Below are 72,089 nucleotides of genomic sequence, written 5' to 3'. Positions count from 1 at the left end.
GTCACTACTTGTTAGCCCATCTGTGGCATTTTCCAGTTAGCATTAAGATAACAAATCTGGTACTATAAGTGGTTATTTTGAATACCTAAGTGTTTGTTTGTTGTTGAACTAGACAGTTTACTATAATCAAGACTGAAAAATATAATTTAAGCTCTTCAGTTGAATCATTTGTATCTCCAGGCACCGCTGTGGGACTAATTCCGTAATTAGGAATGACGCACATACATTTGGAAGTGTAATCCATTGTAGGAGTGTGTTTGTGCGTGTATGTGTGTTGTGTGTGTGTGTGTGTGTGTGTGTGTGTGTGTTTTAACATCTCTTGACTACCACTGGAACGTTTCAACACTACAGTATCAACACTTCAGAATGGAGTCACATTTGGCGACAATGTTCACAGTTCTGGTGAAAACTTTAGCACCTTTATGCACTTCAAAGTGCAAATTATTAATGGATGATATATACAGAAAATATGTACAGTAAACTATATATATATATATATATATATATATATATATATATATATATATATATATATATATATATACACACGTAAAGTCTCGTTATATCGATATCGGTTATATCGATAGTACTGCTTATTACAACACTATTTCTATGAACTCAAGGAGAAAATTACATGCCCGCAGGATCGGATATATCGATAGTCCGGTTATATCGATATTTTTTCCGACTCCCGAGAATATCGATACAACGAGACTTTATTGTATATATATATATATATATATATATATTACAATAATAATAATAATAATAATAACTATAAATATTCATAATCATTCAAAATACTAAAAAAGAACATGTTTTGGGACTGTCACGTTCCGACGGCGACAGTGGCAGCTGACGAGTAGGAACATTAGGGATAAGAGTGGATCGCTAAGCAGGTGACAGAGGCGTTGGTGCTGGCAGATGATTTATTAACAAAAAGCGTGGGTCCGAGATAACGCGGACCCGGAAAAAAGACTTATAGAACAAAAAGTGACAAAACAGCAAAACTAGTGGGTGAGCGGGGGCAATCCACCCAACCACACTAGCTAACAAAATAAAGAGGCACACAAGGGTGCAAAACAGCATACAATGCGGTGCATACAAAAAGACGCGATCGTGGCTAAATAATACCACGGGCGAAGCAACTCACGTACTGAATACACGTTCAAGGTACGAGCGAGGCGTAGTATGTTCCGACGCCGGGTGAGTGCCAGCGTCTGGTTTAAATGTCCAATAGTCAGTAATGAGGGAATTGACAGCAGCTGGTGGACGTCGGGAGCAGAGGCCCCGCCCAGCTGTCAACTCGCTCGTGACAGGGACATGTCTGATTAAAATTTGCAGTTGCAATGTGTAATCAATAGGTGAAAACGTTTGGTGGGTTGATGTGGCCGAAAGCTTCAAGACCAAATGGTTTAATTTCAAGACAAAACCATTTTTTGTTGTTTGGATAATGAATAAAGAATTTCATCCTATTTCATTGGGCTTATGAGAATTCCTCATTGATTTTTTATCCTGAGTGTAATTGTTTTGAGCATTGCAGCAACACGGATGTAGCTGTTATCAGTGCAACTTCAACAAGATGTATGTGCTGATCAATCGTCTACTCTTCCCGATAGATTTTCTCTTGGGCTACCTTCAAATGATACTGAAGCTTATTAAGAAAAAAATGATATACATATCACCATCGACCCATCACTATCAATTATTCAACTTGAGGACCTTTGTACCTTGACAACAGACTCAAATGTATCTCCTAGTACATTATTTTCACCCACTGTCGATGGAATGTTTGCTTTTATTGAATGCTGACGCGCAGACTGCGATCGTGACTCGGAGTTCCGTGCTGTATTACGTCTTAAAATAAATTTTCCGGTTCTGTTAAAATCGTTCTTTAGCATGCTGTTGACATGTTGACATGCAACAAGACCAAATTGATCGAACGAATTATCCCCCGAGACCACTGAGCTTTTAGTGTTTTCAGAATCTTGCAAAAGACGCAAGGAGACTGGAAGCAGTACAAAAGGCATAGATTTCAACATACTTGGAGTTACAAGTAAGAACCACCTGTTGTGAATTTTGTTGTTCAGTTTCTTACAAAGGAAAAGATGTCGAACAAAATGTACTGAGGATCTCAGCAATCAAAGTTGTCCTGAAGGTTACATTTGGCCCACTTAACTCATTCATTGTCAGACATGTGCAAAACTGTCTCCACTGGAGTGCCAGGGTTTTTGTCATTGTCACTTGAATTCCAGGACCCACATAATATTGTGTTTTAGGACTACATAAATGTTCAATGCAGCCTTAGAAGCCTTAGACTCTCTTCTTTCGTCAGAAAGAATTAGTTAATTGCCAAGTTATATTTGTCTTTAGTTATATGAGCTTGAAATGAGGGCGGCTGTCCAAAATACAATTAAATACATACATATTGGTTTATATATACGGTAAGATCAGAGCATTGTCATCAAATGGTGAGTATAGTTTTGGCTTTTTTGAATGTTGCTGTGCCGATTACCATTTTGTGTTTGGGAGCCTTTTACTGAGCGAGTTGCTTGTTCTGTAGCCACAAAGGGACATATGTCTTCTTGTGCCGGTCCCAAGCCCTGATAAATACAGAGAGTTGTGTCAGGAAGGGCATCTGACGTAAAAGCTTGACCAAAACAAACATGCGGTTCAAACCTCTCAAGATAGAGGACACTGATTTGCTGTGGCGACCCCTTAAAGGGAAAAGCCGAAAGGAAAAGAAGATATTGGTTTATATATGTCACAATCTGGTTGGCGACCATCGGGTGACGCTGTCGGCCCCGCCTGCACCTGCACAGTGGTTGCTCGTTCCAATCAGTGGCAATTAAAAGGACTCCCGGCACGACTATTCGTTGTCGGGTCATTGTACGTGTTTGCTTCTCCCTGTCAGATTTTATTCCTGCTGACTTTATTTAATACAATTTGTCGATTACACCCAGCTGCTCCCTCCTGCCTGCTTTTTTTGGGATCCACCACCATCACCACCATACAAACCGTGACAATATAGCGCTTTAGCAACATCTGAAGTTGGAACAAAATGCGAAACAAAATGGAAAGAAGGGAAATGCTGCCCCCCCCCCCGTGGAAAAGAAAAAAAACATTGCCAGAGGACATGGCCAGCGCTTTATCGCACCCAAGCACGAAAAAAATAAACCAAACAAATTTGGGAATAGCGCTCGATGTCATATTTACAATTCCCGAATACATTTGTGAATGGCAGTGAATTAGTTAAAATGCAATTTAGGCTGATCCTGAAATTTCAACTGCACATAACCCCAACTGAACATTTGTTGAGTTTTGTACAACACCAACCAGCCACTCTGCTCCCGCAGTTCATATGGAGACAACCCTCTACATACAGTACATCATGATTTGAAGTGCCGGTAGCAATATCACAGTCAGCAGACTCAATATTCAATGCAGGAAGTGGCCTTTGCGATAAGAGTGTCTGACTTCCCTCATTGTCACAGAAAGGACTCTGTTTGTCACTTGAACGGCGCACAAACAGACTGAACAACGAAGCCCAGGGCTGTTTTGTGTATGTGCATATTTTATGGAGTTTACTCATTGAGTGGTGTTCTGATATATTCACATTGAGAGGTTTCTGTGTTGCTGTCGCTCATTTGGCAATGAACATTAGCAGAGAGAGGCAAGGCATCTTGTTCCCGATTTGTTTTTTGCCTCGAACTAAATGCTTGTTGACGTACAGAATATCTGCATTACACACTCATGCACACGAACAGACAGAAAAGACAAAACATTAACACACAGGGACAAATATGGCAATAAGGTAACAAGGGTAAACTGTGAAAGCCAATTTAAGCACGACAGAAAGCACGAACCCTGACAAACAGGGGAAAAAGTTTGCATGAACCAGTGGTGACTTATTAACGTCATAATTCAGCGTCAGCCACGGCAACCAAACAGCAAGATCTCAAATAGGGCAACACAGGTGATGGATGAAAGCTGAGTGTGTATTTATGCTTTCGTGCTAATGTGAGCACTGTTTGTGGGAATTACTGATAGATGAGTCATGCCCTCCTTTTAACTAGAAAAGCTCCTAATCAGTCTTAACGATTTGGCATGGGGTCATTGATAACGACTGGGTTGTAAATTGTAAAGGATACAGTAAGTGTCCACCTTCAGCTTCAACTCTGGAGGGCATTCAAGCACCAAGAAATCGAAGCATTTGATTTAAATTACAAACATGCATTTTTTTAAACTCTGTAAAAAATGTGGCAAGAAGTGATGACAAGAAATCTGTTTTTAGAGTCTGTCCCCCGGCCCAACAATATTTCATGACAATCCGCCTCGCTGTGTCACACCAGTGAGAGGTCATCCTGGCTTCCTGTCGCTTGCTGAAACAAATATTGTCCAAAAACGGCAGCCAATTCTACCACTCATAGAGCAAAACAAACAGATCTCCTGGATTATATTTTGGTCAAGCTAGTGAAGAATATCAATATTTCTGAGAAGATCAAACAGAAAGGTTTCAAATATTATATAGAGAATGCTTTGGTTCCACTCAGTGTGCCAAGGATCTGTATAATTCAGGGCTCTCCCAGCCCGCCTTCCCGTACGTGCCTGTCTTGAACCAGGATCTGTGAAACATTTCCTAAATTCTATAAAGTACCACTCAATACTGCCACATTATTATCATTACTTTTCCTCATTGTTTGATTCATTTAATACTACTACTAACTACGACTACTACTACTACGACTTCCAATGAAGATGGTGCATGTATCTACAGTATCTATCTACCAGTCAGTCAGTCCGGTCGGTCAGTCCAGTCAGTCCGGTGTGTCCGTTCAGTCAGTCCGGTCCGTCCGGTCCAGTCCATCCGGTCCAATCCGGTCCAGTCAATCTGATCCGTCCGGTCAGTCAGTCCGGTCCATCCGGTTAGTCCGGTCTAGTCCATCCGGTCAGTCCGGTCCAGTAATCCGGTCGGTCAGGTCAGGTCCGGTCAAGTCAGTCAGTCCAGTCAGTCCAGTCAATCTACTCAGTCCAGTCAGTCCAGTCAGTCAGTTAGTCAGTCAGTCAGTCAGTCAGTCAGTCAGTCCAGTCAGTCAGTCAGTCAGTCCAGTTAGTCCAGTCAGTCAGTCCAGTCTGTCCAGTCAATCCAGTTAGTCCAGTCAGTCAGTCCAGTCAGTCAGTCCAGTCAGTCCAGTCAATCCGTCAGTCAGTCAGTTCACAGTCGGTCCGTCGGTCTGTCAACTCACTCACTCACTCACTCACTCACTCACTCACTCACTCACTCACTCACTCACTCACTCACTCACTCACTCACTCACTCACTCACTCACTCACTCACTCACTCACATGTACATTTTTCAAGTGGTCAGAGACGGACGGCGCTATTCTCCCATTTAAATTGGAATGGGAGAAGCCATCGATTCTGGTTGCGCAATCCTGACTACCATCTAAAGATGAACCTCATTGACAGCGCAGTTGTCTCTTCATGACGTTCAAAATGCATTTTGAAAGTTGTCCAAAGGGCTTTGTTGACAGGTAAGGACACAATTTGAATAAAAACTGTATCGGTCACAGATATGTTGCATCGACAAAGGACTGTAAAAGGTTTAAACGATTCCCCTGTCGGCCTCTGCTCGGCACATTTTCCGTAACCAGTGAAAGGAATATAACTCAGCACATCAGATAAACGTTATTCAGGCTATTTTCCCCATCCCGTCTTTTGTATCCCGTCAATCCCTTTGCAAGTGGTGAGATCCAGCGGAAGACAGGAAGAGACAAACTGAATTAGTGTTCTTTTCATCATCCATGACCGGCGAGCCATCTGATAACCCTGATCTCATTAGCAGCACTAATTGTTCAATTCTCCCTCCTCTCTTCCTCACATTTAGTACCCACGCCCCATTTCAGTCAGAGGAAAGGTTTGTGTCTGTGTCTCTGCGTACTTCCTGCCGTCTAATGGTGCCAATCCCGGGAAGGTCCGAGCTCCACTTTTAGCCTATCCAATGCGTGGTGAGCATACGCAGCACTATGAGAGATTCACAGTCGGCTGAATGCAAGCTGGCAAATGTTCCAGCTGTCAAATTTCCACTTCTGTGCTCTTTGCTTTCTGCAGTCTTCCCTAACTCAATTTGTCTTTTCAGCCATGTTCTTTGACAAATATTAAATTTGTTTATGTCTGATTTGGCCCATGTTACACATGCTTATTGCTCAAATGGGAGGTGTTTCTTGTTTGTCCTTGATTCAACTGGGAGAAAGAAAAAAACAAACAACATTTCATGAATAAAGACAAGGAAGCGTGGGCCCTATTTGGATTATTGGTTTCCTCTGTGGTCTTGCTGTGAGTAATGACCACCACTTTTAATGGAGGTCTTACCAGTGTCCTACTATTAATTAAAGCTTGATTGGAAGAATAAATTAATCTAGCTGTGGCCCGCCCAATCAATAACCCATATGAGGGCTCCATTAAGCATGACGGCCTGAGTGCTCGGCATGTGATGAGTGTGCTGAAAGAATTAGGCGAGTCCAACGGTCGTCTAAGATTGCAAGCGATTTTCTCGCCTATTAATCATGACAACCTCATCAAGTCATTGGCCAAATGCAGGCATTTCTGCTTGCAATCATCCATCCATTCAAGTTAGCGCTACGCCAAATGTTCTGTTTTTGTCGGTGTCCAAAGACATTTCAATATCAAAAGTTAAGGGAAGTGGTCGTTTCTGAATGACAACAAAAATTGAAACCAATGAGGCATTTGCTCATTATTAAGTCAAAAGCCAGACTTGTGTTGTCTTTCCTCGTGCTGCCATTTAAATTGAAGAGACTCTCTTGACGAAAAATATGAAATTGATGCTATGCCAGGTTGCCTTTATGCTTTGACAAAAACAACAGCAGGTAATCTGCAATCATCTGTAAAGGCATTAGGACGCAGTGGCGTACCGTCAAGGCCTGCAAGCCTAAAAATATCTGAATCACAGACTGATAATAAAAAAAATAAAGTTAATTATATTTTGTACAGGAATTCTTATTAAATACAGTGAGACCTCAACTTACAAACACCTTATCTTACAAACTTTTCGTCTTACAAACGTCAAATTTATGAAAGTTAAACCTTATAATAAGCACTATTTTCATAATACACACCCACCACGGCTGGCAGAGTGATCTTCGGCGGAAGCACACGACCGAACAGCACCAGAGGTTAAGTTACCAACAGTCCATATGGAAGGTGACTCTCCTTCCATAAGCCATCAACTACCATCAAAAAGGTAAATAAAACTTTATTTTACAGCAGTTTATTTCTTTAATTACAGTCCTCATGTAATGCGCCTCTTTCCAAACAGCAATTCCCTTTGACCTTCGACCTCCAACGCCATTCCATCAAGCCATAAATGACCATCACAAATGTAAATAAAGTGACTTTATGATACAATGCAGTGTATTTCTTTCATTACAATACAATAGCACATTTATTATACATAGAATAAGGTATATTGTGTGTAGTTTTTTAGGCTTATTTAGTTGAAAAGTATATTTTATGGAAACCCGGGAACGGATTATTCCCATTTTAATGGTTTCCTATGGGAATTTTTTTTGAGATACACACTTTTCGCCTTACACACTCTGTCTGGGAACCAATTAAGTTCATAAGTTGAGGTCTCACTGTAATTCCAAATTGTCAGCTTCCTTCCATTACTTTCACACTCTTATGCTGCTTCCAGACGTGTGTTTTCATATTTAAGCATTTAACCAATCACATTTCAGCCATCATTTGTTACCAGGGTCAGAAATCTCCCTGGACGTATTCACTATCAGTTTTGCAGGGCCTGGAGCATAAAATAAGTGTCGATCAAACTGTTGTTTTAACCAATCAGATTTCGAGTTGGCAACCCTAGGCTTGCTGGAAGGCGCTGGAAACATCAGAGTTTTTGCTAACGATGATAGGCTAGTCACGAGATTGACTCGTCACTAGCCAATCATCGTATCGCTGGCCGCTCGTGATAATAGCATACTGGCCAGAGGTAGAACATTGTATCGTTATTGAGCTGCATAAGCAAATATATTGTCTTTATTTTCGGGCAGTTTTATCAACCCGCAATGGCCAAAGGAGGTCAAGAAATGGATTTGGTTGGAAATTTACGGTTAAAGCTATTTTTAAGATGGACTTTTCCAGAAAAAAATGGACATCATTAAGAAGTCAGTTATTTCCGACAAGTACACTCTAGTACGTCTGTGTAAGCTCTCAGTCGTACAGGGGTGGTCCATCGATGAAAAGGTTTCTTCAGCCGTCATCTGCACTTCTTCAGCAGTTCATCTGTAAACCTTTTCATCGATACACTCTAGTAAACACATTTTTTAGTCTGCATTGATTCAGACGTAGCACTACTGAAGGCCTTGCGATGAAATCCACGGCCCAACACTGTTAGGACGTGTACAGTACACCCATTAAAACACAGTACTGTGTTTTTCTGAATCTGTACTTGAACTTGCAAGCAATAATTGGAGCTTCGAGCACGATATGGCAGTAGCCCACTAAACTCAGCTCCCTTCACAACGCAACATAGAAGAATAACAGCTTCAATCTTTTTAATGCCACTTCAATTTTCTTTGTGTTTTGCAATGCTACATAAATATACTTTCAGTCTATCTTTCACCTCAGTTTATCAGAGCTGTAAAATATAAAAAGGCCTCGAAATGCAAATGTCAGATTCCCACTCTACAAAAAGGTGACTGAAAGCTCCCTTCTCTCAACTGTTGCTGTTTTGCTTCCTATTTGTCTCACTCCTTTTAAAATGTTTGCGCGAACAACCAAGCACTGTAAGGATTTTGATAGCTTAATAAAGAAAAAAATATCGAGGCTGTTTTCTCCCACCTCATTTGATTTAAGCAGATGAAGAATAGATTCACGATTTCGAGTAATAATGTTAGCCGGAGTTCATTGTTTCCGGCAGTGAGACGAACATTGTCCTATTATTGGCGCTAATGCGTCTGAAATGGCGGTGCTGTGTGTTTCAATAATATCACTGTTAGGGAAGCCATTTTTTCTCATTTATGTAGCAAGTCTCATTTACTTGAATGGAGGAGCTTTCCACCTCAGCAATCCTGGCCAGACTATTGGGACGGCCAGGCAAATGAAGGATGCAAATAGCATGATTTCAACCAAGAACTTCCTTCGAAAAACACGAGAGGCTGAACTGAAATGTGGCAATAAAATATACGGGGAGAATATATTTCTGACATCATGTGAAAGTGATTTAATTAGTTATAATCCCGCAGAGCAAGTTATAGCCGTGCGCGTCAATGTCAGTGCAGTGATTCTCTTTTCAGAGGTGGATTTCACTAGTTAGCATTCTTTTGCGTGAATCAGTTAGTAGCGGTAGACAAGTTGAAGAGCTGTAGGTGAAAGAAAATGTCTTTTTAGCGGCAATGATTTATCCAGGGGAAATAAAAACCAGTGATACAAACGTGGCTGACATGTGAGCATTCTTTTTATATTGAACATCTGACATGAAGTTCGCCCGTCGTCATTATCCATCTCCGCTGCCATGTTCAAATCAAATGCGAGGTGCCAAGCTGCGGGGTCGGAGCAATTTAAATGGAACGAGTCAGTACAAATTTGTCTGATAGCCGGGTGTCTGTGCATATTGAAGAAAAAGCAATTCATCAATGCACCCAAATTCCTGTCGCACATGTAATGTTTCTCTTCTGGTTTGCTCACAGTAAAACAAATATACTTTAAGAGAGATTCATTTCTACATTGATATAAAAACGCTCCCCAATTTACAAACATTCGAGTTACGAAAAACGGTACATATGTGCATTTTTGAGCTTACTGCATGTCAAAAAAATGTACGGACAGAGATGCTGTAAATTGGATTTTGTATCGCGCGCCTTATGATGAGTATGCTGAGCTCGCTTGCAATTGGCTCTGTACTGTGCTTCACGCACACGCACACACAGACACACACGGGTTTCAAGGACTGGATGTTACACGACAGGCACCAAGGCTGACCAATCAGCGCCCGGCTATCCTGAAGTGTTGCCAACGAGTTCAGGCCCCGATCCGCCGAGCTCGTTTACAATTGGCTGTTTAGAGGATGTGGGTGGGGAGGAACTCTTCCCAGTTGACGCTCCCAGGAGGAGGCGAATGGCGATGCAGAACAAAAAGTAATGGCTTACTGAAGTCCCAAGCATATAGTATGTTGTCGTACTACAGTAGGTGTGAAGTTATTTTACAACCGTTAGAGTGTCTATGCTTTATACTTCCCCGTTCAGTGTTTGACTGAAACATACATTCCATACAAAATATAGCACTGAAGCAACTTACGACCAAATTCACCCGAGGTACGACCACTCGGATGGTATTGTGGCGTCACAGGTGCGCACCGCGGCACTGACATGTGTACTCGTTCGTAAGGTGGAGAGCGTCTGTACTTAACTGAAAGTAATTACTGAACATATGAAAATGATTCACAGATTGCGGCGATAAAGAATTGAATAGTTTTCACCATATTTGTTTTCCTGATCTTATGGGCGTGTCTAAAAAGGAGACACATTGAAACACTTGGACACCCACAATATAATTTTTGCCATTGCAGCATGTACTTTGATATCAATGCCTATTCCCCTTATATGCAACACGTCTGCATCTCATACCTGTCTACCTCCACCGCTCCATGCCCTTACAAACTGTCGTACAGTAAAGTCTCGTTATATCGATATCGGATATATCGATAGTCCCGGTTATATCGATACTATTTCTATGCACGCACGGAGAAAATTACATGCAAACAGGGTCGGATATATCAATAGTCCCGGTTATATCGATATTTTTTCGGACTCCCTTGAATATCGATATAACGAGACTTTACTGTATTTTCCATTACAAAATACAAAATAATCGTACACCATATTTTTTTTCAAACGTGTTTATGTAGTGTAACATGTTATCTTGTACATGGTTCGTTATATCAATATGTACATATTCTTAATAAATGATGAGATTACAAGTGTTGCTTAATTACTACAGTGTCCTCTATTGTATGCGATACTATGATCAATATGTTTTCCAGGCTTCAACGATTTTGGCGTGGCTCTTTGTATCAAAATGCGTTTTTAAATCATAGGAACCGGAGGCAGCGACTAAGTAGCTGAGTTACTTCGTCTTTTTTGCAAGCAACACAATACGAATATACCACACCTATCTTTGAAGCTTGTATCAATCCCTCGTATCGTCCTGACTTTCGCTTTGTTCACGTGTGATCGGAATGATGCAATGGGAAATGCCCAGGCGGCAGACGCATGCGCACATGTGCATCAAACCGCTCGCTTTGTTTGCAAAAAAAAAAAAAAAAAAAAATGATACCAAGATAGAGGCTATCGCGGCGAACTCGTTTGACTTGATTGATTTGCCATTTCGTGATAGTCGGTGCATGCCGGATGATACCCATAATGTACAAATTTGCATTTTTCCGTACAGATTTTCTTGTACGTCGTACACGTCTTAAAATGCATAAAAAACGTACTTTGTACGGCAAAAACGTACAGGTTGACAGGTATGGCATCTCACAATTTACATAAAAGCCTCATGTCAAGATTTCAGTTCCCTAATGAGAAGTCAACGCTGAGGAAAAACATTTATTTTCATTTGACAGTTTCTTGAAAGATTGACTAAAAACGGCATGTACGAAATCAAATGCTGTCAAGGTCATAGCATTTGAAATTAGTCCAATAAGTTATGGAAAAAGAAACCAAACACAAAGTAGCACCAAAAACACACAATTGAAGTCAACTAAGTTGATTTTCTCTTTTAGTGTATTTTAACTGTATTGATATTGACTTGAATTGTGTCTAATGTTAATAGTCTGCCTAAAACTTAGCATGGCCAGGTTTTTATGATATTTGACTTTCATATATTTGTTGAATACAAAACAAACAAATCCATTTTCCCACCGCTATATAAGTTCAAGCTTGCAAGATGAAAACTTCGAGCAAATGCCCAAAGCACGGCGTTTTCATCATGTTATTTTGCTTGTTGTATTTCAGTATACAGTAAAGTCTCGTTATATCGATATCGGATATATCGATAGTCCCGGTTATATCGATACTATTTCTATGCACGCACGGAGAAAATTACATGCAAACAGGGTCGGATATATCGATAGTCCCGGTTATATCGATATTTTTTCGGACTCCCTTGAATATCGATATAACGAGACTTTACTGTATTTCAAGCTCATATAACTCCAGACCTATATAATTTAGGAAGTAACTCTTTCTCATGAAAGAAGAGAGTCGACAGTTTCTAACGTTGTATTGAATGTTTATAGTCCTATCGTCCTAAAAATCAATATTCTGTGGGTCTTGAAATTTGAGTGACAATGACAAAAACCCTGGCGCTGGAGTGGACACATTTTTGCACAAGTCTGGCAGTGAATGAGTTAAAATTAAAATTTAGATGTAACTTTGAGTCCTTCATGTAGAAATTGCCCAAACGAGCCATTTATTCTTGGCAGTGATTTCTAACCGAGATGCAATTCAGCCATGTGGCTGCAAATCAAGTGTGAGTGAGTGAGTTTCTTGTTATTAGATTGGACAGAGAAATCTCACAGTCAATTGCGCAGTTAGTAAAAAGAGGGCCATTTACATTCAACACATTTTTTTGACATATATTTCTGGATTTGACTGCTGAACAAAATATGAGCCATATGACTGAGAATTTAAAAGCTGTTCGATTCCATTCCTGGTCAACACAGGCCTAATCAAGTTTGACCCAAGCAAAACGTGTGAAAGCGTTCACCGTTGCAAGAAGGCCAGTGCACATTCAGAAGCGCTTCTTCTTTTGTGAGACTGCGGCAGATTCTGATGTCGTCTTTCCTGGCTCACTTGGCTTCTTCCTGGCTCAAATCTGGACTCAACATGCATTTGTTTTTGTTGGCTCATCTGGGACGAGGTATTATCCCAGACCAGCTGTTTGTCTCTCAGTGTTTGGTTTTGAAAGTAAGGCTTTGAAAGTTTCAAAGTATGGTTAAAGTTTGCAAGTATGTACTTCATCCTGCTACCCAAAGGTTTTTCAGGGGGCGTCTCACGTTTGTATTTTCTATGCTACACCCTGGGCTGGTCGCCAGTCAGTGGCGTGGCACGTTTCGAGATGGATTGCACTGCACTCGTATTCAAAGTATCACTCAATGGCAAGTCATGCCACGCCCATCACCTGACTGGTACTCAGTGGAACGTTTCAATTAAGAGATGACTTATGCTTGTCTTGAATTTTCACTCTGATCAATAAATGCAATCAGGAAACAGTTGTGGCTCACTTGAATTAAAACACATGGAGTGTGGCATGTTGAGTTTTGCATTTGTGTTCTTTGAACATTAAGCTATTGCAGTATGCGCTTACAAACAACTAAATAGTGGTTTTCCCCCTTCATAAGGTCTTGTTCAACGGTCTAATGGGGGGGTCAGTGTTCATATCACATGGTTTTGGAATATATTTTATAGGTAGTCTGAACCAAAGTCTCATCTAACACTCTGAAAGTTTGGTGCTCTGGTCTCCATTTGCACAATTTACATGTTCTCACTTTTTTGGCATTTTTTCTCTCGATACCATGGCATTTTCACAGAATCCAAAACGTACTTGTAAGGTTCATTGAAGACTCCAATATGTCGTCATAGGTGTTAGTGGTAATTTGTCGATAAATAGGTGCCACAGACACGCAATTGCAACTTTTTTTCCCCTTCAGTTCAATTGACACTGCATTGCTCCTTGTGGTGTGTATGCCCTGGTCACCCATGGGCAGTATAAGACAGGAGTACACTTGACATGGTGACTCTCTCTATTCCTCAGTTCGGCAAGAACATTAGCCATTACTCACATTAGATAAAAATATATGCCGGTAAGTGGCATTCTATTTATGTGTCTACATGCGTTTGTGTTTAAATATTTATTATAAGATAATGCCATTCATTGGCTTGTCTTTGGTGCTCTCTGTTTTATGTTAGCAATAAGCCATCAGATTTAGCAAATGTTTATGATTGTTTTAAATACAATATATACAGCCAAATGTGTAACAAACCACTTAACATGAACAGGTATCATATCCACGTAATAAAGCAGGTACAAAGTTAGTAGAAAGCACCATGCAGTGAATCCTAAGATCAAGTTGGAATCATGCTGAGTTGAATGCCAAGGAGAGCAAACGAGTTTTGAGACGGGTTTTAAAGATGGGCAGCGAGGGCGCTTGCCAAATGTTCAGTGGCACGTCATTCCAGAGAGTGGGACCAGCAACGGAAAAGGCTCGATCCCTTCTGAGCCTCTGTTTAGTTTTTGGCACATCTAATAATGTCTGGTCAGTAGACCTGAGGCCCCGGGAAGGTGTGTAGCTCGGAGAAGTAAGGAGGAGCGAGGCCATTTAAAGATCTGAAGACAAATAATAAGATCTTGAAAATAACTCTAAAATGTATAGGGAGCTAGTGAAGGGATGCACGAAGAGGAGTTATGTGCTCCCTCTAAAAATACCAGTCAAGAGGTGAGCAGCAACATTCATGTACATACACAACATGTCATTATTTGTCTTTAATGTTAAGGTTGACAGTAAGCTGCAACTGGGACTGACTGAAAGACTTTTATTAGAAGAATTGTTAACACCATGCCAAACTGCTACATTTTGTAAAGTGAGTTGAGTTCACCGCCAAAATACAGCACTCCTAACTCGGGTTTGACCCTCAAAAGTCAAAGCAAAAGTACTGCTCAACTGTGGGTCATATCTTAAAGAACTTTGAAGTTGGATCACTGATCTGTCAAGGCACCAAATGTAGCCTTCCATTGACTAGTTGAGTGTGTATTCTGTATTCCCGCAGCTCCCTCGTTCCCCAAAAAGGGTCAAGCATAATAATAAAAACATGCTTGTCAATTGATTTCTATTAGTTGGGGTCGGTTACAACTCTGAAAATGGGTGGAGGTCGGTTTGCAGCCAAGGCAATAATCAGCCAAACAGTGCGTGTCACAATGGGACACGTTCAACCCTTAATCATTCAGCTGTCGAAAATTAATTACTACAATCATCTGTTCACAGCAAATTAATTACCATAGTCCCCACAAATGAAATTGGAACCCAAAATAGTCCTGCAGTCAACCAGCAATCAGCATTCTTGGCCTCCCATGATGTAAGACAAACATAACGAAACATACAATTGGGACAAACATGGGCATTAGTGTAGGTGGTTGAAGGTACTGACTTCTCCCCCCCCTTTTTTTTTTAGTACGAGTGTTCCTCAATGACAGCAAAAATCAAATCTGTCTGTGAAGATCATGATGTCAATGGTATTTAGCACACAACGGAAAAAGCCTATGCACGTTCTTGTCTATGACTTAATGGCTGCAGCGTCTCCATGCGGCACTGTGCTCATCTCTCTCATTTTGATCCTGTGGCCTTTTTGGCACTGGCATCCAATTTAGCTGTCATCCAGATGCATGCCTCGGCCACACACTGACAGACTCGCGCGCGCACACACACACACACACACACACACACACACACACACACACACACACACACACACACACACACACACACACACACACACACACACACACACACACACACACACACACACACAAATGGATTTCCTGTCAGGAGAGTTTGAGACCAATCAGACCATGGTATCGGAGCATGCCCTGATGGGAGCTAAAGGCCATCCAGGGACTGACACACACAATGAACTCCTCCCTGTAATCCTCAACACACACGCATATGCATGCCAAGTGTGTGTGTGTTTCCATCTCATCGGCGCCATTAGGATGTCACCCAATCTTGCCGAAGCCACGTCCCGCAGGAACTAAAGTGTCTGCTCGGTTTTCGGCCAGTTCAGCAGAGCGAAAATAAAAAAGGAAACGACGAGGCCGACGAGTGACAGGAACAGAGAGTGAGTGAGAGGAATCACGACATGTGAACAGACAGGATGAGAGTGATCAATGGAGAAAGGAGGACAAAAACAGATGGGTGTCAAACTACTCCCAGATGTCAGACTTTGAAGTCAACTTTTCACATTTCAGTCATTAGCAGAAGAGACACACTTCAATGTTATTGGCGGGACACGACACACTGTTTTTTGTTTTGTTTTGATTCCTTGTCACCAGCGACTGACATTAGCTCTTTCGTAACAATAATGGGATACATTCTTTTTCAGCTGCTCTTAAATCACTCTGTTATTGACAGGAGCTCAGTTAGGGACGTAGTCCACTGTGATAGGCGCTGACATCTGCAGTGACCCTGAACTGAATGTGCGGTCCAGAAAACTTTAGCGGTCACCAACATCAGTCGAACTGTTACGCAACGTCCAGTGTCGAGGAGTTGCAACCACAAAGAGCTTCACCATCCAACGTGAAGCCCAATGTGGCTGGCCTGCAGATAAACTTTTATGGTGAGAAAACAACAACTGCTTGTTTACTTTCAACCCAGCATTTGTAGCCGACGTAAGATTCTGGCCTTTCAAAACTTCAGTCTAGCTTCTCTCTGCCATCTACTGACGTCTTCGCACATTGTAAAAAACAAGAACAAATAACAATATAGAGATGTCCTCAATGATCATGCCAACGTAAAGGGAGCTGTATTATAATATTTGAATGGGAAAAGATCACTTGATATGACTACATTGGACTGTATTTTTATTATTTTAATGATAGTCTTTTGTGCTTCAATAGTGTGCAAAGTGCTGTTTGAATAGAGGTGAGTTGAGTCGTCTTCAAACCATTTTTTTAAACGTCATCGTTACTGACTCAAATGTCTACTTGTGTACAGATTACTTCTGTGCATTTTGACACAGCTAATTAATCATAACTTTGCAGGTAGAGCAAGTAGTGAGGAGAGATGTTCAAGCACGTATTGTAAGTGAGGACCCCTGAGATAGGTGCATGGTTGGAGTCTAATTCCTGCCCATGGGCCATGTCTCCAATTTCACCTGCCGCTGTCCCATCCTTTGTAAAATTAAAAATTCAAGGTTCATCACTTTGAACATTGATATTTTGTATTCTTATTCAGATAAATCTTCGTATTTTCCTGTCGGCTTTTCCCTTCAGGAGTCGCCATAGCGAATCAGTGTCCTCCATCCAACCTTTTTTTGTGTATTCTCTTCTCTCACACCGGCTATCTTCATGACCTCTTTGACAACATCCATAAACCTCCTCTTTGGCTTCCTTTCGGTATTCTGCCTGGCAGTTCAAGGCTCAGCATCCTGAGCAAACCATCTCACTCTAGCCTCTCTGACTTTCTCTCCAAAGCCTCTAATATGAGTTGCCCCTCTGATATTCTCATTCCCGATTCTATCTAACCTGGTCACTACCAAAGCAAACCTCAACATCTTCATCTCTGCTACCTCCAGCTTTGCTTCCTGTCTCTTCTTGAGTGGCATGGTCTCCAGTCCAAACATCATGGTTGCTCTCACCACCGTTTTATACCCTTTTCCTTTCATCTTAGCTGAAACTCTTCTGTTCAGGTGAATATAGGTTAAAAATCATTCACACATAATGCAACTCCCGACCACAAATCGACCTTACAACCCCACCCCGCTAAAAAAATCTGGGGAAAAAAACAAACTCTCCCAATTAATTCATAGTGACTGAAGTAAAAAACAAAGAAGACAAAAAAAATAACGACATGGCTAGGAATTCTTAGTCCTTACAGTTTGAGTTTCAACACACGTCAAAGACAAGCGTCTTTTGCTATGGAGAACTGGCCATACAAAAAAATAATAATATAAAAAACAAAAACATAAAGTAAATTGTATAAGGTGACATTTATACCCCCAAGGCTGAGCACAATGACCGATAAGGTTGTTTCCTCATAATATGTCATTTGAATGTGATGATAGAAAATGAAGCAATTACTTTCATGGCACCGACATGAAGTTGCCTGCGGGTTGATTCTCTGAGAGGGGTTGCAAATACAGGAAAGGAAATATACTCGAGTACCTATGTAGATTTTGCGAAGAATCCAGGAGTCTAATGTTGCTTTGCCAATATCCAGAGTGACATTAGATTTACCACTGATGTTGCTGCACTTATGGACAACTATACCACCCGTGCCTGAATTCATACCACAATCATCGGTATGAATTGTAATTTACTTAATAGGCATTGGAGAGTTACAATGGCGGCTTGTTGAACCATACAATTATACTGATTATATATGTCATTGACATGAGTGGCAATACAGTCGAATACACCCTCAGTCTGACTGTAGTTATTATGAAAAGGGCAAACACTTGGTAGCCAATGTGAGTCAGATCGATAGGTCATGTGGTAAATTTGTGGGCGCGGCCCTCGCCGATTAGCCTGTGGCTGATGTATGGAGTGTTGTCAGAGATATGAGGTTTAGATAGGCCACAGTCCATGTTAGATAGAGTTTGTGTAATGGAATCTAACCACACATCAGTCGCTGCGGGCCGCAGTGGGTGGGGCTAATTCGATTGCTTCCATCTACACCTCGCATTGTTCTGTGGCTGGAAGATGAAGGATGGACTCCTTCAGAGGGGAATGAAGCTGGCAATCTATCAGTCAATCCAATGCTGTTTTCATTTGGAGAATTTGTGGTTCAGTGTAGTGTGATCTGCATCTTGAAAAAAAATAAAATAAACAAAGCACATTGGAAGAGTGGGGGATATTCAAGAAAGGATATTCAACAAACTCTGAATATAAATGTATGAACGTTGAGATTCCACTTTGGGAAACACGAATATGAAATGGATTGAATGGGCTCTGTGTGTTCACCTCGATTGACAAAGAAAAGCTATCACAACTGAGTGAATGATGTCAAGTTACTTTTCCACTTTAGAACTGGAGGTGCTAACTTAGAATCTTTATCCCATTAGCGCATCCCATTTCCAAAACAAACATGGAAAATATAACCCATTAAAATGACTTGTTTTCAGATTTATGATTTTATGCCCATATTAAAAATTGTATGTGTGGTTAGGTCGCTGTGGCGACCCCTGAAGGGTAAAGCCAAAAGGAAAAGATGTGTGTGTAGTTGTCTGTGTGTGTTTGTTGTAGGTGTTTGTTGTTGTGTCTGTTTGTTGTAGTTGTGTGAGTGTTTGTAGTTGTTTTGTATGTGTTTATGTATGTGTTTGTGTATGCGTGTGTGTGTTTGTCGTGCGTGTGTTTGTGTGTGTGTGCGTGTTTATGTATATTGTTGTTGTGTGTATGTGTTTGTGTGTGTTTATTGTTGTGTGTATATGTGTGTGTTTGTTTATTGATGTGTGTGTTTGCGTGTTTGTGTGTGTGTTTATTGTGTGTATGTTTGAGTGTTTGTGTTTGTGTGTGGTTGTTGTTGCTGTGTGTGCTTGTGTGTGTTTATGTGTGTGTTGTTGTTGTGTGTGGGAGTTTGTGTGTGTGCTTGTTGTTGTTATTGTGTGTTAGTTGTTGTGCGTGCTTGTGTGAGTTTATTGTTTGTGTGTGTGTGTGCATGTGTGTCTGTGCGTGTGTGTCTGTTGTGTGTGTGTGTGCGTGTGTTTGTGTGTGTGCGTATGTGTGTGTAAGGATATCTCAGGGTATTCCGATTTCCTCCCACATTCCAAAAATATGCAAGGGTTTGTTAATTGGATGCTCGAAATTGTCCTGAGGTGTGACTGTGAGTGAAAATGTTTCTTTGTGTGCCTCGCAATTGGCTCGCTAGCAGTTCAGATGAATATGTTTCTCTCTAGTGCTCTAAGAAAATCTGTTGATTTGGGTGGGGCCACGTGTCCTCCATCTTACCGTCATATTGATCTGTGCTACCGCTCTCCCTCCCCGGCCCTAAATATTCCCCGGATACACACTGTCCTGCATTTGACCTCCGTCTTCCATTCTGCTCTGCTTCATCTTGCTTTCAGTATGTTCTGTTTTATTCTGCTTCCCATTTCTCTGTCTGTGCTCCCTTTACCTTGCTTCTTCTGCTTTGTGCGCAGGAAAAGAGGAAGGTGTTTAGGAAACTTAAGTGTGCCGATCTCTCATCAAGTGCTCAGGCCGAGTGCAAACTTCAAACATCATAAAAATCCATGTGTTAAAATGAACAATTCAAGTGACTGATGAGGCAGAAACAAAGAAAAGCAATGATTTTGCTGCTGTGAAATGTAAATTTCTCCACTGTAAAAGAAATAAATGTTAATCTAATCTAATATCATCTAATCCAATTTAATGGAATCTAATATAACATGGACTCTCACAATTTGAAAGATTTAAATTGTACTCAAATTCTGTCACATTTTTAAGGAATGTTTGAATTGTGTATTTTTTCATGACAATTTCATCTAAAATAATTCTGGGTGGAGGACGGGTGTGGGGTGGTCCACGAAAATGTATTGAAATACTGAAAACCTTAACTTCTTGCTTTAACTAGCTGCAAATGAACTAAAGTATAACCCATAGCAAGGAGTTGCAATCTAAACTCCACCAGTTTTGCCATAGTGTTTGGCTAAAGACAAGCACACACAAAGACGTATGCGCACGCACGCACACACACACACACACACACACACACACACACACACACACACACACACACACACACACACACACACACACACACACACACACACACACACACACACACACACACACACACACACACACACACACACACGCGCACACACACACACACACACGCGCGCGCGCACACGCACACACACACACACACACACGCGCGCGCGCACACGCACACACGCACACACGCACGCACGCACACTAATCTCTCTCAACAGTGTTCAGTCTTGTTGTAAAGCACAAATCGAATCCATAAAGAGCCAATGTGTGGGAGGAAGCAGGATTCCATTTCTTTTGTTTTCCCTCTTACAGGCGAACATTTCAATCCTGATTTCTGAAGAGAGAGAGCACAGGCATATTGTGCAAGAGTGTTTAAAACCAGAGTGGGTGTTTAAATGTCATGTCCCAACATTGCATCACTATCTTTGTGTCTCTATTCCGCGGAGTGAAAGCTCCGAATAGAGTTTACAGAAGGTAAACCGCACTATCTACTCATAGGGTAATCAGTGTGACGTCACTGTGAAATCATGTTGCTTTCAGGTGGGATGGTGATTTGAAGTAGCTCCCAAAATCAAAGATAGTAAAAAACAAACAAACAAACAAACAAACATATATATATATATATATATATATATATATATATATATATATATATATATATATATATATATATATATATGTCATTCGGGCTGGAGAAATGTAGTCGGATGGTGACTAAGAGGGGCAAGGTAGTTCACACTGAAGGGGTCTCACTCCCTGAAGGAACAATAGCAGACATTGAAAACAGCTACAAGTACCTTGGTATACCACAGGCCAATGGCAACCTCGAATTAGCAACAAGGAAAGCGGCTACGACCAAATACCTCCAGCGGGTGAGGCAAGTCCTCAGAAGCCAGCTCAATGGCAAGAACAAGACCCGGGCAATAAACAGCTATGCCCTGCCAGTGATCAGATACCCTGCAGGAATAATAAGGTGGCCAAAGGAAGAGATTCAGACCACAGATGTTAAGACCCGAAAACTCCTCACCATGCACGGAGGGTTCCATCCCAAGTCCAGCACCCTGAGACTGTACACAAGCCGTAAGGAAGGAGGCCGGGGACTAGTGAGTGTGAGAGCCACTGTCCAGGATGAAACATCCAAGCTCCATGAATACATCAAAGAGAAGGCTCCAACGGATGATGTACTCAGAGAATGTCTCAGTCAATGGGGAACAGAGGATGAGGTGCTGGAAGAGGGACAATCATGGGAGGAAAAGCCCCTACACGGGATGTACCACCGAACCATAGCAGAAGTGGCTGATCTCAAGAAGTCCTATCAGTGGCTAGAGAGGGCTGGCCTAAAGGACAGCACAGAGGCACTCATCCTGGCTGCCCAAGAGCAGGCCCTGAACACCAGAGCCATAGAGGCAGGGATATACCACACCAGACAAGACCCAAGGTGTAGGTTGTGCAAAGAGGCACCTGAGACAATCCAACACGTAACTGCAGGGTGTAAGATGCTGGCAGGGAAAGCCTACATGGAGCGCCATAACCAGGTGGCTGGCATAGTCTACCGAAACATCTGTGCGGAGTATGGACTGGAAACCCCAAGGTCAAAATGGGAAACACCTCCCAAGGTGGTGGAGAATGACCGAGCAAAAATCCTGTGGGACTTCCAGATACAGACTGACAAGATGGTAATGGCCAACCAACCAGATATCGTGGTCATAGATAAAGGGGAAGGAAAGCCGTTGTCGTGGATGTAGCGGTCCCGAGTGATGGGAACATCAGAAAGAAGGAACATGAGAAAATCGAGAAATACCAAGGGCTCAGAGAGGAGCTGGAGAGAGCCTGGAAGGTAAAGGTGACAGTCGTGCCTGTGGTGGTCGGAGCACTTGGGGCAGTGACCCCCAAACTCGACGAGTGGTTGCAACAGATCCCGGGAACAACATCGGATATCTCGGTCCAGAAAAGCGCAGTGCTGGGAACAGCACGGATACTGCGCAGAACCCTCAAGCTTCCTGGCCTCTGGTAGAGGACCCGAGCTGAAATGGGGACAGACACCACCCATGGTGGGTGAGACGAGGATTTTTTTTTATATATATATATATATATATATATATATATATATATATATATATATATATATATATATATATATATATATATATATATATATATATATATTTTATATAATTTATATATATATATAATTTATTAAGTCATTCACTGCCATTCACGAATTTATTCGGGAATTGAGAATATGATGTCGAGCGCCATTCCCAAATTTGTGTGGGATTGATTTGCTTTTTCATGCTTGTTTGCAGATAAAGTGCTGGCCGTGGCTTTTGGCGATGTTTTTTTTTCTTTTCCACAAGGGGGCAGCATTTCCCTTCTTTCCATGTTAGCGCTTTGTTCCAGCTTCAGCTGTTGTTCAAGCGCTATATTGGATTGGATTGGATTTGCCTTTATTAGTCTCGCAGTGGAAAAATTTACATTTCACAGCAGCAAAGTTATGAAAGGAATGAAAGTAGAAAAATAAAATACAGGAGCTGCTGGAAAGGCAGCCAAACTACATAACAAATAACATGACAACACAAACACACAATATGTAATGTATGTATGTAATAACTGTATGAAAGAAGAGAGTCCAAGGTTTCTAACGCTGTACTGAATGTTTATGTAGTCCTAAACCTCAATATTCTGTGGGTCTTGGAATTCAAGTGACAATGACAAAAACCCTGGCACTGGAGTGGACACATTTTTGCACGTCTGGCAGTGAATTACTCGTGTGGTAGCCGAAATTTGGGTCTAAAAGAGAAATTCTATTCGATATCCTTCAGTGCTGTTCACAATGGCAAATCACTGAGAAGTGAGTGGCCACTTTTTTCGTGATGCTAACAAGTAAAAAAAGGGAGGCCGGCCCGGGACGGGAACCGGTGACCTCTGCACTGTGAAGCCGGTGTGCTAACCACTCGACTACCGGGCCGGAGTGCCCGCCACTGCATTATAAATATGTACGTGGATACAGTATGAAGAAACAAGATTTTCTTAGACATGTAAAAAACAACTATAACATTACGAATTCCTCTCTGAAAACATTCAGTCAGCAAAATGTTACCTGCTATAGACAACTTTCAGTGGCTCAGATGGAGCCAAATGTCATCAATTTAGGATGTGCTGGCCCCAAAGCCGTTTACGATCATCTTTCAATATATTGGCCTTGAATCCTGCCATGATTTTGTACCCATTACGGATCATTGTCAAAATCGTTGACTGCCAAGTAGTAGTCTTGACTGAGCTATGCCTGGGAGACTTCCATTCAAAAGTGAGAGACAACTTCGTCCTTCACAGACAGTGAGATTTGCTTTCATTTACCACACGTTTTCAAACCATGTGTTCAAGAGTGCGTCATGGCTGCGGAAGTACAACAGTTCAAGATTTGATGGGAAAGGCAAACAATAGGGAATTTTTGGTTATTATACATTTCATTTTTTTGGTCATTGTGTATTTAGTAAAATGTCTGATTAAACACAGCTGCTGATATTTGCCGAACTGCTTTCTCAACATGCGAACCTGTTTTTCTGGTGAGTATACACCTGTTTCTTGGTGTCACATTCCATATCTGCAACACGTACATTCTGTATACAGTAATGCATTGTGTTTTATAACACTTAATAATAGTTATAATTTCATTTGGATTTATGAAAGAAAAGTCAAGCTTTCGCCTAAATACACGCAACTGATGTACTTCACTTACCGGGGACATTCAAATGAATGGAGGTGGGGGAGAAGAGCCTTTCAATATATCACCACTTTCTTTTTTATTTTCACTCAAATCTTCCTTCTGAAGCAACCTTCTTCCCCTTTGGTTGTCACTATGTTTTTATGGCTTAATAAAAATGATACAGTACAATATAGCTTCTGTATGTGGCACCTATACAGGCTGCTAGTTTAATGTCAGAGGGCTTTCGTAGATCAAATTGCCCAAAAAGTCGGGGTTGTCCGCATCATGCGGTGAGCGGCAGGTCACGCTGAAATTATTTTGTAAAATCACTTTTTCTTTCATTCACCTCAACACACACACACACGCGCACATGCGCGCACACACACACACACACGCACGCACACACACACACACACACACACACACACACACACACACACACACACACACACACACACACACACACACACACACACACACACACACACACACACACACACACACACACACACACACACATGCATCCCAATGAATGTGTCATGTATTTATTTTATTTATTTGATCTCATCAAGGTCTCTGTTTTCATTTCCCAGCAGCATGAAAGTTAATCAAAATAGCCAAAGGTTATGCAAATAAGTGATTAATAGACAATTTGCTCATAACTAAGGAGTTCACGTTTTTAGCTGGCGTTTTCAGCTTCCTAAAAACAACCTAGATTTGCTTGCTTGAAATAAAATTGTTATAAATAGAAGACTTATAGAAATCGAAACCCACCACCCAAACACCCTTATAGCAACAGCAAAGTCGCCATGATCTGGACACTGGTGAATATTTGTAAAGCTTCTAGAATGATCACACCTCCAATGATCACACCATCTTCTTACAGGCTTTTTGATTGATGGTCTTCATGAGATATTCTATTTTGGCTCAATGGTCAAAGCGTTTACTGTATTTCCCTGGTGTGATGTTTCGGTTGTTTGTACGTGATTGCGCTAGCTGATGATTTTGTGAGTGTCAAGTTATGCTGGTATTTCACCTCTCCGTCTACCTTCCCGTATTAATTGTTCCATCATCCAGCTCCCAAACACACGTAAATACACATCATAAGTCATCTCGACATGTTTGTGGAAGCACTTGGATCAATACGCAGACAGCCCCTGGCCATCAACAATCAATGTTGTGCTGAGGGTACAAGAACAAAGATTCATATAGCGCTATTCAAAGGCACGCAGAGGGACATGGCTGCTGTGACCACAGAATGATAATCTGTTCCTGTGATACGGGTGATAGGGGTTAGAGTTTATATTCTGAATTGTTTATCAGCACCTTCGTCCACAACATTTGTTAATGTTTTTTTTAATGACAGACCCATGACCAGTGTCAGTTTCTAATTATTGCTCATGAGGCTAATGTTTTTATTCTTTTACTGTGTGTTTGTGATTATTTGGATTGGGTTGGATTGGATTGGATTAGCCTTTATTAGTCGTCCAGTGAAGAAATTTACATTTCACAGTACCAAAGTTATGAACGGTAGCGGAAAGGAAAGGAAAGGAAAGGAAAGGAAAGGAAAGGAAAGGAAAGGAAAGGAAAGGAAAAGGAAAGGAAAGGAAAAAGGAAAGGAAAGGAAAGGAAGAAGTAGAAAAATACAGAGCTGCTGTAAAGGCAGCCACTTGTTCAATCTTACATACTTTATGCACCCTGTTTGTTGTATGAAGCAGTTCTAGATGAAAGAGGAGATGATAAAAGTGTCCTTTTCACCAATGGATCAAGGACGTCATGGTGTAATGTGCACATCTGCTACAAGCTAAATGTTGAAAGCAAACACCGAGCTTTAGCATCCGTTGATGAAAAGAGATTGTATCACATTTCCTGTCTCATGTAAATCCACTTCAATTCCAAGCTGCGACAGGTCCACATACGCATCGGCACTCTGCGCATTTGTTCGTGTGTGTGTGTGGATGCATATGTGTAACCAAGACTAACAGAACTAGCGAAAGTGTGTTGGAGTACATAATAGGTTGATCTTTTAATAATTCCATGATTCTGCTCCCTCTCAAAGGGTTCTACAGTGTTATTTTCAAATATATTTACTGAACTATCCCTTCAATTAAATTTAAATAAAAACCCGTAGACTCCAATAAATTTTAAAACTATGCACTTCTGGATTGGAGCAAGTACTTTTTGATCAGCTGTGTCAGCTGTTCTGGAAGCTAAAACTCTCTGCACACAGAGAAAGAATCAAGCAATTGCCATCAAGTCTTTAATGGCCACGATGAACATCCTTTACAAATGTCTTGACCTTTAACGTCAAGATTGAACATCGAGCCTGTGATAAAAATGACAAAAAATGCTGCTCGGATTATCTCCACAGACAAGTCCTCTGTTGAAGATCTCTATTACATCATCCTTTGTCATCCTCTGGACCAAACTAATGTTTTAAACTATTTAAATTCACTTGGTTGGAGGAGCTTGAAAAAATCACTAAGCTGAATATGGTGGCCAAAAGGGCAAAATCTATTTATTTAGAAAAACTGCAAAGGAGCTTGTCATGACAGTGACTCTGCATGAGTTTTTATGACAGTAGGCTGCCTCTGCGCATCTATCGTCTGTAATGCTTTGAAAACCTGCTCAAAACCACTTAATTAAAATGTCTCCTGCAATTACAGCACCACACTGATGCTTTGACCTTCACACGAACAGGATGTGTTGTCGTACTTTCTCACTCAATCTCTTTTCTCACTTACGTTCCTTTTCCCTCTCTCTTTGGCAATCGGGCAACAAAACCAAAGGTTGTGTATGGATTATGTTTTTAACCCTTTAATCTCAAAATATTTCACAAAAATCAAAAGTTCAACAACTTCCACTCGTCACCACACAAGATTCAGGCAAGGAAAATCTACCAGAAAGAAAACCTTCCAGGTTTATGGCCTCTTTGTCATTACTTTTACTCTTTCATGCGCACATGATGATAACCTGTAACCTGATAACCTGATAAACTGTCCACTATAATAACCACTGTCCCTGAAAGGGTTAATATGTGCTCATTTCCTCGTTCTTTCACTCTTCCACCACACTGCAGATTTTTTGTTGCTGATAAAGCAAACAGACAAATGCAGTTTGTGGTGCCACTTATCTAAGATGCATTTCCCCCCTCCACATCATAGACCGCAGCAGGGATAAATGCGGTGTGGGTAAATACGGTTTAGACACAGAGAGGAAACAAAGAATCAGTGAGTACGGTTGTGATTGTGTTCTCGCAATTGCCCTTATTTAAATGTGCGACGGAACACTACGGTGAAGCTTGATAGTCTTCGCTGCCTGCTGCAACCAAAGTAGTCTCCGGCTGTTCTACATATCTTTGAGATCTTAAAATGACACAGCAGGAAACTGTGTTGAGAGAAAGATTTTGGTTTGCTTGTTAAACCTTGCTCTTGCTACTTCGTCTCCAATGTTTTTGGCTAACTTTGAATCAATCAAGTTCCCGTGTCTCCCTCGCCCAGTCAATGACTGGTACAGTCTCGGATCTGCCTATTTGTGGTGCCATCTTCCTGCAGGTTTTTCTCATTCTGGGTTGGCACTTTGCTCTTTTTTTCATCTGCACTTTATCTGGCTGTCTCTCTTGAGAGCAATTCTTATCAAAAGCCAAACTTTAGCAGCCAAAAATAATAGTCAGAATTGTCAGCGGCAGCTTTTGAAGTTCTGCTTGACAACTGGGCTGATTTATGTGGACATTTATTCATTTGTGATGGGGATAAAAACAAGATTACATCTATTTAAGGTCAGTCTGTGTGTGTGTGTGTGTGTGTGTGTGTGTGTGTGTGTGTGTGTGTGCGTGTGTGCCAATCCTAAGGGTCCACAGTGGCGTCTCGTCACCTTGCCAATCACATCAGTTAGGTGGAGTCTGATAACCTTATCTCTGCCTGAGCTCTGCATAGCCAAAGGGATACCCCCTTAGTACACACACACACACACACACACACACACACACACACACACACACACACACACACACACACACACACACACACACACACACACACGCACAGACACACACACACACACACACACACACACACACACACACACACACACACACGCACACACACACACACACGCCGCACACACAAAATTTTACACACATTAAGCGAAAAAGGCCAGAGAATAGATAGAGATCAATGACTCTAAATCAAGGACATGCACGCCGCCGCTTCTCTCTGTCACTCGCTGGCTCTTATCTATAATGGAAAAGCCATACATTTACGGCTCCCTGCCTAGCATGGTCGCGCTCAATCACACCATAAAATACTGCTGAAAAGTATTACTTCAGGAAAGCGCGATGTTCTTCTTCCTCGTCTTCTTCTTGTTCTTGCTATTATATAATGGGTTAAAAATGATCGTTCAATCTGGTTCATGGCTCTTCAGGGTGTTAGGAGTGGGATAGTAAAATCAGCAGGAACTAATGTGTTGAACAAAAGAGGTTATTGTAATCTTGTAGAAAGCAGGGACCTTGTGACGTCGGTTGAGGAGGGCCAGAGAGAGATAGGTTGTGTTGGGAGAGTTTTAATAAAAGACGGACAGGATGTGACGTATAAGATGTGACATCATGTAAAGGCGGGCCGGATATGATCTGTCAGGAAGTCCGAGACAAACAAAATGATGCAAAAAAGATGTTTAAAGATGTTCATATAGCGAATTGCCCCAATATTATATTAAACATGTTTAATATTTAGGACTAAAACACTTTAAATGTGTGGTGATCACTCCCATAGACTGTGATGTGAATGGAATGTAGCCGATCACCATTCATGCTAATGAACAAAAAGCTGTGGAAACACGGCAAACATCGACACATACAGTAAAGTCTCGTTATATCGATATCGGATATATCGATAGTCCCGGTTATATCGATACTATTTCTATGCACGCACGGAGAAAATTACATGAAAACAGGGTCGGATATATCGATAGTCCCAGTTATATCGATATTTTTGCGGACTCCCTTGAATATCGATATAACGAGACTTTACTGTATATGCAAGTGTACGCATGGGGTATTATATATATTAGATTCACGTATGCTTGCATCTACATGGCCCTGATGGAAAGCAAAGTCATGGCACAAGACAGAGGGAGGTTAATCAGCAGGGTACATGACGCCTCCTTGCTTGGACTCAAAGGATGACTAAAAAGAGAAATATTGTCAGATCGCAGAATTCAACATCATCTATGATGCCTCATATCTCAGTTTTTCTATCCTCCTTCACTAACCCCTGCGTGGCTTTTCTTGTCTTTTTTAAACTTTGCTCTTGCAAACATTCTTTGTTGTTCGCCCCCTCTTGCATTGATTTTATCTCCTTCCCTCAAGCATATCGCCACAGCAAGTGATAAGTCTTAGCTTCTCCTGTCCTGCCCCACTGTTGCAGACGACATTTATATACAGTCGGATCATTTTTGATGAGACGGGTAGGTAGGGGATGGAGGAATGCGGCTAATATCATTCCCTTCTAGCCTCTCCCGTGGCTTATTCCTTTTTCCCTGCGAAAGAATGTGCGACTATGTGGCCCCAAGCCAGTATGATTCATCAGAAAGGTTTAGGTTTGAACTATTCTGCGCCCATTGCCTCAAAAGTAAGTTTTCAAGTTTCTGCACACATGCAACTTGGAAGCTTCAACTAAAATTGGTATAGGCTTTGATATAAGTTATCTGACTGCCTCATCTTTATATAATGTTATTTCTGCAGAGTGCAGAGTGAACAAAACGGTGCTTCAACAACATCATCAATGGTTTAGATTTTAATTTATATATTTTTTACATCATTTAAATGCCACCGATGCTCTGTCCCTGTGGCATTAGCGTCTCACCAGTCAGAAATCCAATGAGGAATTTCTGCTACTACAATTTGGCGAGACCAGGCTGGTGTTTCATGGGTAGAGGGAAAATCAGGTCGATAAGGCATCTTTAATGTTTGCGGCTATGTCTGGCTGAGATGACGACAACAAGGGTCAAAATGCTTTGCTACAGTAAATGTCCACTGATAACCAAAAGGCGGCTTAATTTCACATTCCAACTCATATTAAGGGAGTCAGAAGAAACCTGCCACCATTTCAGGTGCATCTGACTAACCCCAAATCAAATGGAGATGTTCTGGTCTGCTTTTATTGACTTTTTTGTAGACATCTTACAGCACAAAATGGTCCAATTGTCTTATTTTTCTCTGATACTGCTTCATCCAGAAAAGTGCTTCCGATTGAACAACTGTCTGCATATTTTGTGTTGTGTCATATTATTTGTAATTTAGCTTTTTTGTTGTTGTTTTGACTTCAAGACGGCGCCACGAGAGTTGCTGTCTTTACAGCAGCTCCTAGATTTTGTTATTCTACTTATTTTCTTACTTTTATCTTCCTTTCATAAATATTCTGCTGCGAATCTGAAATTTTACAGACAAGTAAAGGTTATATCATCATCATCATCATCATCATCATCATCATCAAACATATCAAGGAGGTTGCAGGGAATTTCCAAGGAATTCATATGTCATGGACCACTCACGAAGACCGCCATAATCAATTGGAGTAAATTAGGAAAGAGTACAATTTTGAGGAGGCAGCAAATAGGCAGAAGATGGGTACTTACTTTCGGAGATGCTGGAAAAAATCATCAAAGGTTTTCATACTTGAAGTCCAATAACATGATCAAAAGTGTTTTCAAATTGTCATCCATGTTTGTTCAACTCACACACTTTTCAATTGCTAAATAGTGAAGATGTAGGACACAAATTTGGCATAGTTGGGTTGGGTTTCATCTCAAAATAACATCATAACGAGAATAGGCTATGTTATTTGTTGGTTAGCACCGAAGCCTATGAATTGGTGAAGTTGGCCCTGGTATTAAAGGACAACCGACATCATTTTTTTGTTTCCTAACTGACATCAGGAAAACTTTTATAGCATCTAAAATACCCAGAACACACAGGCTGATATTTTTATTCAAATGCAAAACACCAATAAAAATGACTTCAAACTACTTCAAAATGACCTCAGAAAGTTTCAGTTTCAGAAGGTCCCGCCCCCTTGTTTGTGACATCACACCAGGACGTCTTGCCTTGCTCGAGAATCAAAACAATGGCTTCAGATTCGGAGAAGATGCTTTCTTGTTACTCATCCAGTTATGAATATGATTCAAATAGTTCTGAAGAGGAAAGCATAAATGTTTGCAATCGATTAAAGAAGTCCTTTCGTCACATTTTGAGGCATCTGGACTCCAATGCAGCGCCCAGAAAATGCATAAGATGGCGCCCAAGCTCCGTTGGAAATGGGCTGATTTGTCTGCTGGGAATTTGTGTCAACTAATATCAAATAGTAGCCTTGGTGCAACACACAACGATTCACAATCGCATTATGTTTTTTCCTTCTAATTTCGCCATCAACACGGATCAAGATGACGTTTTTAGACCAAACAAAGTACCCAAAATGCATTGTGTGTCGCTTTCTCAGTCAGGGGCGTTCCAGACGTGACGTCACATCAAACATCGTCGTCAACTCAAAAGCAAGACTTCCTGAATATTCAGCGCGAGTCTTAAAACGTAAAATATAGCTATATGCCGTGTGAATATTCAGCGCGAGTCTTAAAACGTAAAATAGAGCTATATGCCGTGGAATCTTTGTAAAATACGCTCCGTAGAAGTCATTTGAAGTGATTTTACAAATTGTCACAACTTGTCCGAAGGCGTCGGTTGTCCTTTAATATCACACAACAATTGCCACAGTGTTGCTTTGACCCCAAACAAAAACCAAAAAACAAGGAAACATTGATTAGTCCTCCATTACAGTTCCTTCATGGAACCACTCTCCTCAAAATATATTGTAGGCAAGTGAGATATTTGTGGGTCACTGTTTAAGCAAACAGAAGTGAGTAATGTTGCAATGAAGAGACACAACAGTGGGCAAAGTATGCTGCTGTGACGTGACATTGACTGACTTGCACCAGAGTCTCTTGATTGCAATAAGGTGCAGCTGGTAGCACCCTGCGGATCACCTGCAGCTAATCAGCCGACCGCCGATTTCTGTTGAATGGCAGCTTAATCAGATGACGGTGTGCCACAATCAGCCTCACCGCTTGGCATGTTGACAAGACAGTCAACCGCGATGCTGTGTGGGTCAATTCGATGGCATAAAAGAAAAACAGCCGTCAGCCAATCGTATTTTTACATTGCTGTTTGTCACTGGACTGACATCCAATACAACCAATCTTTCATCTCATCTTGTTTGATATTAGGCATTTGTATACAAGCACACCGGTTTATACAATTCTTAATCTTTAAAAAAACGTTATTGAAATGGGGTGGGGACTCCGACAAAGAGGCCACAAAACCGAGCGCTTCCAGATAGAAGGAGAACAAGAGTTGAACTTTTTGTTATGATACAAAGTCCTACTCTAAGTGCATTTGCCACTCGACTATTGCTCTCACATGTGTGGAGTTGAATTTTGAGACTGTGCAGACAAAGTATGACACAGACTTTACCTCCAAAAGCGACCCAAGAAAGACAAAGGTGAAGAAACTCCCAATTGTCCAGGTTCTTTTTCTCATCGCTGACTACAAACGTGAAAGCATCCGTGGAAGGATCAACTTGGGTAAGTCACATAAGCAAAAGAAATCCTTCTAATTGGGGAGACGTTGAATTTGCTACCCACTGAAGTATCTGGCTCTGTCACTGGAGAACCAAAGGAGACATATTATCTTCAGTAAAAGTCCTCCAAGTGATTAAAAACTAAAGTGAGACAGCGCAGTCAAGCCGTGACAGCATTTGTCGACTTGAGTTTTTTTGTGAGTCAGCCTTTTATCAACATGAAGATTATTAAGTCCAAATTCGTTCTACCATGACTGATGATCATTTTGAAATGTGCTGGAGGGTACCTGGCAGCTGAAACTGTCCTTTCAGTTCAAGTCTATATAAAGTGCTGAAAAAAATAAAGGGAACACAATGCAACTTCATTTCAATCGCACTTGTGTGAAATCAAATGCAGCAACACTGATTGACAATCAATTTAATATGCTGTTCTGCAAATGAAATAGACAGCAGGTGGGAATTATACACAGTTAGACAGACAGCCTAAATGAAGCATTGCTTCTCCAGGTGGTGACCACAGATCACTTCTCCTTTTTATGCTTTCAGGGTGATGTTTTGGTCATTTTCTTTGCTGTGCTTTCACTCCACAGACGTGGCTCAGGTAGTGAATCTCAATATCAATGGCAAGAGTGACGTTAAATGTGCTTACAAGTCTCCTTCATTTGTTTTGGTTAATAGTTCACAAAGCTTTTAAAATAAGGTAATCTTCATTTCAAAATGGCTGCACATAGCTCAAAAAGCAGTTCTGTGTTTGAGTGTGTTTTGGCGGATGCCTTCAGAATCATAATCAGAAAACCTTTATTCGTTCCACAATAGATTTACTTGGATCAAGCAGTAAATGCCCGTGGTTAGCACACAACTAAACGTTATCATCAACGGCCGTTCGTGCTAATCAACCCTGCTCTAGTGCATAGTGCACATTTTTTTTGTCACTGAAACCTGACCTATCATTCTTTGTGCGAAACATTGATGAATCCCACATTTATGCATCAACATGTGCATATGATTTTTGAATGAATGAGAGACCAAATGTCAGTAGTACTTCAGTTTTGGACATAATCCCACAACATTATCATCTGAAAAGTGGTGGGCCGTCATCCTGCAAGGCCTTCTCTGCTGCCCTAAAAATATCTGAATCACAGACTGAGGACACCAAAGCAATCAGTTCTGCAGGCCCTGTCACATTTAATGCAGTGTCAATGACTCTGTTAACTAATGTATGTTGCTTTAACCAATCGGATTTTGAGTTGGTCGCAAGCCTGGGTAACGTCAGAGTTTTCGCCATACTGTATTTGACACTTGACTGGCCAATCATAGTTTCACTTGCCGCTAGTGACAAGAGCATACTGGCCAGAGCTAGCACATTTTATCTGGAGGTGGCTGCATAAGCAAATACATTGTTGTCCTTATTTAATTGTGGTTTTGTCAACCCACACTAGCTGAAGGAGATGAAATTCATTTGGTGGCAGATTTACTGTTGAAGCCATTTTCAAGACAGACTTTTCACGAAAAAAATGGCCATCATTTACAAAGGTCGGACAGCTCTGAATATATCAGAAAATAGAAAATAAATCTTCCCTGCGGTATGAAAGAGCGACTTCCAACCCCATATCATGAATCCACACGTTAATTGTAAAAAAACTCAAACAGTTCAATGACAGTATTTCTTTCTTCAAAAGTTATTTCCTGGCTAACGGGACCCACAAGTAAATCACACCACACTTTTTATTTACAGTCGCAGCTTTGGATTTATTCAAAGTTAGCACGACCGAAGGCCCTCGGGTGATATGCACAGCCTGCCACTGCATCTGAATCTAAATCACACTTTCTCTCATTGTGTCCTGATTGAGTCCTCTGTTGTGACAACACGGCTATAGCTCTCAGGCAAAGACACGGCGAAGCTTACTATCGGCTAATTATGTATGCTCACATAATGGAATTACACACGTGCATACTTACCGTGAGTTCTTGGGGACACTAACAAGTCAATAAAGACGATGACTTATCTCACGTCTGGCTCCACTCATTATCGATTGATTCCAGTGTGTTTCACTCCATGCATAGCAGGAATTAGCAACTATAGATTCTAGTAATCCGTAAACTCTGCCGTTTTCCTCATACAGTCCATTCAAAGGACAACCGACACAATTTTTTTGTTTCCTAACTGACATCACAAAAACGTTTTATAGCATCTAAATATATACAAAACACGCAGGCTGATATTTTTAGTGAAATGCAAAATACCAATAAAAGTGACTTAAAGTGTCCAAAAACCACTTCAAAATGAAACCGGAAATGGCCAGTTTCAGAAGGTCCCGCCCCCTTGTTTGTGACTTCACGCCAAGACGCCTTGCCTTGCTCGAGAATCAAAACAATGGCTTCAGATTTGGAGAAGATGCTTTCTTGTTACTCATCCAGTTATGAATATGATTCAAATAGTTCTGGAGAGAAAAGCATAATTGTTTGCAATTGTTTGCAATCGATTCAATGACAGCAATGTAGCACCCTGAAAATGCAGAAGATGGCGCCCAAGCTCTGTTGGAAATGGGCTGATTTGTCTGCTGGGAATTTGTGTCATTGAATATCAAATAGTTGTCTTGGTGCAACATACGATTCACCATCGCGTTATTTATGTGTTTTCCTTCTAATTTCGCCATCAACACGGATCAACACAAAGTTTTCAGACCAAACAAAGTACCGCAAAATGCATTGTGTGTCGCTTTCTCGGTCAGGGGCGTTCCAAACGTCAGGTGGGGATCGTCATCAACTTCTTTACAGACTTCCTGAATATTCAGCGCAAGTCTTAAAATGTAAAATATAGCTATATGCCGTGGAATCTTTGTAAAGTAGAAGCGGGTAGAAGTCATTTGAAGTGATTTTACAAATTATGGACACAACTTGTCCAGAGGCGTCGGTTGTCCTTTAGTGCCCATGTAAACTCACAAACCCACACATAAATGCTGCATAATTCTAATTGATTTTTGTGTAGGGCAGACAAATGGGATAACAAACGTCCTGAATTTGATCCAAATCATGACACTGTGTTTGTGACAATTTTATGACTCCCTTTTGACTCGTGCACAGTTTTTATTATGGTTTTTAAACTTTTATCTCGTCATTTAGTCTTCTGCTGCCTGCAGCCAGGTTGTCATTTCAAGCAAGAGTCTGTTCAAAATTGCATCATCTGGATGAATATAAAGAGGAAATCAATGCATTTAGCAGGGCTACATTATATTATTAATGAATCTCTAGCCATCTCCACTCTTTAGATCATTTAAATGATAGAATTGGACAATTCAAAGATGAACATCACTAATGTTTACCTCTGTTTATCTTTGGTCAGACGGCAAATTATTTTTGTTTTATTTCAACTCTGTTCTAAGTTTGTAAGTACAGTGATCCATCCATCCATCCATCCATCCATCCATCCATCCATCCATCCATCCATCCATCCATCTTCTGCCGCTTATCCGGGGTCGGATCGCGGGAGCACCAGCTTCAGTAGGGAAGCCCAGACTTCCCTCTCCCCAGCCACTTCGTCGAGCTCGTCCTGGCAGATCCCGAGGCGTACCCATGCCAGCTGGGAGACATAGTCTCTCCAGCGTGTTCTGGGTCGTCCCCGGGGTCTCCTGCCAGTGGGGCATGCTCGGACCACCTGACCAGGGAGGCGTCCTGGGGTGATACCTCAGCTCACAAATTTAATTGGTTCCCAGAAAGTGTGCGTAAGGCAAAAAGTTTGTCTGCCGAACTTTTATTTCCCTTAAGAAAAAAATCAAAAATTCGAAACTGTCGTTCCTATTTGATGATTTCATTCCTGGTTGTTTTTAGTCACCAATAGTTATTTTTATCGGTGAAAACAAATTACAGTAAAGTCTCGTTATATCGATATCGGATATATCGATAGTCCCGGTTATATCGATACTATTTCTATGCACGCACGGAGAAAATTACATGCAAACAGGGTCGGATATATCGATAGTCCCGGTTATATCGATATTTTTCGGACTCCTTTGAATATCGATATAACGAGACTTTACTGTATCTCAGTGTATTTCTGTTATGACTGTATATTTGCCTCTGCACGCTTCAGAATTATTCTCAGTCTCAAGCACTTTTCTCTCTATTACAGGACTCAATAGGTTATATGCCAGTAAATGAGCTTTCTCAGGCACTTATCAGCACAATCGATCCGCTTATCAATAGCTGACACTGTTGACTCAATATGCCTCCACCTTATCCATCTAAGGCTGATCAGTCAAGTTGAACCTCTTCCAGCCAATAAACGTGGACGGCAGTGTTTAATGCACCATTAATAGCATCAAATACGCACACACCACGGTGACGTGTTGTACCATCCATCATGACGAGGCGAAGAGGACCTCGTTACTTACATTCCAAATAAGTGGCCTGAAAAGTGTGCTCATCGAAGCAGATTGTATGTGCTGTCGTTGGCCATCTTGCTTGTGATTTATTATGATGGCCATTCTTTTTATTAAGGTTCCAAAACAGCAGGCACTAAATTGTATGTTCTTTCGCGAACACTTTAAGCACTCTCTTAGCAAGTGGGTGTAAAAATGGTGGCGAGCGCCATGCTGAAAAGCATTCCGTGCTATCATAATGGCTGACAAAAGAAAGGGTTCTCAGTGGCTACTACAATTGCTGCTCAGCAGGGTTAAAAGGTATACTGCACTCAAACTATTTCATATCAGCCGATATTGACGCATTGAATATTAATGATGATTTCATTATTCTCTTCCAAAGTAAGGCTCTGGAGGAAAGAGGTGAAGACAGGTAATTTTATTTCAAAATACATAATTTCACCTGGAGTAAGAGGTTAAAACAGCTCTGAAAAAGTCAAATAAACATTTACATGTAAAGATGAAAGTAATATCTTTTTAATTCATTCACCGCCTTTCTCGAATTTTGAATTGAAAAACATGACATGAAACGTCATTCCCAATTTTTTTCCAGTTTATTTTTTTCTTGCTGGGTGGTGCCAATAAAGCGCTGTTGTTTTTTTGTTTTTTTTCCCCCATCATTCCTCTTTTTTCCATGTTAGCGCTTTGTACCCGCTTCACTTGTTGTTAAAGCGCTATATAAACCAATACTGTATGTACAGTATGTATTGCATTGTATTTTGGACAGCCACCCTCATTTCAAGCTCATGTAACTCCTGACCCATATAGTTTAGGAATTAACTCTTTTTCTGAATAAGGAAGAGAGTCTAAGGTTTCTTATGCTGGATTGAATGTTTGTGTAGTCCTAAAACTCAATATTGTGTGGGTCCTGCAATTCAAGTGACACTGATAAAAACCTTGGCACTAGAGTGAACACATTTTTGCACGTTCTAACATAATTTAGTCTAGATAATCTACTATGTAATCACAATCTTTGTTAATAATTATACTTATAAATTAGAGTCAGTTAGATAATTACCGTCATTGGAGGAAAGCTGACTCACCACTTTTCCAGAGACCCTAGAAGTGGCACCTTAATTCAACCATTAGTAAACAATCAATATATACATGCAAATGAGTCATTCTAATCATAATAAATGTTTGTGACATTGAGTTACTAAAATGGACAATTTTCTATCGAACCGTCTTAGTACTGGGCACTCTTTGTATCTTGTTTTTTTTATTGTAATTTAATACTGATTAACTCATTCACTGCCAAACGTGCAAAAATGTGTCGACTCCAGTGGCATCGTTTTTGTCATTGTCACTTGAAATCAGGACCCACAAAATACTTAATTTTAGGACTACATAAACATTCAATACAGTGTTGGAAACCTTAGACTCTCTTCTTTCATCAAAAAAAGAGTCAAATCCTAAATTATTTGGGTATCGACTTGAATATGAGCTTGAAATGAGGGCAGCTGTCCAAAATACATATTGGTTTATATAGCGCTTTAACAGCTGAAGCTGGAACAAAGCGCTAACATGGAACAAATGGAAATGCTGCCCTCTTGTGGAAAAGAAAAAAAAAACATTACCAGAGGCCATGGCCAGCACTTTATCAGCACCCAAGCATGAAAACACAAAACCCGAACAAATTCGGGAATGGCACTCTACGTCATATTTTCAATTCCAGGACAAATGTGTGAATGGCAGTGGATTAGTTACTAAAATGTCAGCTGTTATTTAAGGCGTGGCTAGAGGACTACCAAATTTTACATTCACAAAGCTTGTGAGTGAATCAGAAATGCACCAATGCAGCAATTTATTAATCTGTCAGCGGAGAAATTTACATTTCACAGCAGCAAAGTGATGAAAGTAAGCGGAAAGGAAAGGAAGAAGTATAAAAACAAAAAAAACTAAATAACAAATCATGTGACAACACAAAAGACACAGTCGTTAAATCTTAAGCACTTTCTGCACCCTCTTTGTTGTACGAAGCAGTTCTAGATGAAAGAGGAGAGGATCAAAGTGTCCTTTTCACCAGTGGATCAGGTACATCAAGGTGAAATGTGCACATCTGCTACGAGATAAATGTTGAAAACAAACAGGAAGCTCTAGCATCCATTGACAAAAAGAGATTGTCTCACTTCAATTCCAAGCTGCAACAGTTGCACATATGCAGTGGGGCTGTGAAAATGCTGCCCATTACATTACCATGAAGAATCATGGTCAGGTTATATTTTTATAATACCACTTGATGAATGGACAGGGAGCATTTGTTATTACCCGCACATACGTTCATTCTCACTTTGTAACTAAAACTGTGATCACTGCGATGTCAAGTGACATTGCCCCGATGACAGCCCTGTTTCAAAATGCAAAGCTCCTACTCGAATGCAGGTTGTGAGAGTAATTGATAGTGGTTACACTACGCCTGGCCTTGCGATAATGGAACATTTCACTCTCATATAGCATCACAGTATCCCCTGCAAACTCGTTTGTTGTCTTTTATATCAAAGCCAACAGTAGCAATGAGTCCATGCACGCTGCTTATGCACTAAACTGACCGGTGGTGAATTGACCCGCGGGGTAATGTGAAATGGTGTCACCATTATTTTACTCAAGTGCTCAAGTGAAGCTTTGTTTTGTTTTTGTTTTTTTATTAAGCTCTACATTTTTTCAAGGTCAAACCCTGTTTGAAGGGAATCGCTACTGAAAAAAACGAGCTTGCATTTTGCAGATTATCTGTTTTTGGCATCAAAGAGAAACAGAAGAGCAGGATTGCAATATAAAGTCCGATTTACGGTAATGTCACTAAATCCTCCATCCACGTGTTTAGTATATGTCAATTTACATGTCAGAAAGCTGTCAGAAAGTCAGCTGTGGTGCTTCTCGCAACGGTTGTGATGACGAGAGTGATTGACGGGGTCTCCTTATGGTACATGTATTTGGAAAATGTAAATTTGTTGATCCATCCCATGTTTGAGACAGAAACATAATCATTACCTCATTTGACATGCATATTCTGCAATCTCAGAGTAACACGAGTATGCAAACTGGATTATGGATTGCCGAGTATTGCGGGAGGAAGACTGGGGCCAATTTAGTTGGGCAACATCCTTTTCAGAATGCAAAAAAAGATCTTCCGTCACATTTTGGAGCAATTAAGTGGTTGCCCAGTGGTTGTGCCCAAAAATGTGTCTCTGTTCATGCATTTTCACAAACTTTTGTAAACACCCCAGGGCAGAGTCCAAGTGGTAACAAGCTTGTTAGGAAAGTCAGTAACAAATGAGCCGGAGCACATTGTTGCAGCATTAGAGATGAACAGAGGTGTGAAAATGTCACCACAAAACGCCACTGGTCAGCAAATGTCACCTTTCCACTGCACTTTTCACCAACACCCACTCATCTAATTTACTTTGCCTCTCATTTCTATACCACACAAACACTTTTTCTGCTGACAGTTTGCCACTGATGGCAGTTTTTGTTTTCAATAGAAAGGCAGGCCAAACTGCGGATGCATGAAAAGTTACGAAATAACATTTTGTGGAGAAGGTAGATTAAAAGGTAAGGCTGACCAAAATACACATATGCTGTCAAAACCTCATTTTTATTTCCTCAGTCAATAAAAGACCTTGCTCTTGCTTTTTTTACTTCATAAAAGAAAACAACAGTTCTTTATTCTCTTAATATGGAAATTCTGGATTTGCGGCTCCACAAAAGAAAGGTACAAAAACAACACTGGTGCATTTCAATGAACCGGATCACATTGATAGAGTGCATCCGATCTATTCATGGACGATGCCGACATCTGATTCAGCCCAGATTTTATTGCCATTTTAATAAGTTCTTATCGGGACATGAGAATATTTGAATTTGTTGAACTGGTGGGTGACTGGTTCGCACGTCCACCTCACAGTGCAAAAGTCACCGGTTATTTTCCAGGCTGCAGCCTTCCTGTTTGGATTTTGCATATTCTGCCTGTGCCCGTGTGGGTTTTCCTCCTACATTTCAAAACATGCATGGTAGGTTAATTAATCATGCTAAAAATTGTCCCTTAGTGTGAGTACGAAGAGTCGTTCACCTGTGGCCTCTAATCGTTAGCAACCAGCTGAGGGTGGCCGGACCCCACTTCCTGCCTGAAGAAGCCTGATTTCGGCCTGTGTCAGGAGAAGCACTTAAAATAATGCCAGCTATATCGATAGCTAGATAGCTAGCAAGAGATATCTAGCTAGATAGCTAGATACAATAGCTTAGATAGGTAGCTAAATACAATAGCTAGACAGCTAGCTCGAGTGCTAGCCCAAGTGCTAGCTGGTGTTGCGGCAGCACAAAAAGGTACAAAAACAACACTGGCACATTTCAATAAACCGCATCACATTGACAGGGTGCATCTGATCTATACATGGACGATGCCGACATCTGATTCATTCTAGATTTTATTGCCATTTTAAAAAGTTCTTATCGGGACATGATAATATTTGAGTTTGTTGCGATGGTAGGCGACTGGTTAGCACAGTCAAAAGGTGGGTGGATAGACGGACGGACAAATTTGAAGCATTCACTCGCAAGTGTGTGTGTGTGTGTGTGTGTGTGTGTGTGTGTGTGAGAGAGAGAAATAGAGGGGGGAGGGGGGGAGAGACAAGCTGTAATGCAGACAGTGATTAAAAAGCTTCATCAGTCGCTATGAATTAGTAACTAAAGAATCCACCATTAGTTTATCATTTTCGCTTTTCAAATTCTCATCAGGTGAAGCAAACGGCACAAATTTGCTGCTCACAGATCATCTTCTGCTTATTGCCGGATGAAGCTGAAACATAATTTACAGTGAAGTCATTGTTGGTGTCACCCAGGTATGAGCGAACCAGAATTATTGACGGTATGAGTGAGCAAAAAACGTGCATTAATGAGGATCAGGAATTAATCTGTTCAACTCTGTTCAACTCTACGCTACCCGTAATGTTGATCATTTTGCACATTGTGGGTTCATGAAACGTCCTTTGACGAAATTGGGTGACAATCTTTTTTTTGTGCATCAGTATACGATTGGTCATGGGTATTGTTATAATTAATGTATTTATTTGCTAAATTATTGGCCAATATACATTCTTGAAAATGTCTTTCCCCCTCTTAGCAAGACGTCTGTGTAAGCTCTCAGTCGTACAGGAGTGGTTCATCTATGAAAAGGTTGATGATAAATTTGTCAACAAAAATACAGTCAACCCTTTCAGGGGCTGTCGTTAAGACAGTGGACAGCTTATCATGTTATCAGGTTACAGGGTGCATGAATATGTAAAAAAAAAGAATTTTATTCTCAATGAATTTGAAGGCAGTGACATTTGTTTCACCTTTCAATAAAGAACTTGTATTACTTGGACAGAGCTGTTTCTGCAAACAAGAGATATTCACAGATGCATTCAGCGAATCTCTATTATACATAAAGTACATTATCTGTGAACATTGTTAAGCCCGACGCCACAGAACTCAGAGAGGAGCCGGAACAAAACACAACAAGCAGCTGCTGCGGTGTGCGTTAAATGGATATTATTATCCTCCTTGGGGCAAAATAAGATCTCCACATCTCATGGGCATAAGTCTCTGCCTTGTTTTCGTTTCCAGCTGTTTACCTGCAACCTTTCACTCTTTTGAAAGACGGAAGATTTAGCCATGAAATGAGATATCAGGAAATAAGATGGGGTGGGAGAAGATCACGGCACAGAAAAATATTGAAGACCAAAGAATAAGGGTGTGTGTGTGTGTGTGTGTGTGTGTGTGTGTGTGTGTGTGTGTGTGTGTGTGTGTGTGTGTGTGTGTGTGTGTGTGTGTGTGTGTGTGTGTGTGTGTGTGTGTGTGTGTGTGTGTGTGTGTGTGTCAGTGACATGCGGTGAGGTTCATGGGTGGTGAGGCACTGACGTCATCACAGTTAGATTTACAAACATATGAAGTCTCCAAAGTAGCTTATTTGATTGGCAATAGTCAGCATTCTTTATATAAACTGTAGCAGAGAAAAAAAATAAAAAACCTTATTATCGTGTTACCTTTACTTTAAATGAAGTCCGTGCGCCGCACCTTCTGAAGCAAGGCATCGATGCCTTCTTTGTAGAAGCCTTCATTATCTTTCTTCAGTTTTAAAAGTCTCTATATTTCTTTCAATTTAGATATGTAATCCTCCATTCTGAAAATAAGGCCAAGCAACAGGAAAAAAATGACTGGATGGTTGCTCTTAACTTGCTAACTGTTTACTGTAGCTTGCTCTCACTAATTCTATTATTCTGCAGTTTTGATTAAAAATAAAATAAACACTGTAGTACAGTGTTTATAATGTAAAGTGACTACATTATATACATCAGCTAAACTGTAGAAATTTAGTTCATATACTAAAAGTGTTTGAACACTTTAATAGCGATATACAGAGGGACAGCAATGTGGTCTCACTGCAGAACAAGCCAGCACAGTTAGCGTAGTCATTGCGCAATCCATGGTGAGGCTCAACCTATTTGAACGGTAAATGTGAAAATTCCGCGATTTTGAAACAAACAAAAAATGGTGAAGTTAAATGGAAAAGAACTTTAAAGTACAAATCACTAAATAAATATAACTAATGTATTTTTTCATTTGATATTTCCATGATGACAGTAGGTGAGGCCGTGCCCCCCTGATTGCACGTCACTGGTGTATGTGTGTGTGGGCGGGCTTAATGCTTCACACAGTCCCCACTATGTAGCAAAAACATGTGAGCGTGTGCGTGTATGCTTGAAAGTGTGTGTGGAGTGACTCAGCTGATGAATGAGTTAGCTTGTGCCATTTGTGTGTCTTGATAGGAATGTTAGACTTGTATGTTTTTGTGTGTTGTTCTTCACACCCACAGCAAGCGACGCACACTTCCTTGCATCTGTGTGTACTTGGTGTAACAACATGCACTACCTCTTCAAAGACTTGGTTGCGGCTTGACTTTCTAAAAATATGCACGAATCAAATGCAAAAGCGAGTTCAAGAGATTTGAATTGGATTGGATTGGATTCGCCTTTATTAGTCTCACAGTTGAGACATACATTTCACAGCAGCTAAGTGATGAAAGTAAGACCAAAGGAAAGGAAAAAAGTAGAAACACAAAATACAGGAGCTGCTGTAGAGGCAGCCACTCTCGCAGCACCATCTTGAAATCAAAAAAAAAATTGAAAAGGGGAAAAGAAAAAACCATTGGACAATATACAGAATAATCTGTGCTTTGACTGTTTTCTTAAAATGTGCGGTATCTATGAGCCATCCAAGCAAATGATGCGAGATGCCGGCTGGAAGATCACGGCTTTATTGCCTCATTTAAATGTCAGTGCACAGCATGCACGCCCCTTGGTGTCACAATGTTAAAAACATGTTGCACAGGGCAAACTCAATCATATATTGATTCGCTGGACAACCCCCACATTTCAGATTTTTGCATGTACATCTGTACCTTTTTCCTTCTATACTAAACAAGGCAGCAATGCATGACAGAACTGTGTTTGGTGGCTGTTTCCACTTCCAGTTAACTCATCCACTGCTTGACCATGTGTAAAAATGTGTTCACTCCAGTGCCAGGGTTTTTGTCATTTTCACTCAACTTGCAGGACCCACAGAATTTAGGACTACGTAAACATTCAATGCAGCATAAAACACTTTAGACTCTTTTTTTCATCAGAAAATGAGAGTTAATTCCTAAGTTATATGGTTCTGGAGTAATATGAGGTGCAAGTGGTGGCGGCTGTACAATCATGCTATTTGGAGATTTTTTTTTGTGTGTGCCCTGTTTTTACTTTTCGGTCTGGCATTGCGGTGGCCTCCTCACAATAGCACAGCCACTTGTGTGTGTGTTTAATGTATGCAAATGGATGTAGGTTTTGCTGAGGATGAGTACAGGCAGGCAGCACACTGGGAGTCCCGGGAACAGAAAGGGTGACTTTCGTCATGCTGGAGGGACATGGCAGGTGCTTGAAAAGATCGATATTTTGTTGCTAAGAGTCAATTGACAAGTCAATACTGTGGCAATGATGTAGGTCTCGAGCAGCCATTTTAGAGCCAAGGCACATATTTCTACATGATAATAATCGCGCAATGTGCTATGAAATGCTCATGTCAGAAAAAAGTATACATTACATGTTGTTACAAATGACTAAGCACAATGATAAGGTCTTCAAGAAATAGCCACCATTGAGCCATACATTTTGATTTGACTTGTGAGCCCAGTCACTGTCATTGGGCAGCAGGCGGAGTACACCCTTAACTGCTTGCAAGTGAATTGCAATGTACACATAGACAAACAACCATTCACACCCAGGGACAATTTCGAGCATTCAATTAACTTTGCGTACATGGGAGGAAATCTGAGTTCCCCAAAACAACGCGGAACAAGTGAGAACAGTCAGGGAGAGAACACGCAAACTCCACACAGGATGGTGTGAGGTCAGAATGGTGCCCAGGACTGCTGTTCTTTAATGTGGACATGCTAACCACTCGACCTCCGGGCCACCTTTTAGGTTATTTTAATGGTTCTCATTAGATCCTATAGAGTAAAAATAATAAACCCCAAGAAGAGAATCGATGAAAAGGTTTCTTCATCTGTACTTCTTTGAAGGTGTCTGACTCATCCAAAAAGCTTCGTCAGTAAACTAAAATTGTGCTGGTAAGAGAAGGAGATTGCCAAAGTTACCCCCCAAGGCTGCATTGGATCCACCATTTAACACTAGATTAATGTGATGACATATCGTACTGATATTAGTCATATGAAGCTTGTTTGAGTTCATTCAATTAAAATGTGACTTACAAATTCAATCACATTTATTTGGACAGCTTAAAAAATGTTTTTCCCCTTTTGTTTAAATGCAGCGAGTGTTGAATTCAGCAATGGACGCACATGCATATGCATGCAGTTCTACAGCCATCACACTGTGTGGCCCTGCTAATGAAGTGTTCATGGGGAGGATTCTGCTTACAGAGTTTTGCCCTCTTGGCCTCCTCTGCTAGAGATAAATCGCTAATAAGCTTGTTATTGGAGGTCAGTGGAATGTCACCGCATGCACGTGCACATGCACACAGACTCACACATATTACGGCTGCACATTAGCTACTGCTTACGAAAAGGTCCACAGGTTAATACCATGAAATAAAGACTCAGTTTTAAAGGTAACACACAGTCTAAGCACACATGTGTAAGCCCCCCCTGAAGCGTGAGGTAATTACTTAATGTAATATTCTGTTCAGGGTCCTCATGTAGTCGACGGGGTGTAACTTGGCTCACAGTATATCAACATCTAATTTAATTACCTGCTGAGTTCCGTTGTCATTTAGACAATAGCATTACATAGCGCCAATCTAAGATGTTTTTACAATCGAGGGTTGTTTCGTTCATCTTCTATGTGAAAATGAAATCATCTGTAATTGTCTGAGATTCTACAATCAGGTGGAAAATTAATATGAATGTTGAAGTCACTCATATTGTCTCCTTGACTCCCCAATTCAGCCGGCTCCTTTTCCTTTGGGCTTTTCCCTTCAGGGGTTGCCACAGCAAACCAGTGTCCTCCATCTTCAGGCATTTGATTCGCATGTTTGTTTCGGCCAAGCTTTGATGTTGGATGCTCTTCCAATTCAGCCATAAATTCAAGATGAATCTTCAGCAACACTGTAGATAGCATAACGTGAACCTCAAATGTTTAAAAGATCTAGTGAAAGCGAGAGCAGATTAGGAAATAAGGGCCTGCAGTACTTGTCATGAAAACTCCCCAAATTTGGAGGAGAGGCCTCTTCCAGCTGCAAGGTATACCAAGCAAACACCAATCATATTAAGATTGTGGTCACCGATAAGGTCATTAACTTGCTAGGCTTTAGAGGGGAGTGATCTAATATTCATGAGTCTGATTTTCAATAAAGCTAGCTGATCGGTGCCATTTGCCCTCATGGGATTCTTAGTCATCGTATTAATAAGATTGCATTGCCTTATGTCTCGTATTGTATTTCCAGTGACTATCGGAGGTTATTATTGCCGGGATTTGATTGTTATACCTCGCCTTCCAAGGACTGTTATGAGGAGCCAGCAAGCACCTTGCCAACGATGGGACCAACCAAGACAGAATCTTGAAACTCATTGCACCGTAACATGTCGTTAAGGCATACAAAGAGTCATGGATCAAAGTCAAAGTCAAAGTCAGCTTTATTGTCAAACGTGCTAATATGCATGACATACAGCACAAATGAAATTAATGTCCTCTCTGACCCAGCGTGCAAGACATGCAAGGCACTTATAACGTGGCTAAAAGACATACAATTGACAACAGACAATACTTATAATTTCTGTATGTAAAGTGAGGTAGTGTTGTCTGGAAAGTGAGGCAGTGACATATGTAAAGTGAGGAAGTGACGTACATAAAGTGACGTAATGTCGTAATTGCAAAAACAAACAACAAGAAAGGATTGAAGTGAGGTCTTGCAGAAAAAAATGAGAAAGAACAAAAAAATAGAGTTCAGGATGATCGTACAGCATGTAGCGTGTACTCAGAGTTCGGTGAGTGTGGCAGTGGGAAGGGGCAGGCTGGGCAGGGCTGGGAGGGAGTTGAGTCTCCGGACTGCCTGGTGGCAGAAACTGTCCTTGAGCCTGCTGGTCTTGGCTCGGAGACTCTGCAGTCTCCTACCCGATGGCAGCAGGCTGAAGAGGCCGTGGGAGGGGTGTGTGGGATCGCCAGCGATCCTGATGGCTCTGCGGGTGAGGCGGGTGTTGTAGATGTCCTGAAGGGGGGGGAGAGAGACACCGATGATCTTCTCAGCTGTCCTCACGATGCGCTGCAGAGTCTTAAGGCAGGACACGGTGCAGGCGCCGTACCACACGGTGATACAGCTGGTCAGGATGCTCTCGATGGTACCGCGGTAGAAGGAGGTCATGATGGGGGTCGGGGCTCCAACTCTTTTAAGCTTGCGGAGGAAGTACATGCGCTGGTGGGATCTCTTGGTGATTGATGCCGTGTTGTGGCTCCAGGACAGGTCTTCGGATATGTGCACTCCCAGGAACTTGGTGCTGCTCACTCTCTCCACTGCAGCACCGTCTATGGTTAGTGGAGCATGCTGGGGGTGCACTCTCCTGAAGTCCACAACAATCTCCTTCGTCTTCTCCACATTCAGACGGAGATTGTTGTCCTTGCACCACGTGGCCAGGCGGCTGACCTCGTCCCTGTTGGCTGTCTCGTCGTCGTTGTTGATGAGGCTCACCACAGTCGTGTCATCCGCAAACTTTATGAAGAGGTTGGAGCTGGGTGATGATGGTGAGCAGTCGTGCGTGAGCAGAGTGAAGAGGAGGGGGCTCAGCACACACCCCTAGGGGGCCCCTGTGTTCAGCGTGATGGTGCTGGAAGTGTTGTCGCCAACTCTGACTGCCTGTGGTCTCCCCGTCAGGAAGTCCATCAGCCAGTTGCACAGGGAGGTGCTGATCCCCAGTTTGCTCAGTTTATCGGTGAGCTGTTGGGGGATGATTGTGTTGAATGCAGAGCTGAAGTCGATGAACAGCATTCTGACGTAGGAGTCTCTGGTCTCCAGGTGGGTGAGCGCTGTGTGGAGAGCAGTGGAGATGGCATCATCGGTCGAGCGGTTGGGCCGATATGCAAACTGGAAGGGGTCATGGCTGGGGGGGAGGGCAGCCTTGATGTGGTTCATAACTAGCCGCTCGAAGCACTTCATGAGGATGGGAGTGAGTGCGACCGGGCGGTAGTCATTGTGGCAGGTGGGGGACGACTTCTTAGGGACCGGGATAATGGTGGTGGCTTTGAGGCAAGTGGGCACAACAGCCTGGCTCAGAGATGTGTTGAAGATGTCCGTGAAGACATCTGTGAGCTCCACAGCGCAGTCTCTCAGAACACGGCCAGGAATGCTGTCGGGACCCGGGGTTTTTCGTGGGTTGGTCCCTCTGAGGGTTCGCCTCACGCTGTGATCAGTATATAAAGTGCAACCCGCTATTCTAAATAAAAAGCTGCATGCGTTGTGAGATTCGAGCATCGTTCTGGTTAGCTGTGCAGCCTCCACATCGGTTGTTAGTGGTTTTGTGCCAGATCTCATCTGGTCCGTTCTGGAAGGTTCAAAAAAGAATCCCCAAGGTGTTAAAGTCAAGGAAGTTGAAGGAGACAGTCGAGTTTAGCGAAATATTTCATATAATGATTCTCGTTCTGATTGTTTTGTCACAAAAACCTGACACTTGAACAGGAATGTGGACACAGTTGTGACTAAAATTCGCCAAAACACCACAGTGATTTGATGAAAATCACACATGAAGAAAAGTAGTTGATCTCATACACTAAGATAAAACGCCTAAACGCAAATTCAAAGAGCCACTTGACCACAATGATGGAGAAACCCCTCCTTTCCTGACTCGACCACTTTACCTTCAGGTGCACTCAATAACTCCTGATTAGGTGAGCGGGAAGAAAGGTAAATAAGACAAAGACATCGGAAAGTTTGTACACCAGACACCTCAAGGCATGTCATTACACAAGCAAAGATAGCACCGAAATCCATTTACAAACACAATAGCCAATGGCATTCAGAAGCTTAATGGAGCCACCAAAAGTAGTCCATCCAAGAATAGCTTGCTAACTACCTAGCTAGATAGCTATCTAAGTAGCAGCTAGCCAGCTAGCCAACGAGCTAGCGAGCTTGCAAGCTAAATACGTAGATAGATAGGCAGACTCATCCTCGAAGTGGTGTCGTATACTATCCCATCTATATTGGGGAAGCAGGTGGACAACCCCCCGAATGGGTTGGCAGCCAATTGTAGGGTAGAGAAAAACAAGCACCTATTTGTGCTCACACTCACCCCGATGGACAATTTTGAGCATTCAATTAACCTAGCGTGGATGTCTTTCGATAAAGGAGGAAGTCAGAGTGCCCGGAGAAAAACTATGCTGGCATCGAAACAATATACAAACTCTATACCGGAAGGCCATCGCTCGGAATAAATCCCTAGACCTCTGTTCTTGGAAGGGGGTCTGACAACGTGAGGCCCTAAAATGGTTTTAAAAATGTTTGAAATGCATTAATCAAAGTAAAATGGGGGGAAAAGGTTTTTAAATCCAAGCTTTTAACCTGAAATGAACAGTGTTTACCCTTAAGACTGACTTCATCTCTGTTGACATCTTATGAGTATTCCATATTTTGCACCTCATAACAGCTAAATACTGCTTCACCTTGTTTGCTTTGAATTCTGGACTCCATTAATTAACCCACTTGACATTGCAGACCTCTGAGCCCCTTTGGGTTTCTACTTCATGTGCATTTATTTTCTTCAAATTATAGACCAAGAGCGGAATTTTAAAAATTACTCAGAGCAATTGTAAAGTCTCTAGTACTAGTGTCATATTGTGATTTCTGTTTGGATAAGAAACTGAGCTGAATAATTCTGAATGACTATAATATAAACAATAAAAAAATAAAAGTATGTTCTCTGCGATGCTCAGGGACCACTTATTGTATTCTTAAACTGCTTCACATTACCCAAGACATCCGTGAAAGCATTACAAAGACAACATCCAAAATATGAAAAACAAGTGGACCTTTTTTTGTGTGTCATCTTTTTATTATTTGAAATGAATCATCGTGTTCACAGGTCATTAATGAAACAGTCCTTTCAATGGCAGCAACACAGTTACCTGTAGGCAATATGTACCAGTGGCGTTTGCGCCAACAAAGCCAAATTATAAATTGATTTCAGGTTTGCCGTGTCTCTCGATCAGCCACCCAATTATTGCTACTGGGACACCCACAGTCACGACACAACAGAGGCTGCCTGGGCTTTTAAAATCTTCACTACATCTGAGATGACACCACTGGTTGAAATTATTACCCATCGAAAACCAGAGCATGCCGCCGGTCGTGCCGCAATGTCAGATCTGTGTTTTTGTGCTTGCATGTGTGTATGTGTTACCACACATTGTTTCATCTGCAGAGGCCTAGTGAGACGGCCAATGTGTCAAACAGTTGAGATTAATTTCAAAGTTGAAGGTGCAGAATTTAATACAGAGAATTAAAAGATGCTAATTTGCTGCTTAGCAGCCACTGTGCAGGTAGGCCATAATTGGCCGCAGCCTCATTGACCGTAAAACATAATCAGCTCTTTGCACCATTTATCTTTGATGCAGATGCTGGGCGATGAATCTACACATGCACAGACCGTATGTAGTTGCATGCAAAAGCAACAAATAAATAAAGACATTAACAATCAAACCAGCATTGTATAAAAACGTCCTATTGATGACAGCCCTTTGCAACATAGGAGTCTGGACGTCAAATCTCGGATATATATACTTGTACAGTATATATATTTTTTTCCTGGTACATGAGCTTTCAACAAGAAAAACTCCCACGGCGACACGGTCAAATAGAAAGCAAGAACTATATTGTGGCAATTTCACAGTATAACATTTTCAAATAAAAGACTTGGAACACCGGCGTATCCATCAGTGAAATGAGTTCTGTATGGGGCATTTACACTTAATTGGCTACGGTTGAAAAATGATTCCAATTATGATCCACCTAGAGAAAGAGGTGTGAAATATGAATAAGGGGGTCAGTCTAAAGTGAGCATATCACAGTAATGTTAAGAGCATCTTTGTGGTTGACTTTCAAAATGGAGCTTTTCGATTAAGCAGCCGTAACGCAGTGCTAATTTCTTGAATTGGATGCAACTACATTAACAATAAAGAAAAATGGTTTTAAAGACACACTCCACAAACCAAGAGAATATTGTGGACTGTACTACTCTCACACTTCATTAAGGATTCAATAGAGGTGTTTACCGTGTTGGTTGAGGTTTAATTGTAAAGAATGTACTCCAATCAACTAATAGTCCTCAAGAGGAGGGTGGTTTGGTAAAGCGTTCCACAAGCTCATGCTATTTCTATTGAGATAATGAACACCCTTTATCAGCCCCAGGATATGATCTTTACAACCAAGTACCGAGTATAAAGTATGGTTCTGTGTGTTTGTCATGCATGCGTGTTGGTATGCAGTGCACACTGCTGACAGATTGGCTAGACCTTGGAGCCAGCAGCAGTAGTGTGTTTTCACAGATGGATTAACATGCCTTCCACTATGAGGTCAATGTGTCCCATGATGGCGGACTGAAACCATTTACTGTTTATGGTGCCATCAATAGACTGGACTGTCCAGTGTAAATGTTGCTTCAAAGGCAACTACTTGACATTTCATTCGCAAATGCAGAGAATTTTCAGGATTGGGTGTCGGTCTGTTCATTGCAGTCTGCAAATAGGTTCTGAAGAATTGGATTTTGGAAGCTTTGCTGCCATTTTATACTTCACATGCTCATATGTATGTGTAGGCTCTTGGGCATACAGGAGTAGTCCATCAATGAAGAAGTTTCTTCAGCCGTCATCTGTAATTCTTTGAAGGTGTTGGACAATTCGCTCCTCATCCGACGAGTTTCATTAGCGAACTAAAGTTGGCCTGGTAACTCTATCCCTAATGGACAAAGGTGTCTGTGCCAGACCTCTGCTCTAATGTTGGAGAAGCAGTTGACGACTCCCTGAAGCCAATCAAATTACCACTTTTGTTCTGTATGATTACGTCTAATGTACTATTCCTGGCTCTGATTGCCTCATTAGCCCTGATATGAACTCAATAGCATGTCTAAGCCTACGTGGGAATGACCTAAGAGGTCGAAGAAGGGACCTATCACAGCAGAGGTCTGGCAAGGCCTCCTCTGTCCTTTAGGTATATAGGGCCTGGGTTACCAGCACAGCTTTAGTTCACTGATGCTCTTCGGAAGAGGAGCGTAACGTCCGACACCTTCAAAGAAGTACAGATGACGGCGGAAGAAATCTTTTCCTCAAGCACTAAGTTGGGTTCCTTTCCAGTGATGATTACACTCCTATATAGGTGCCCCTTGTCACCGATAGTGTTCATAAACTATTTTTTTTCTCATTTGAGCTGCTCTATATTTGACACACAGATCAGACATGAGATGGAAAATGGAATATTGGAATATATCTGGGCAAAATGATCTACAGTATCTCTGAAAAAAGTTTATTTTCATGTCAGTCTCCAGTTCATTATCAGGAAGCTCACTATCTGTCTTGTCCACTGTGTCAGGAAGTAACTCATTCTCAGGACAGCTGCCTCAAGTCTCTGTTGGCTGATAGACTGAAGTGACACAAGATAGACACTCACAGAGAAAATGACACATCATTTCTATAGAATGATGGAGTGCTGCAGTGACGAATTGATTCAACCACAGCTGGAATGTGTGGAATGCGTGAACACACATTCACACACAAACGTGCTTATAAATCAGCAAACACAACTAATGTGCAGTCATATCCCACTCGTGGCTCTTTTGAGAAGTATGTATAATTTCACATTCATTAGATATTCCATGTGTCAAGCGTTTCTTGCAAAAAGATTTATGTATTGCTTTTCGTGCAGACCTCTTATTAAGCATCGATACTTGCCTGCCTCTCAGCTCCCGCTTGCACATTTTAGTAGCTTCTATCCAACTGTGAAATTTGCTTAAATTGCACAATATAAGTGCAGTGAAGTATATCAAGGTGCATATTTACTCCACTCCAGTGTGCATGAATTACTTGTTTAAAAATTCCTGGAAATCCATTTTCTTTTGCGTTGGTGGCATTCGTGGGCAGCAGGTTCATTCATGAATTCACACTTTTATTTGGGGTAGCTTCTACAGGATGTCTGGGCTCTCAGCTACTCTACATGACCGTAATTCAGTCTTTCTACATTTTTTGCATCAAACTCTCAATTACACCAATGGCTGGGAGGCAATGAAGCTGTAGAAGAGCTGCTGTGTATTCAATTGACGACTGAATACCAGACAGCGGTAAAATAGGCAAGTTCGAGGGCACAGAGTTGTGAGCCAGGCTGAATAATCTGACAGTCAGTTGTTGGAATGGCAACTTTTATTAAGGCAGCAGGATTAATGAGATTATTTGTGACAGGTGTAACAATGGAGGGAACACCGTCGCCCCTACCAAAAACAAACAAGACAAGGGTCATGAAACACCTGTGGAAAGGCTATCCCTCCTCTCTCTGTGAGAATTCAACGTTGCAGTCCTCCGTTTACTTGATCATCCATTCAACACAAGTCGATGAAACAAAATATGACTGGACATTATTTCCCTCAAGCTTGTTTGCCTTGACCCCGCAAGACACTCTCTTTGAGGTACTCTACTACTTCTTTCCTCAGACATTTTTTTTCTTGACTTTTTGACAGAACACCACCTTTGAAAAAAGAAGAGACTGACTTAGCTTTGTCAGAAACTGGCCAAGAAAATGTTATGGAAAAACTTGGAGAAACTGCTTCACCTAGATGGCTTTCAAACCTTCATCCTCAAGCCAGTCCTGCTTTATGTTTAAATTGTGGAATCCAGTTGTCTAATTGCATAAGTAAACCGCTTGTTTAATTGCACGCTAGAGCATATGTAGGTGTGGAACATTTTATGATAGAACACAGCAGGGACATTAAAAAACATATATTGGCAATATTTCAGTCAAAGCAAAATTCTGTACTGTGTACAGCGGGATGTATGCACCAGCGGCTCTGTGCAAACATGATTGCTACAGAGACTTTTTTATATTCAGTCGGCCACTTGGGAGGTTGTCTGTTACTTTTACACCCTGTTAGGGATTTACTAGGGCTATTTACTGTTTGAGTAGATTCGATTTGATGAGATGCATTGCGTGCTGTATATCAGTGATGCAGGCCCTTTTTCAATAATATATGAATCTGTCAAAAACTTTTGCCCTTTGAGAGCTTATTAATTGGCACAGTGATGCTCCCTTATTGAATCTCTCTTTTGTATCGTGAAACCTTTGACTTTTAGCTGCATCAATTGCTGACAAACAAAGGGAACTGATCATTGTGGATTTAAAACAATCACACAGCTTTGCCTTTCGGCTGTCCATTGAGCTTCATACTACTGAAAAGAAAATATTATTGGTGTTGTGTGATACCGCAACAAAATTTGAACACTCACACGGCTGGTCCGTCGGTCGGATGGCCGCTCGGTCAGTCCGTCGGCCCGTCGGTCCGTCCATCGGTCCGTCAGACTCTCTTTCTCTCAATCACTCTCTTGAAATAGATAAATGGATAGAGAGACAGACAGATATCCAACATATTTCTATTTGTATGTCCATGACAGGTTTGCATTGCTGAGGAATGGTGTGTTTCTTTTGCCTGGATGGTCAATGGATATTTGGTGATGAATGGCACCCACAAGATGAGGAAGGAAAATGACAGGGAGCCGGGGATGCTTTAAAGTCTTGTCACGAATAATTGACTGCAAATCTTTGCTTGCATTTGAACTTGGAAGGCTTGTCACAAGCAACCGCATTTGTTTTTGCATTTCTTTTGTGGGATATGGAGGCGGCAACAGTGGTTAATTTGGAACCTCCTACATGCTTATTCTTCTGTCTTCTTCACTTTAGTCACACAGGCCTGATCCTCAAGAGCTAATGATGTGCATGAAATGAGCTGTTGTGTCATTATTTCATGGCGATCCTAAAATATTCGACGTGCAAAAAATGATTCTCATTGACGAATTCTGGAAGAAATTTGTCTGACAGGCAAGCCAGTAAAGCTGAAGAATAACAATCTTCAGTGGGTACCTTTCACTGGTCTGACGTGGGATTTTCGACTGTAATTGTACTTTAAAGCAGTGGCGGATCGTCAAAGCCTTCTCTGCTGGCCTAAAAATATCCGCATCACAGACTGATGTTAATTATATTTTGTCCATGAATTCTTCTTAAATAATTCTAAATTGTCTTTCAACATCCTTTTTTACTTTTCCCCTGTTGCTCTGCTACTAGATCTGTTTTCGTATCTATGCATTTAACCAATCACATTTCAAACATCATTTGTTACCAGGGTCTGAAATCTACCTGTGTGCCTTCACAATCATTTCTGCGGGCCCTGTCGCATCAAATATGTCAATGAAACTGTTGCTGTAACCAATCAGGTTTTGAGTTGGCAACCCAAAAGGGGTACCAACGCCCAGGGTAACAACGTCCGTGACACTCTGACGAAGGCGGAAGTATACGCCGAAACATGTCAGGTAATTGAACACCTAAAAAACACTGTCTGTAAGAAAAGAATCTGTTTTAAATTGGGTACCAACGGCTTTTTGAAGGCGCTGGTCAACGTTAGTTTTCGCAAACTATGATTGGCTAGTTACTAGCCAATCATAGTTTGCGTAAACTGCTCTTACTTGCCACAAGTCACAAGAGCATACTGGCTAGACCTAGCACACAGTATCGGTAGTGAGCTGCATAAGCAAATATATTGTGTTTATTTAATAGCAGTTTTATCAACCCACAATGGCTGAAGCAGGAGAAAAAATGGATATGGTTGCAGACTTACTGTTGAAGCCAAGACTTGACTTTTCAAGAAAAATGGACACCATTAAGAAAGGTTGGACTAGCAAAAATCTCGAATAATATTGTAATTTTATGAGGTTATTATTGATTCTTTGCCAATTCAAAGCAAACCAACAAAACGTTTCAATGTCTTGGGTGGAAGTTAACATACTCACAGACCAGTCATAAAAGCATTAAAAGTTAACTTCACCATACTTCTTTGTTGAACAAGTTACTTTTTCCTGTTTGTGTATACCATAGTTTTCGTAGTTTTCTTGCACTCTGGTGTCCAGCAACAAAGCATTCAGGACAGCGATCTTTTTTTTTCTTCTAAATCTCAGATTTGGCTGAATCAGAAAGCCTTTAATCAATACTTTGAATGCACATCTGTCATAGAATATTGTACTAAACCGGAAAAGGTTCACTTGTGTTCTCCCCAACGAATGCAGAAAAGTTGAGCGGTAAATCAAAAAAACGCAGGCTTAGCCGCTGATTCAGCTTGCTGAACATTCTGCTCCATTGACACTTGTGACGAGATTAAGCAAAGCTGAGTTGCACCTCTGTGACGTCCGCCCTCTTGCTGCTCCGTCCCGTCTTTCAAGCGTTGTACTTATTTTCCGTACTAGTGCAAGTGTGCCTTTTCATATACATGCAGGATTATCATTACACTGTGATTGTGTTTGTGTGAATGTGTATGCATGAGGTGGCTTGCTTGTGTGGTGATGACTTCGGCGACAACAGTTCTGTCTCTCTTTCTGCTGATCACGTCCGTGCCAAAGAATTCAACAGAGGCATCAGAGCGGTGCTCTCGCAAATGACACTGGTAGCGATTGCAAGACACTCTTCACTTTGAAGGCTCCTCCCCGTTCATTCAAGGCATAATTGGAAGACGATCTTCTGCATTGTGAAATTGTAATTTCTTTTTAATTGCCTGATAACAAACACGAGAGAGGCGGTGGTATTGACTTCAGACAAACTAAAGTTGGAATCCACAGGTGTCAACCACTTGTTCCAAATGCCCAGAATCCGATTCTGGGCAGCCATTATCTTGATTGTTTTTGTCTCTCATCGGTTGCAACACAACTGATTCAAATGATGAGGTTTGTTATCAGGCTCCTGCTTCACAGATCAGGTAATAAAAGACAATATAAATATAGAGCAGGAAGAAGAAATACTTCCCTTTGGCTTGTTTCATGGCAAAAGAACAGACAGCCCAAAGCTTTACCCTAGTATCTTCATCCTGGTTCAATCTACTCTTCTCTCATAGTGAAGAAATCTGTCCGGGACGATTCCCAAGTCTCAATCGGTAAAGCTGCAGTGCTATGCCGGATTGGAGGGCTCGAAGTAAGGTGATAGAAAGAAAAAAAACATGATTTGCAAGATGGTGGTTGTGGACCCCAAAAAGCAGGCAGGAACAAACAGAAGTGTGTAATTGACAAATTGTATTCACTCATTCACTGCCATTCACAAATTTATTTGGGAATTGGAAATATGACAGAGCGACATCCCCAAATTTGTTCGGGCTTTGTTTTTTTTTCTTGTTAAGGTGCCGATAAAGCGCTGGCCATGGAGTCTGGCAATGTTTTTTTCTTTCCACAAGGGGCAGCATTTCCCTCATTTACATGTTAGTTTGACCTTCAGCTTTGTTAAAGCCCTGCATAAACTCATTTCAAGCTCATATAACTTCAGACCTATATAATTTAGGAATTAACTAGTTTTATTTCTGATGAAAGAAGGGAGATTCTTATGCTGCATTTAATGTTTATGTAGTCCTAAAACTCAATATTCTGTGGGTCCTGGAATCTGAGTGACAAAGACAAAAGCCCTGGCACTGGAGAGAACATATTTTGTCACGTCTGGCATTCTGGCAGTGAATGAGTTAAAGTCAGCAGGAACAAAATCTCAAACAAAGTAATCAGAACAAAAAAAACCAAAGTAGCAAAATAAAACCACAACTAAAATGTGACAAGACCAAACAAACCTGACAGGGTGAAACAAACAATGACCAACGACTGAATGGTCGTGCCGGGAGTCATTTTAACTGCCACTGATTAAAACGACCCACACCTGTGCAGGGGCCTACAGTGCCACCTGTTGGTGACCGAATCGTGACAAAAGAAGCAATTCAAGTATATTAAAACATCAAGGTGTATATAGATGGAGCTAATGGAAAAACAAATCTTTAAGTTAGACAAACATAGCGTCACCGGTTGCGTATGCACCATGATGAGGGGCCGGTCTAACCCAGATATGCCATAGATCTTTTTTTTTCGACCGAGTTCATCCCTGACTCCAGATGCACCCAACCTTCCATACAGGAAGCTGTTATAAACCCACCACTGACTGAACCCGTTCAAGCGTTTAAATCTCAGTAGCATTGTAGCAAAGTGAGACTATTGGATAATTCCTGTCATTCTTGTGCTCGTGGTGTGTGACTTCATGGAATTATTTGTCTATTTGTTTCTTTTTATGACATAAGTAAGAAGTTGAATTGGAGACACTACACGAGGTAGATTATTTTTTTGTTCCGTTCAATGGTGCAAATGAAAAGCAGCAGCGCGTGATAGAGCAGGCGTGTTTTACCTCATAATTTGCAGGCCGAAATCTTTCTCTACTGCGCTGAGCCCCAGCTTGTGAAAAAAAGCGTGAAATTAAACAATTCCCCTCTGACACAGATCCCTTAAGGCCCGTGCATCTGACTTGAGAAACTTCTGGTTGAGCGAGCAGTGTGCTTTCACCCCGGCGGTAGGGCGAGTAGGGCCCAGCAAGCTTTCCCAGCTTCACTGACAGGAAGAGCAGTCAAGTGCAAACAGAACAGTGCTCTACAGACTTTCTTCACTTCATAACGAAAATCTTCGTGAGCAAACTAAAGTTGTGCTGGTAACTCTGGCCATATATATATATATATATATATATATATATATATATATATATATATATATATATATATATATATATATATATATATATATATATATACAGTAAAGTCTCGTTATATCGATATCGGATATATCGATAGTCCCGGTTATATCGATACTATTTCTATGCACGCACGGAGAAAATTACATGCAAACAGGGTCGGATATATCGATAGTCCCGGTTATAGTCGATATTTTTTCGGACTCCCTTGAATATCGATATAACGAGACTTTACTGTATATATATATATATATATATATATATATATATATATATATATATATATATATATATATATATATATATATATATATATATATATATATATATATATCCCTAATGGACAGACGTGGCGGTGCCATACCTCTGCTCTGATAGGTCCCTGCTCTAAAGTTGGGGGGGAGCAGTGCACTACTCCCTGAAGCTAATCTGATTACTTCTTTTGTCCGGTCTGATTAGCTCTAATGGTCTATGCCTGTCTCTAATTGGTTTTGCGGTTTTACAAAAATGGTTTCTTTTACTCCCCTTTCAAACCGTCTATTTTTCTTTCGCTACGATTTTAATCTCACTGTCGTCAAATAAGTGGTTGGTAGCTTTTAGTTGCAGATGTACTATAGATTGAGGCCCACGAGCATTATCCCTGCAATGTTGATAAGCCCAAAAAAATATCTGAAATAACGACATGACAAAACAGAAGCGCACGTAGAAAGCAAGGAGATTAGCTTGTCAGCAAAGGACAAGAAAAATCCAATTGCTAGGTAGCATAAGCGACACAAAACAAACACGAACACTACTTACAACACAAGACAAATCACGAATATGCTGGAGACACTGACATTGTTGCCAATTGCCAACTGTTTTGACTGACAGTTGTCTTCCCACTTGAAACATGAAGCATCAAGTGGGCATTTGCGATCATGGTCATGAGTCAGCCACTCAGTTGCTTCATTTATAACTTGCGGGTGTGAAATGGGCATTTTAGTTTGGGATATTTGGAGTAAATTGGTGTCTGTGTGAAGACAGGACAAGAAAGTTCCATTCCGGTTGAGCAGCAGAGAAAGGCTGCAGATGAAACAATTGATGCGTCTTGTAATCTCAAATGATTTGAAATCTTTTTCATGTATTTGCGCTTTTTCCAGAGTAGATCCTAGTGCTCTCTGACAGAGTGAGGAAAAAAAAGAAAACATACAAACCACCATTGGGGTTTCCTCAGAGATCTATTTCCAAAAGAACATGACTAGTATTTTTGGAACAATGCAAAATGTTCCGTCTCCTTTTATTGTACAAATCATGTCCATGACAACAAGACCAAGCAACAAACCTAAAAAAAGGTTGGAAATCAAATTAATAAGTATGTGAAGAATGAGTCAGAGGGCGGCTTATTGATTTGAAAGCATTCACTAATCAGGATGGTTGATGGAAGATGTAAATTGCTTGCTGTTCAATTTGCCAGTGCTCTGCTCTTCCCACTGTAATCAACAGTCCAAACACACATAGTGGTTCTGAATAATTTAATTCCAATGGAGAGATAAATAATATTACAGTGGAGATTGTGGAAGTTGATTCATAGGAGCAGTTTCCTCTTCTATCTCATCAGTTTATAGGGGTGCTGAATTGAAAGTAGAACACTTCCTGCATTCTGTCGCCAGTCGCTCCTCGCATCATTCTACGGGGCGTTTTCTCCCCGGGGCATTTGTGTGCTCCATTACTGCTCACCCTGCCCATGACAGCTGCTATTAACCTTGAGATTGTGTGTGTAATTGCACGTATGCTTACACCTGAGAGAAGAAGCAAGAAGATGTGCCAGACGGTTGGTAAATATGCACCAGTTTCGTGGGTTATTTGTGTCGACATGCATGGGGTTATGGAGCGCTTATATAAAAAATGTTTTTTTTCCCTCCTCCCACTGGTGGTCATTACTTTGGATGTGTGTGCGTGCGGGCCGGCACTTCTAAACATAATCATTCTGTCACTGGCAGTAGAATTGACTTCTGTTGTCACTTTGCCTGCGACGGCTCTTGGGTGCATTGTTAACCAAGGCCAAAGTTTAAAATGGCAGAAAAACGCATTTGATACAAAGATTGCTGTTTTTTGCCCTCTGGATGTTGAATATTTAACAGGAAACAAAAAAAACTTCATCTGATCACTCAAACTACAGACGCTCCCCAATTTACGAACAAGATACGTTTCGAACGGTTGTTCGTAAGATTAATTTGTTTGTAAGTTGCTTCAGTGCTATATTTTGTATCAAATGTATGCTTAATAAAATAAAAATAATATAAAATGACAATAATATTAAATAAATACATAAATAATAATAAAATCTATGCTCTATAAAGATATGTATATAACTGAGAATACTACATATGTTCCTACAAAAATGTTTGTAGGTAACGTTCGTAACTTGAATGTTCGTAAGTAGGGGAGCGTCTGTGTTTTTTTTAATGCGGCCAGAACTTTATGGTTTTTCTACGGCTTCTCCTCTGAGTTGTAATCATCCTGATCAACATTGGATGGCAGACATCTGGGTAAAAATTTTGGAGAGCACTGTTTTCAACTCATTCACTGCAATTCACGAATTTATTCGGGAATTGAAAATATGACGTAGACCACCATTCCCGATTTTTGTTCCATGTTAGCGCTTTGTACCAGCTTCAGCTGTTGTTCAAGCGCTATATAAACCAAAATGTAGGTTTTGCATTGTATTTAGTCAATATTCTTTGGGTCCTGGAATTCGAGTGACAATGGAGAGGACACATTTTTGCACGTCTGACAGTGAATGAGTTAAAAATGGCCTTCGTCATGAGAGCATTGGTTTGAATTTACTTCTGTTGGCAGCCTATTCCATTTGCGTGCAGCATACAAAATAAGGGACATATTCTCCCGTGTGCTTAAGTCAGAAAATGTGCGCTGCTGCACAATTTTGGGGCTGTGTGGATTCCTCCATTGACTTAAGTGTGTCACTTTCTCTCCTTCATGAAATGCACGCAGTGTGGTTGGAGCGACCCTGAAATGAGGGTGTGACGCTGACAAACCCGTCAATGTTCGCCTTCTCCCTTTGGCCTCTCATAGGCAAAACATCATATTACACATTTAGTGTCATTTCACGCCCCTCTGACAGCAAAACGACAACCGTCACCAGCCAACCTGATTCTTTCATGCTGCTGGGGCACAACTCCATTATATGGTCACCGACTGCCCAATGCTTATAAATGGGTCAATACAATGACTGATGAACTGAACTGTATTTATAGACCACTTTCAAACAGACAAGTTGCATACAGAGTGCGGTACAAGGACAACTATCATATACAAGCAATAAAATAGTCGAAAAATAGCACCAGGGAGTAAAACTAAGATCAAGTCTGAGTCATGCTGACTCAAATGCCAAAGAGTACACGCGAACATTGACATATCATTTAAAATGGTGAAATAAACAAATTGGCGGCGACAGCCTTCCTTCTTCACCTGAAAGGAGCGTTTTCCCATGACGATGGGACTTGGAGTTGAAGTGCCGGTCACAAACAATACAGTCATTTTTATAATGGGCCGTGATTCATGTATTTATTTTTGTGGGGAGACATCAGAGTGGTATTAGATGCAGCATTCACATACTGTGTTGCTGGGAAACTCAGTCAACTCTAAAATTGTATCGTCTTTAAGCATTGTGTTATGAGATGGGTTTTCTGATTAAATTGCTTGCATTTATTAAATAGTGACTGCAAAACACAAACTCCTTCAAAGTAGCCTGCACGTAACTGTGTAGATAACTTCCATATCCTTGATGCAAGTCCATTTAAAAATCTAAACCTGTTTCTTATCAGAATCAGAATAATCTTTATTTGCCAAGTATGCGGAACACACAAATAATTTGTATCCGGTACAACGCGCTGCACGAGTATCATCATAAAAAATAAATGACAAATAAATATGGAGGACACTAATAAAGGCTAATCTAATCTAATCTAATCTAATCTAATCTAATCTAATCTAATCTAATCTAATCTAATCTAATTTCATTTCATCTAATTGAATTCCTTAATGTTAGTGTTTTGATTCTTGCAATGTGCAAGTCCTTGAAAGTGGATTGGGCGGTCTCAGTGATTTTTATCCGCTGTCTTAACTTTCCGTTGAAATCGGATTTTTGTCAATTTTTGTGGCAGCCCGAACCAAATCGTCATCGAAGAACACAGGATAGGTTCAATGAATGCTGTGTAGAAATGTCGTAGCACCTGTGGCATTCTATGCTTCTTCAGCAGCCTTAGGAAGCACATCCTCTTTTGCGTCTTCCCCAAGATGGAGTTGGTGTTGACCTTCCACTTCATATCTTGGGAGTTAACGTGAGACAGGTGATCCTTTGATATCCATTTTGAATCCATTTCATCACAAAGGATCATCTGTCTCGCGTTAAACTGCACCTCCACAATGCAAAAAATATAGCACTTTCATACTCGGTTGAATCACAACTCTTGTAGTTGTGCACAATTTTCCAAGTCACACATGGTGGGTTTTGCAGAAGCCTAGACGAAAGAATTGTCACGCCTTGGATGTGAGCCAGAAAGGTGCATAAGGAATTGACCTTATCTTCAATGGGAGAATAAGGCCCCAAATTCTGGTCCAGTGTGTTTACTTTGAACTCTGGGTTCAACAAACTGACCCAAGTCAGCCTTCCTGGCAATGTTCCCTCACCCTCTCAACGCACAACAAATTTATCCGGAATGTAAAAAATAAAACCTGAGCCATATTAGCATTTCCATAATTTCCTCATGCAAAGAAATGTGAAAGTTCATTTATACAATACAATGCATATTGATTTATATAGCACTTTAACAACAGCTGCAGCTGCATCAAAGCGCTTAACATGGACAGGTATCATGTACAGATAAAAAGCAGTCACAAAGTTAGTAGAAAGCACCAGGGAGTGAAACCAAGATCAAGTCGGAATCATGCTGAGAGAATCCGAAACAGTACAAGTGAGTTTTGAGACGGGTTTTCAAGATGGGCAACAAGGGGGCTTGCCGAATGTTCAGTGGAAGGTCATTCCAGAGAGTGGGACCAGCCACGAAAAAGGCTTGATCCCCTCTGAGCCTCCGTTTAGTTCTTGGCACATTTAATAACGTCAGGACAGCAGCCCTGAGGCGTCAGGAAGGTGTGTCGAGGTAGATAAACTCGGAGAGGTAAGGGGGAGCGAGGCCATTTAAAGATTTGAAAACAAATAAGATCTTGAAAAGAACTCTAAAATGTATTGGAAGCCAGTGAAGGGATGCCAGAGTAGGACTTACAGTATGTGCTCCCTATTACGAGTACCAGTCAAGAGGCGAGCAGCAGCATTCTAGAGCAGCTGCAGACACTTCATGGAGGATTGGCTGACTCCAAAGTAAAACGCATTATCGTAATCGAACCGAGATGTGACAAAGTCATTTGCAACAAGTGGTTGAAAAAAGCAAAATACATCAAAAAGGGTAAACGTGGGAGAATTTCAGAGTGACAAACGCACCATGTTGTGTAATCATTGACACACGGACCCATCAAAGACAACCAGGTTGATTATTTCCATAGTCTCAAATCCTACGGGGCCTTCTTAATGATGGTAATGTTGATTAACCATCCCTCAAATGTCCAGTGTTGGCGCTGTCCACTCGTCATCCCGCCAATCGTCTCATAGCAGACCGATGCTTGAATGTGAACTGTGAATGACTCCGCACAATCGAAGCAGCTTAGCGTGACGTACGCATGTGAGGTCTTCGATGCACCATTGAGCTGGACCGGCTCCACAGCAACACGCAAACACACACCGTTGTTGTAAGAGTCCTCAGCTGTAAATGACTGATATTAATGACACTGCAATTCAGATGCTTCATTTTCTTGGAAGTCTTCCTGTTTTATCATTTGATTACTCCTCCACCGCACATGTGCATACAGGTATCTGCGTAGGCTCCGACGCTCGTTTGGATTAGCAGTGATGGGCGGTGTAATAAGGTGCCATAAAAATCCAAATTAATAATTGATTTGAAGCTGGGCAAGAAAACAGCGCCAGATGCTCCCTGTCAGCCTCACGCTCTTTCACACACTCACACACATTAAGCCTCAGATGGGTGGGGTTGTGTTCGAGCTCTCTTGTTTCATCAGTCTATGCTTATCCACAACAGTGTCTGTGAAGGTAAACACGATGCCATCTCCAGTGTCTGTGAACATCAACATTTGGGGACGGCAACCGAATGCCATAATTGGGGATGGCATGTGAGGTGTGGTGAGGTGTGGGTGGCGCTTCACAGTCGAGAATCCCCGACTTTGAATCTTGGCTGGGGCTTTTCTGTGTATCAAATATAGATGTTCTCCCTGAGCTTACATTGATTTTTTTTCCAGGCTCATTTTGTGTCAACATATTCTTCTGTGTTGCTGCAAAACATCTCAAACAAGATGGTACTTGAGGCGCACAGAGATTCAGTAAGTGTAAAAACGTTTTTCTGGAAACGTATTGAAGGAATGAGTTAGATTTCAACTCAAAATCCTTGTGTGTTCTACATACTTGGCAATAAAGATGATTCTGATTCTGATTCTGATTTGTTGGCTTTTTGTTTTTGTCTGTGGCAGGCGGCCCGGTAACAAATGAAAGCACTGTTGCTTTGAGGAGAATTGCCCAATATGTGTCAGACATCATGACTTGGAGTTAAACTATGTTCCAGGTCTCCCGACTGATGGTTCACGTGAAGCATTTGACTATCAGTCCCCGCTTGTGCTGAGCCCCATTTTTTTGTAGAAAGGTTGTCTTTTAATGGGAATCGATGAAATGGTTTCTTCAGCTGTTATCTGTTCTTCTATGAAGGTGTCGGATGTTTCACTCCTCATCCGAAGAGCTTCATTGCCATGGTGGTTTTAGTGCTTACAACAGACTTTTTAGGTCGTTACCACGTAGGCTTATTCATACCGATGATGTGATACCAGAGCTAATGGGGCAATCAGAGCCAGGGATAAAACATGAGAGGTAAACAGACAGAACAAAAGAAGTAATCAGATTAGCTTCAGGGAGTAGGCCACTGCTCCCCCCAACCTTAGAGCAGGAACCTATCAAAGCAGAGGTCTGTCCATTCGGGATATATATATATATATATATATATATATATATATATATATATATATATATATATATATATATATATATATATCATCTCATTTTCCGTACCGCTTATTCCTCATTAGGGTCACGGGGGTTGCTGGAGCCTATCTCAGCTGTCTTCAGGCACGAGGCGGGGTACACCCTGAATTGGTTGCCAGCCAATCGCAGGGCACACAAAGACATACAACAGTCACTCTCACACTCACACCTAGGGACAATTTGGAGTGGTCAATCTGCCTGCCATGCATGTTTTTGGAGTGTGGGAGGAAACCGGAGGACCCGGAGAAAACCCACGCGGGTCCGGGGAGAACATGCAAACTCCACACAGGGAGGCCGGACCGGGATGCGAACCGGCGACCTCTGCACTGTGAAGCCGGTGTGCTAACCACTCGACTACCGGGCCGCCCTTATATATATATATATATATATATATATATATATATATATATATTAGCAGCACAAATTTAGTTCGCTGACAAAGCTCTTCGGATGAGGAGCAAAACGTCTGTCATCCTTCAAAGAAGTACAGATGACGCCTGAAGAAACCTTTTCATCGATGGACCACTCCTGGATGACCGAGAACCAACACTGACCTTTTAATGGTAAATACCAAGACACCAAATAAAGGTGAATGGGAACTTAGTGTGTTGTAAGGTCAACACGGGTATAAAGGCCACTCAAAACATTAAGTCATAAGACAAATATGGTCATGGGATGACGATGTCCGAGCAATAGATGATCCTGAGTAAATAAGACCAGTTATATAGGATATTGGGACCATCCAGTAAGACCCCATTGAATACACAGGATGAAATCTCTTCAGATTAAAAATGTTCTTTCCTAGTACATGCTTGTGAATAGGCAGTGGCAGGTGACACATTGGGATATTTTTTTCCCGATTAGTGTGCCATCGCTATCATGGAGACCAACCACGCTGGATTTTCTTCCAATGTTGACTTCAAGTCCGACTTGTCTGCCAGATGCACAAGCCCATCCAGTAAGTGTCCCATGGAGACTCATAAAAATGAGCTGCAGGTCAGACATCATTTGGGAGCAAGTGTGTAATGAGTCCTGCGATGAGACATCGCCAAGTATCCATGGCATGCCCAATTGCGTGTGCTCTTTTGGATACTAATCAGAGCAGGGACGGGCAATTATTTTTCCTCTGAGGGCCAAATGAGAAGCAAAAAATATTGTAGTGGGCCCAGCCAGAAGTTTGAAATGTACTCCGGTTATCCATTTAATTTCTTGGTTAAAATAAGTAATTGACATTCTTTATAGAAGCTGATAAGAGTGTGTGTTGTTTTTAGATAATAAGAGACTGCTCTGGTTCTATGCAAAAATATTTCATCAATCCATTTTCCAGACCGCTTTATCCTCATTCGGGTGGTGGGGGTTGCTGGAGCTTATCCCAGCTGTCTTCGGGCACTAGGCGGGGGACTCCTTGAATTAGTTACCACTTTGGGCACACAGAAACAAACAACCATCCATGCTTACACCTAGGGGCAAGTTGGAGTGTTCAATCAGCCTGCCATGCATGCTTTTTAAATGTGGGAGGAAACCAGATGACCTGGAAAAAAACCCACGCAGGCCTGTAGAGAACATGCAAATTCCACACGGGGAGTTCGGACCAGGTCTTGAACTCATGACCTCTGCACTGTGAAGCCAGCGTACTAATCACTCAGCGACTGGGCTGCCATAAAATATTTCATTGTGGAAAATTCAGCAAAATATTGATGATGGTGCAACACTGTTTGTTCAGTGAGATCAATGTTGTCTTTGTTGATCTTCAAAAAGTGCATCAAAGCTGGTTGATTATTTGGTAGAGATACGAAGCCCACATGAAAGATGATCATCAGTAAGAGAATATCTGAATTATGGTCAACGTAGTGCTGCAGATTCCACCAAGCAGATGGAGGCCACTGATTTGCTGTGGCGACCCCTTGAAGGGAAAAGCCGAAAGGAAAATAAGACTCAAACAAATTCCCTCTCTGAAAAATTTGTGGGATTTCACAATGCTTGTTCTGTTTACTGCTACCCGAGCTGAGTATAGTTAAAATGACCTTGTCATTTGTCGAGCTTGGCTGACAAATCTACGGATGTTTGCGCTCTCCAAGCCTCTGTCAATGTCAATTCTGTATTATTCCAACACCAAATTTTGAAAGTACTACAGCTTCTATTTTCTTCATTCCAAGCAATCCTTTGCGGGTCAGTAACAGCTGGACCACGGGGGTATGTAAAATTCGCAGGTCCACACCATTTTTTGTAAGAATGGCAGAGATGTTGTGGTCTGGAAGGACCAACCTCAAAAGGCTTGTCATTACTGTCTCTGCCTCTCTCAATCGGTTTTAACGCTCATCCATTATTAACAATTTATTTGAAAGATATGTGGTCAGAAAGCAACTATACGACCAAATATGAAATCACAAAGCGCATTCGACATTCTATTGAAAGATCCACTTTTGGGCTGGCTCCTTCAAATCCGTTTTTTATGGTGCCCTTCTCTATTCATGACAGTATTGTGCACATCAAGGGTAGAAACCTATACAGCCTTTGCACTCTGAGTCTACAATCTGTTCTAAGTTGATTCCAAACTCCTACGCTTTTTGTTGTAGTGTGAGTAAAAGAAAAGCGACCTTGTTCATGTTTCTCTCCCGAATATGAATCAGAATCAGAAAGCCGTTAATAGTCCTACAATGGGGAAATGTTCAGGTATGTTTTATATGTATGTATGCTGTATGTATACTGATATGGTATGTTCACTTTGCTTTAAGACAAATGAAGATGAATGATAGCAGCTTGTTCATGTCTGAATATCTTGCAAAGGAATTTTTTTAATCAGTTTTTTTAATTCTTTACCTTTTTGGTCTAAAAAAGTAATGCAATTTTGTCCTGACAAATATGCATTGATGTCCATACTATGACTATGCTGTCCATACTATGACTATTTTAGTACTACATACCTTTACACACCAGTAGTGGTTGAGCAGTATTGAACGATCCAATGAAGGCCACAAATAGTCTGACATTTTTCTGTCATTCTAGTTTTGGCTAACATCAGTGATCTCCATCAGCCTTTTTTTATGAAGCCAGTTCATGTGCCCTTGACTCTGCATGTTGTTTGAGTGTTACCCAGCAGCGTTTTTCTTGCTATCCTATTCTCCTGATTATTCGAGATGAAAGAACAGAAGGTCTTGCTGACTTCCCGCTTGCATGCTAATGAAAAAACTATGTTGAGCTCCCCTCCACATAAACACCCGTGCAAGGCTCAGTGAGATGGCTGGGCAGTTTGGTCATTGATACAGAATGTGTGACAATTTACATTAGATTAGATTAGGTGGGCCTTTATTTGTCTCACAGGGGAGAAATCCACATTTCACAGCAACAAAAACAAAATACAGGAGCTGGTGTAAAGGCTGGTGTCTTGCGCCGCTCATTTTGACTCATGAAGTCAAAAACAAATGATGTGACACAACACAAAAGACCCAGACAGTCTTCAATTTTTAGCACTTTCTACACCCTTTGTTGCATGAAGCAGTTCTAGATGAATGTGCATGTCTGCTCCAAGCTAAGTTTTCAAAGCAAACACGAAGCTTTAGTATCCATTGACGAAAACAGACTGTCTTACATATCCTGTCCCACGTAAATCCGCTTCAATTCCAAGTAATTTCCCCTGCTACATACATATATTTGTGGTTGCATTACCTCAAGGTGTCAAAGGAAGGTGAAACATGATGCAGTTAATTGAAGCCCAAAATGCATGGAAAACATTTTATTTCAATGTCTCATTTGTGTATGAATTTAATATAATGGAGTTTTTTTGTATTAAAAACAAACATATTTGAAATATTTTGGCGGCGCGTAGAATGGATAAATGACATTCCGTTGATTTCATTGAGAAGAGACAGTGGTGGGCCGTCAGGTCCTGCAAGGCCTTCACTGCTGGCCTAAAAATATCTGAATCACAGACTAATGTGAATTATATTTTGTCCATAAATTCTTATTAAATAATTCCAAATAGTCATTCAGCTTCCTTCATTGCTCACCCCCTGTTGTGCTGCTTCCAGATGTGTATTTACGTATTTAAGAATTTAACCAATCACATTTCATCTGTCATTTGTTACCAGAGTCAGAAATCTACCTGTACGCCTTCACAATCAGTTCTGCAGGAGGTGGAGCATAACATTTAATGTTGATGAAACTGTTGCTTGAAACAATCAAAGTTCAAGTTAGCAACCCAAGGTAAGCTGGAAGACGCTGGAAACATCACAGTTTTCGCAAACTATGGTTGGCTAGTCACCTGAATGGCGAGTTACTAGCCAATCATAGTATCACTAGCCGCTAGTGAAGAGTATACTGGCCAGAGCTAGCACACTGTATCTGAAGCGAGCTACTTAAGCAAATATATTGTTGTGTTGATTTAATTGCGCTTTTGTCAACCCACAATGGCTAAACGAGGAGAATAAATTGATTTGTTTGCATATTTACTGTTAAAGCCATTTTCAAGATGGATTCTTCAAGAATAGATGGACATCATTAAGAAAGGTGGGAGAGCTCCGAAGCTAGTAAAAATAGCAAATAATATTGCAATTTTATGAGGTTATCATGAATCCATACAGTTTAATGAAAGTATTTCTTAAGTTTCTTAAAGTCACAAGTTATTTTCTGGCTTACGGCATCCTCTTGTGGGCGTGTAGAAAATCACACCACAATGTCAGCTGTGGATTGATTCAGAGATAGCACTACTAAAGGCTAGGAGTAACATACATGGCCCGCCACTGAGAACAGACGATTGTAGATTTGAGATGTGTGATTTTGGAGCCTGATCATAGCACAACAATTGTCATGTTTCAAGATACCCACAATGTAGTCTTTTAATTCTTTGGTGCAAATTCAGAATTACTTTGTAGTTGTTGTATCATTGCAACTTGGCTATATTAAAAGAGAATTTCAACATAAATCTTCTTAGAAGGATTAATAGAAGGGAAAATATAACAATGTGTCAAAAACATTTAGCGGCATATAAGGCAGCAGGCGATTTGTTCCTGTTAAGTCTCAAACTCAAAAGAATCAGCACAAACTCATCCAAGAAAAGTTTATGCAAAGAATCTGATCACGATAAGATGACTGATGGCTGCCACGTTTTCATCAACTTCACTTGAAGCCGAATATCTAAATGAAACGTGACATTTTAATTTAGACTTGAGACCGTAGATATGAGCCAGTCGGCACAGCAGACTACCATGCAGCTCCACTTTTTAATTTATTGGACTGCAGGGCTGGAGGCCATAAAGACGATGAAATGAGTGTGTTGTGGGCCTGCATGCATGAACATCCCCAAATGAAAGCAAAGGGAGGCCGTTTCTGAAGACTGTTTTTTTAAATCTAGGAAATTGTTGGATGAAGATCCATGTGA

The 72,089-nt window shown here is 41.1% G+C and overlaps 1 long non-coding RNA gene across 1 annotated transcript; it reads left to right on the top strand.

Annotated features, from left to right (window-relative positions):
- The first annotated feature begins 32,699 nt into the window (after positions 1–32,699).
- On the top strand, positions 32,700–66,662 carry LOC148902881 (uncharacterized). The gene is made up of 3 exons (XR_016118390.1): positions 32,700–32,846; positions 65,923–66,003; positions 66,151–66,662. It is a non-coding gene; the product is annotated as an uncharacterized LOC148902881 (long non-coding RNA).
- The last annotated feature ends 5,427 nt before the right edge of the window (positions 66,663–72,089 follow it).

This window comes from Hippocampus bargibanti, linkage group LG01, assembly GCF_051943395.1.
Source record: "Hippocampus bargibanti isolate YZ-2025 linkage group LG01, ASM5194339v1, whole genome shotgun sequence".
In the NCBI taxonomy this organism is placed as follows: Eukaryota; Metazoa; Chordata; class Actinopteri; order Syngnathiformes; family Syngnathidae; genus Hippocampus; species Hippocampus bargibanti.
The sequence above is the reverse complement of the archived record's forward strand: the minus strand, read 5'-3'. Positions and strand labels throughout refer to the sequence as shown.